The sequence below is a fragment of the Pseudopodoces humilis genome, chromosome 18, assembly GCF_049639895.1.
Source record: "Pseudopodoces humilis isolate 2021_Gansu_Grassland_sample_001 chromosome 18, ASM4963989v1, whole genome shotgun sequence".
Taxonomy (NCBI): Eukaryota; Metazoa; Chordata; class Aves; order Passeriformes; family Paridae; genus Pseudopodoces; species Pseudopodoces humilis.
Window position 1 is genome coordinate 2301201 of NC_142217.1, and position 60948 is coordinate 2362148.

General features: G+C 45.9%; 2 protein-coding genes across 10 annotated transcripts in view; both read right to left on the reverse strand.

The window, feature by feature from the left end:
- ATP6V0C (ATPase H+ transporting V0 subunit c) overlaps window positions 1-9477 on the reverse strand; it is a 10670-nt gene extending 1193 nt beyond the window's left edge. Inside the window, exons 1-2 of the mRNA XM_005522780.3 lie at window positions 9220-9477; window positions 727-910 (exon numbers count right to left, since the gene is read on the reverse strand). Coding sequence (XP_005522837.1) covers window positions 727-910; window positions 9220-9295 — 260 coding nt within the window. The 5' untranslated portion in view covers window positions 9296-9477. The remainder of the gene's footprint in view (window positions 1-726; window positions 911-9219) is intronic.
- Window positions 9478-25392: 15915 nt separating this feature from the next.
- Window positions 25393-59606, reverse strand: TBC1D24 (TBC1 domain family member 24). 9 transcript variants are annotated; one of them, XM_088063887.1, is made up of 11 exons: window positions 58357-58739; window positions 57589-57683; window positions 49458-49560; window positions 48337-48574; window positions 45461-46491; window positions 43235-43252; window positions 37426-37584; window positions 36440-36503; window positions 34334-34429; window positions 32390-32624; window positions 25393-29331 (listed from the first exon to the last, which is right to left on the reverse strand). In XM_088063887.1, the coding sequence occupies exons 5-11, from the start codon at window positions 46417-46419 to the stop codon at window positions 29177-29179; spliced, it is 1686 nt and encodes a 561-aa protein (XP_087920013.1). In that variant the 5' UTR covers window positions 46420-46491; window positions 48337-48574; window positions 49458-49560; window positions 57589-57683; window positions 58357-58739; the 3' UTR covers window positions 25393-29176. The 9 variants fall into 9 exon arrangements, with proteins under 9 accessions (XP_087920013.1, XP_087920012.1, XP_014108183.1 ...); XM_088063886.1 differs by having other exon boundaries at window positions 49458-49563; XM_014252708.2 differs by lacking the exons at window positions 49458-49560; window positions 58357-58739 and adding an exon at window positions 59544-59600.
- Between the last annotated feature and the right edge of the window lie 1342 nt (window positions 59607-60948).

The window sequence follows — 60948 nt, forward strand, 5'->3', positions numbered from 1 at the left end:
GCAGGAGCTGGGCAGGAATGGTCTGGTTTTCCAAGAAGGAGAGCAGTCCCTATTAGTGTCTGCCCACCTGGTAATTGCAAAGGGCCATTTGTATCTGCTGTTTTAGACCATGTCATGTTATGCCAAGCACACTGCTCATAGGTACAGCCTGTACAGCAACACAGATACTTGTCACACTTTAGCAGCACTGTTTAATTCCAAGAGGGCTCAATCACACCAGTTCCAGCTGTTCTGAGGAGCCAAAAGGAGATTAAGTTTCAGACTGTAGCTGCTATAGAGGCCTGATGTATAGCTCAAGGATTGATTTACCAGCACATAAAGCAATATTAATTATTTACTTACATCTCCCAGGCAACAGCAGAACTATTTAGACAGTATAGGAAACACCTGTGCATCCAGGTCTAGAGTCTGGCATCATGACCAAAGCTTTGCCTCCTATTCCAGTGCTGCCTGCACACAGCTTCTTTTAAGCCACAGCCCCTGCACATGAGCAGTGGGATGCCCGATTGATCTGTGACAGCCAGTACAACCAACAGAGCAGGTGGCTCCACCGGGGCTGAGGCATCCAGCAGGACAACTGGAATCTAGCCTGTGCTCCTAAGCCTAGCCCAGCAGCATTTAGCACTGCCAGCCCTTCCAGGGGCCTTGAGCCAAAACCACCCCCACACAAAGCATCAAACAGTGACAGGACAGTCTAAAACAGACCCACCGGATGCACCAACTTACTTGAATAGTGTGATGTCAGGTGAGAGGGCATTGGCAATGAGCACTGCCACTACGAGGCCATAGATTGCTATAATACCAGCCATGACCACAGGGATGATGGACTTCATGATCAGCTCAGGCCTCATGACAGACATGGCTGCAATACCTGTGCCACTCTTTGCAGTTCCATATGCAGCTCCCAAGGCTGGAAGAGAAAAAAAATGCATTAGACATCCCCAAATACCATTTCTTTCACTAGGCTGCAGTTAGAACAGCTAAGTCAGCATAAGGAAGGACTGTGCAAAACGAACATGGTCATGTGACAGCCAGGAATACTCCCCTAAGGGATGGGGAAGTGACCTACCCAGAGTCCTATTCCAAAGATGAGTAAGAAGTGATGTTCAAACACTACTGATAGCAGAGTATCTTACCAGGCCAGCTTCACAGCAGGGCACACCCTAGCAGCCATCTATGCCCCTGCTTAGGGGCCAAAACCCAGTCTCAAGGGGAGCTCCTGTGTTGTGACCTCCCAGAGTCCACAATGCAAGGCTCAACAAAGCACATCTGTCTACCCCAGCAGAACACAGCTGAGAGCTGGGCCACCTGAACTGAGTTCAAATGCACAGATCTTCATGGGGCTTGTTCTCCCACAAAACTCATTTGCCTATGCTTTGGCCCTGGAGTTAAACGTGCCACTGCAGCTTCATCAGACATATAAACAAGCTTAAATACTACTGTTCCATGTCATTCCTTGGAGAAAGATTCTGGCACATGGAGAGGGTGACCTCACCTGTGACCTCACCTTGGGCCCAAACATTTGTCAATCCAATCACAAAGAATAGTTTGGCTTGTAGGTTAGAGAGGACCACAACCACCTTACACCTAAGGTTCACTCATGTCTGTCAACACAGAGACCTGCATAGGATGATGGGCTCCATCACCTGTACCTGAGACCAGCTGGAAGAGAACAAAGCACTACCCTGATGTCACCCTGAAAATTAAGCCTTTTAATTACTTTCCCAGGAAAGTAACTGTAAACATAAGTGTTTACACATTCCTTCTAAGAAACGTCCTTTGATGGACATTTCACATGACCAGTGTGATTAGGGAGGTGGTAACTTAGTTATCCAATCCCTGGTCATTGTCAAGAATCTATAAATACTGAAGTCAGAAAATAAAGTTACTTTTCCTGTCATACCACTGAGATGTTTGTGTGAATCATTCCGTGTCCTTTAGCAAAACCCCGAAGTAATTTCTGCCTTGAAAACTTTTTATTAGTCGCACAGAAGCTTCCTCAAATGCCTCATTCTTTGATTCTGCAGTACTTGAAAAGACACCTTTCCTTCCACGCTTACTGGGGAGTATTCTGGGAATTCCTTCCCAGCTTCCTACTTCATTCACCATCACCCAGAGATGATATGCATGTCAACTGCCAGCCAGGAATAAGTCCCTGAAGCAGCAGAGATAGGCATATGGAAGGGCAGGCAGTCTCCTTTTCTGACACCATCAAGATTGTCTTCAGAGGTCAGCCCTATCTGGCAAGAAAATGTTCTTGCATCTGTTCTAAAAGACTGCTGGAGTGTATTTAAACCATAGACATTTCAAGTCTTTGTACTGTTCTGAGACTTAATAGTTGAGTTTGCTCCACCCACAGAAAACTAAGGTTTCTCCAAGGGAGACCTGATTGTTCCACAAAGATCTGTAACTGCCTTGCACTGGTATCCAAGTGTGAGATTGTGCACCTTGTCACAACAAGAGTTGCTGGAATGTATTTGGAGGAGTTTGGATATATACTTTCCTGCTTCTCACTTAGTACTCCCATAAAGCCCATCTTTGGAGCAGTCATCCTCCTGGCTTGGCACCAGACCATTCATACAAACAGCACCGCTACACTAACACAAGGTTCATTCTTAGAAGGAAGTTCAGTTTTATTTACAAAAACCTGAGGGGAAAGTCTCATTAACTACCAATTTGCTCTGTGCTAGCAAAGCTCTTGAACCTTGACTGGCACCAAGTGATGGGAAGGGATATTTTGGACAATTCAGAACTAGAACCCAAGTTAGGAAGCTTGAGCAATGAGCGTGTTCTATCTGCAAATATAAGATGAACCTGGAAATTAGCACATGGACTTAATCAGCCATTTCAGTGAAGGCTCTGTTTAGAGTCTAGCCCTTACAAAGTCTAGAAAGAAACTACTGACTTGAACTAGGAACCGTTTTTGTTGGATGAAGCATCTTCTAATGGCTGGGACTAGGTCTAAATCCTGGTTCCACCATCTACCCTGGGTACAGAATTTAGCAGAAACCACTTCTGTCTGCAATATTTTACAAACCTCTGGAAAAATGCAGAGGCTCATGACGGAAGTTCACTATTTAAAGTTATACCAGTTGTCACCTCCTCCAAGCATTAAGCTACTCAGGGGTGTTGCAATTAATGCAGCTAAGTATTAGAGAAGGTGATTTTGTAACTCCACTTACAGAAAGTCAGCTTGTTCAAGCTTCTGTGGAAGGGCAGTGCAGCACAAGTTTGTCAGCTTCATGTCAAAAGCCCAGAAGAGGCCAGATCTTATGCCTTGAACTTGTTTTAGACACAGCTCGAAAGAACTGCTTACCAGTCTTCACATGATAGCCTTAGATGCCACTGAACCTCTACTGAACTCCCACTGGTGGCCACACAGAGCTTCAGAGCTTGGGACATCTACTCCCAAGGAAGCCTTTACCCCCACCCCAACCAAGAGACATCTCCAGCACCTTACAAGGCAGCTTTACAGCACTTCACTAGCCTGGCACGTTGGGTATTTGACATTATCCCAGTATTACAAGCAAGGTGTCAAAGACAGTACCTGCTTCCCACCATGACCCAGCCTCTAGTGGTACAGCCACTCAGTTTTGGGCCATGGACACCCTTGACAATGTTCTTGCACACCTTCACCTCTACCTTGCAGCAGCTCTGAAAAACTGAAGCACATGCATTTCATATGCTACATTTAAATATTCCTGATTGATTGGAAGGGCATGTTTTCCAAAATCTCAGTGAACAGGATTTGAGGAGGTCTGTGACACACACTGGAAATGGGGCAAGAGCTGTACCTCTCCTACTCACCAAGACTTTTTTTTGTGTCAGTCCATCCAGATCCCTCACCTCTAACGTACAGACCAAGCAAGCTCCAAACAGTACTTTTAAAGAGGCAGACCTGTCAAAACATATACCTGGCAGGTGGAGATGCACTCCACCTATCGAGTTCACCAGAAAAGGAATCCATGCTGGTCTCTAACCAGGAATTATGCTATTTGGAAGTTCAATGGTGTCACAATACAGAGAAGTTGGAATGCACATCATTCAAGACCACCTACTCCCAAGTAAACCTGTTTCAAAGGTCAACTCCCTTGTGAAATACTTGATTTACTCCTTCAACTCATCACTGGTTACCATCACAGCAAGCATGAAAGACCATTAGGGATGAGCACTTACATCTGGAGCCTTTTAAAACTAATCATTATCAAATGGGTTGCCCTCTGCAGTAGGCACGCTTCCCTGCCAATTCACCAACATCTATTCATCCCTGAGCAGGTTATTCTTAAAAGGCTGGAAAAATGTTAGAGGTGACATCCAGGTCAAGTACAGTACTCGCTTTGCCATGCCTGAAACCTGGGCACTTCCAAAGAAACAGGCTGCCACCCACAGGCTGGCCCTGCCCCCTCCCACCCCACCTCAGGTTACAGAAATGGATACCCTTGGAAAAACCCTGCTGCTCAGCCCAGGTGATCTCCACAGAACAGACAAGCTGCATTAGGGGAACTGTACCGGAGCCTATGCAAATTCCCATCACAGCAGCTGAAGCCTGTTCCCCAATGAAAACCTGCAGAGTAAACAGCAAAGTTGCCCTACAGGAAGCTGTAGACTCTGAACGTTTTACTGAATCATCTGTTTCAGGACTAGGGACAGCTTTTTTTTCTTCCAAAATGTAATGAAAGGCTGTGGGTATTTCCACCAGGCCTGGCACTGTCAGCTTACAGCATTATCAAAAATTCTCCAAGTCTGGCAGGCCTTTTACAATTGGGTAAGTACATCTGAGAACTTGGAAGACCACCAGCTCTTTGAGACGTAGCTGTAATAGCAATAAAGGAAAATAAAGCATCTGCCAGTCAACTGTCCAAGAGCTGCTTCAATTGACACTCTAAATTGCCCGACAGCACACAGAGCTCTTTGATTTTGTAAATATAGTAAAACACTTATAGCATGGAGCACAGGTTTGTCCTTCTGTAAGCAGCAAAGTCCATCCAGCCACTTGTTACGGACCCTTATCATCATAAAGGCTCCCTTCTAACACCTTAAAGATAACCCATTTCACAAGTTGGGTGACCAGTGTATTCCTGGTACTGACTGGCAGAGCACTGTGTTACACCACTTAGCAAGACCGCTTCCCAACCAGCAGGTCTTAGGGGAGCTCAGAGCACTCAGCAGCACCCACAACTCTGCTGCCCCATTGCTGTGGCATGGGATAGCCCAGGTCCCCTGCCTGCACCCAGCAGACACTCCCGTGGCCACAGCAGCCTGACCCAAAGCCTTGTGCTCACAGAATACACAGCCTGAAGGAAGTGAGTGCAGCCAGTTATGCCTCACTGGAGAAGCACACACTGCTGTAAACCATTGCTTCAAGGAGTACCCAACAGCCTGGTCAGGCTGGGATGCTGCTCACCTTGCAACATCTGTGTGCAACCAGTCAGGCTCTGGAGACAGAAGAGGCCAGTTCTAGGAAGGAAAAAAGGAAGCTGACCAAGAGGTCCTGAGGTAGCTGTCATCCACATTCATTGCTGCTCCCAGTGTTCCCACTAGAAACAAAGCACCTGCAGGCTGTGTAATGACTCCAGGGTGACACAGGGATCCATGAGGAAGCCATAGCACAAACTGCAGCATAACTGCTTAAGCCACATTCTGCAGAGCCAATGGTTTATACTGATGATCCATCCAATTTTCAGATGTTCCCAAGACTGGCATTTACTGAGAGGAAAGGATGCCCTTGTTGAGATGCTGTCCCACATTCTCAAGCTGTAGAAATATCGCCTACCTCACTTCTGTCACAGCACTCAGGTCTTAGCCATCCACTGCTTTACCTGCTGTTAAGGACAAAGGCTTAAGCTAATCTCTGCTGCATTCTGGTAGCTCATACATCTGCCCACAACACAAGGACCCTCATTTGGAACAGAAAATTACCTTGAGCTGCATTCTGCCATTTCGTTTTTACCTGCAAGCAGCTCTCCTGTTCCACCTCCCCACCTCTCAGACAGTATTTTGGGAAGCACAGGTGCCATTTGCCTTTGGGGATGCAAGTTGTTTATAGCCATGATGCCTCCCAGAATCAGACTGTGCAGGGCTGTCAGCTGCATCAAGCAACATGTTCTGAGCCAGCTATTTCACCATGGAGGTACCTTAAAAGCCAACCAACTGCTATAATATCTAAAGCCCTGCTTTAAAAAGAAAGTACTGTTTCATTGGCTCTACAGCAAAAATGGGAAGACACAGGACTAATTTAATACTGTTGGCTAAAGTTCTCTTCATGAGGAATCTTCCTGCTGCTTGGCAGTGCAGCAGGTATTGAAGGCACTGAAAGCTCAGCGAGAGTTCAGCCCTAGGGGCAACTCCTCTCACCATGGAGGGCACAGTGGGCACACCTGTGACAGCTTTGCACAGAGCACCAGCACACACAGAACCAAACAGCTCTGTCCAACACCACACTTGTCTATTCTGGTGCACTCAAATCATATGGAAAAGCTACAATAATTTAATCACTCAACACCACCTGACCCTGAGCCACCACATTTCAAACATGGGAAATAAGGAACTGCAGCAATGAGAACAAGTTGTAATCTGCAAATAACCAGACAGGCTCAAAGATGGTCAAGGTCACAGCAGCCTGCTCTTGTCTCTGGTCTCCTGCTGACCAGAACAAGTTCTGCTATCTATTTACCATCAGCAAGTAATGCTCACATATCACACAGGACTGCTCCAAGTAACTTGTTTTCATATCAAACTAGCTTGCACAGTACAGAACCTGAACATGTTTACTAGAAACATGTCTTGGAACTACAAGCTCCACAAGAATGTGATCTTTGGATACATCATGAGTCAGACATGATCACTGCACTAATTAACACTGATCCATGACAATTTTAGAGTTTTACACTGCTTGCCCAGATTTAGCTCCTTACTTCAAAATCCAGGTGATTTTTTTAACAACTAACATCAGAACATGCTGTGATGTCACATGCCTGTTACAAAGCTACACAATGCTGCAAGTTTTAGTTTATCCTATGTTGACACCTCTGCCATTTTGCCTTAAAAATATAAACCGCTTCACTGAACAGTCACATCTAAGAAACAATTTCCCATTAGCAGTATCTATAACCTGTTGTTCAGCACCTGAACCCATCACTGGCCCTGGCAAGAGTACCTTGCATGGCTCAGACCTACTGGTATTACAACATCACTGAGGTCAGGAAAGACCTCTAAGCTCAATGAATGCAGAACTACCTGACAGAGATTCTGCATCAAGGACCTCTCACAAACCATCTGCCACATGACAGACACCAAACCTTCATCAATACAGCTTATGCAGCGACTTTGCATTCCCCATCTCAAACCTTTCCCTTGCAATCCCACAGCACCACGCTGTCATACTGCAGCTTCTAGGAAAGGCTTCCCTGCTGGTTCAGGCACGCCAGCACAACTCCAAATTCCTGTTAAAGCGCTGACTCAAGTCCACATCCCTCACTGATGCTTCAGCTGAAGCACACTCACATGTTGCAAACCTGGTGTCTAAAGCCATACAGCCATGTTCCAAAATCCATTCTGCAAGAGGAAACCAGCAATTCCTTCCTTGGAAAGAAATCTCACTATTTAGAACCATTTTGCAAAATGCAGTGAACTGCTGATTATTTTTTCCCAACAAGTAACTAGGTCTTAGTTTCTTCTTCCATTATCTTTAGTAGCCAAGAGGCAGGTAGGTCAGCAGTCCCAACTCTGGCTCCTATGGCATTTCAACCATTGAGTTTTCAGGAAAATTCTTACCTGTCAAGCGTGAGTACAATGTCTGAAATCCAAGGTGGCAAGCCACTGACTGCTCTCAGCGTGGACATCCGCATCCCACCACCAGGTACAAACTAAGCAAGACTAAACACGGCCAACCAAACTTTTGTTTTATCAAGAAATCAAGTCACAAATGTGGCTGGTGTGGAACCAGTCCATGGTGCCCACACCAGCATGGCTAGATAGCTTCCTTTCAAACACTAGTTTTAATCCACAGTCCACTTGGCTCTCTGCGTGATTTCATCTCCCACACTCATAAATCAAGGGCAGCTTCCCTAAATCCATCCTGCAGACCCAGCCACCATCCCAGAGGCCATATGAGGATCATATGACACAATGAGATCCCAAGCAGCACTTACACAGCTTGAGCCACAACAAATTCAATACTAGAAGGGTGCCAAATGAGGTGAGAGACGAAGACAAGTCAGTATGTTCATGTCTGTGGAGACATGGGCTAAGCCTTCAGAAGGGAAGGCCAAATCGGTTCCTATTTGTTTTATTCCCATGTGACACCTGCATTTGGGAAAAAAACAGCTAAAGCCTTCTCCATGTTACATCCCAAAGGAAACAGCAGGTCTGCACCCATCAGGGAGCAGCAAATGCTGTGCAGAACAGCAGTCACCTTCTGCAGGAGGTTTAAAAAGGCTCTGAGAATCAAGGCATTAAAGGATGGTCTTTCTGGCGTAAATCAGCATTTATGATCCCTACATCTGTGCTCCTTCAGTGGGAAGAGCGGTGCCGCAGGATGACCCAATTTACACCGCACCGAGTTCGCTGCCTAGAGACGCAGAGGGAGGGCCATGGAGCAGGGCTTCCCCCGTGCCCCGGCATCCCCGTTCCACGGGGTAGTTCAGGAGCCTGTCCATTGCCTGCAATGGCATTAACGCCTCTACGGCAGACTGCCCGCCAAACGACCGCACATTTATGTTTAATCCCGCTGAAAACTAGTCTCGCATTATCCAGGGAATGGTTTAAACACCAACCACCACCGATTCACGGTGGGAGAAACGGAGAAACGTCGCCGCTGCGGAGGCCAGGGCAGGCAGAGCCCCGGGGATTCCACGGGCAGACGGCGCCAAGACAACCCCCTCGCCACCGCGCCCCGCGGGGCCACCGGGGAGACCCTAACCCGCGGCTGCCCGGAGGAAGGGGCGAGGGGGGTCCGCCTGGGCGGCGCCGCCGCAGTCACGTGGCTACGGGGGCTCCGCCGGCGGTGACATCACCGGCACGGACCCTCCGCTGCCCCCGAGAGCCCGGATGAAGCGGGGCGGGGCGCCCCAAGGCCCAAAGAATTCCGACCCCCGCCGCCGATGGCGCCCCATCGGGGCGGGGGAGTGGCAGGGAAATGAGAAGCCGCTTCCCCCACACCGTGCTCCCCCCCCTTCCCCACCCTCTCCCCGGCCCCTCCAGTTGCCGGTCAGTGCTCACCGCTAAACACCATGGCGGCCGAAGCGCCCATCACGGCGAAGAAGGAGGCGTACTCAGGGCTGGCGCCGGAGGACATGGCTGCGCGGACCGGGCCGGGCCGAGGCGCCGCTGGACTGGAAGCGCGAGAGGGCGGGGGAGAGGCGGAAAGCTCCGCCGCGGCGCCGGTCCTTGGCGGGCAGTGCTCGGCCACAAAATGGCGGAGGCGCGGCGGGAGCGGGCGGGGCGGAGGGAGCCGGGGCGGGGGCGCGGGGCGGGCGGCGGCGGGGCCCGGGACACGGCAGCTCCGTCGCGGCGGGAGTGGCCGCCGCGCGCCCGCTGCCCCCTAAATACGGCCTCCGCAGGACAAAATGGCGGCGGCCCGTCCGTCACGTGATCGTACCCACCGCCCCCTCCCGCCCCGCCCTCGGCCCAGACCACGCGCGCGGCAGGGGGGACGCTCGCCCGCACGCTCCTCACCCGTTCCCCCCGCGCCCCGGCCCCGTTCCTGCGGCGCTGCCGCCGGCGAGGCCCAGAGGCATCTGGGCTTCCCCGGGCGCCCTGGGTCGCGGTGGCCGCCCTTCGCCGCGCCGGCAGCCCGGCTCTGATCCCCTGCCCTCGCTCCCCCCTCCGCGCTGCCCGGGTGAGCCCGTCCTGCCCGGAGGCCGCGGTCCGCTGAGCGTGATTCAGCTCTCATTAGCATAAGGGGCGTGTCCAGTTACGGACCCGCCCACGCGGCGGCGGCTTTTCCCCGGGCCGGGGATGCTTGTGTCGTGTCCCCATGTCCATGTCCCCTGTCCCTCTGTCGTGTCCGTGTGTCGTGTCCCTGCTGCACCGCTCGGGCCGTGTCCTCGTGACCTGATCCTTGGACGCGGCTTCTGCCGTGTATCCCCGTGTCCGTGTTCCGGTGCCGCGCTCCCCACGATGCATCCCATATGTCATGTCCTGTGTCCCATGTGCCGTGACCCCGGTGCCATGTCCTCCACAGCACATCCTGCGTGCCATGTGCTACCTGCCCTGTGCCTTGCCTGCAATGCTGTGCCCCATTCACTGTCAGGCCTTGTTACCTGAGCTGTGGTGACCTGTCGTGGGCTTCCCATGAGGCATCAGCTCTACCCATGGGGTCTTGCTGACTTGGGGTCCCGTCTAGGGGCTTCCATCCCCTGTATTCCACATCCTCCCAGGGTTCAATACCAGTAGCTTCTGTTGAGAGTTCTACACCCTTTCCATCCATCAATCCTGTTCCCTTGGATGTGATGAAAAGAATAGGCAAGGAAACCAGCTCCATCTTTAATGCCTTTATTGAGGTCAGCTCTGGGTGGGGGAGTTCGACCACTGCTGTTCCCAATGGACCACCCAGAGGAGAAGGTGTTCAGCTTTGCCACGTGGCAGAGCTGGGGCTTCCATCCTCACGAGAGTCCCCAGGCAGACTGTGGCTCATTGTAAACCTAGGATAGTCATGGATAGCAAGTGTTGTATTTATGGCAACAAGGTCTGCAACATCAGGAAGTTGCTCAATGTTCTCCCTTGGTCCTCCGTGTAGTTTGGAGTCCGGTTTGTGCCCTGGCTCGCTGATTCTAGGGGTCTTTAGATGTTAATCCCACTTCCCCTGGGTGCTACCCCCCATGGGAGTTTGGCTCATCACATTCTGGGGGGTGCTGGGAGCAGCAGAGGCAATATGCAAAGCCAAGTGGCCATTAACAAGGCTGGTACAACAACATTGGGATTTAACAAACATGACACAGCGTGGGGTATTTTAACAAAGAAGGCACCTTATGGTGACAACATTCTACTGTTCAAACTGTAAAAATCTTTGTGTACTACTCAGGAGGTCACATTTTACTCTACATGTGACAGCCAGCCTCCAGCCCATCCTTTCCCCCGGGCTGGAGGAGAGTGGGTGGGCTGGGTCTGAACCATGGTATCATCCCTCCATAGGCTCTGCCACCTGCTCTCTCCTGCAGGCAGTCCTCTGAGCCAACCCCACCCCAAAACATCCCAGGGGGATGTTCCTACAGCCCATCCTGGAAGGGTGACTGATGCCATTCTGTTATCCAGGATCTGGATGTTCATTAAGAGTTTCTGCTGCCACAAATATGGCTGAGCCTTCTGTGTCCTCAAACACGAGATCTCTTAATTACTCAAGGGCCACCTGCCTTTTACCCTGTGTTGCCACTTTTCTGGACATCTCAGCCTTGTTAGAGCCCACAGGGAAACTGAGGTCAGGATTTACTTTGGCAAATTCCTTGCTGCTGCTTGAGCACAAAGGGCCCTGGCACTGCAGTGGGTAGAGCTGGCTGGCATGTGCTGTGGACTGGCATCAGGGCACACTGGTTCTGAGAGGGTGAGGAGTGGTGCCTCATCCCACCCTGGTGCTCAGGTCTGTGCCCTCCTGGTGCTCACCAGGGCTGGCCACCAGCCCTCACCTAGACTGGACATCTCTCCCAACACTGTGCCTGGTCTGGTTGCAGTGAGGGGACCCTGCAGGGTGCAGAGCCCATCAGAGCTTCCTGGCTGGCAGGGATGAGCCCAGATATCTGCCCCATGGAATTTATCCATGGGTGATGGGTGCTGCCATGTTGTTGGGTGAGAGCTTCGAAGCCTCAAGGACACCAACAGACTGGAGCAGCACCAGCATCAATATTTGGAGCAGGAACACAGGGCCCAGGGTGGATTTTAGGGGCCCCTAGAGAATGCTCTTCCCCTTGTGCCTGCACCTGCTGCCTCCCTGTGCCTCTCCCGGGTCCCAGTGGGCAGCCCTGGCTGCAAATGGAGCCGCTCCATAGATGCACACACCATCATGCTGTGTCCGGCTAGGATGCTGTGCCAATTCCATGCCACCCACAGCCCCAGCCCCGCTGCCCCTCACTGGCTGGTGGCTTCTCACAGATCATCCGGTCCCATCCCCACTCATTGCTCCATCTGCCAGCGAGCAGCCATCCCAGCGAACAAAGAGCCTCCTTGTAGCTGTGAGCTCACGAGTTGTGGCGGTGGTGGCGCTTTGGGGATGCCGTGTCTCTGGAGATGCTGAGCAGTGGGGCCCCAAGGGCCGAGCTTCCCTCCCTCCACCCTTTGGAACTGCGGGATACTGGGAGTCTCCTTGCTCCTGCATTGTGGTCAGGCACCTTGAGCCAAGCCCTCTTTTTTCTTCTTCTCCTCCCATGCTCTTTGTATGGGACTCCTCAGTGCCTCTGGGTCTCAGTTCTCCAGTACTAAAGGTCCAATAAATTCACCTGAATTTGCTGATTCACAGCAAGGATATATTTTTAAGCTCTTGGCAACAAAATTTCCTTTCAAAACATTGCATTTTACATTTTCCTTGGCATGTATTTATTCAGCCTCCTCCTACCCAGGGGGAGCCACGGAGGTCATGGTGGAGTTAGCATGGTTCCCACTACACATGCTGGTGCCAGCACCCTTAAAGGTTTGCGCAGAGGGAAGGTCTGGGTGCTGAAAACTAGAGCATCCACCTCATTTCACTCACCCAGGACTGCCCAGTCCTCCTCACTCTCTCCACACTACCCTGGACTGATCAGGCCAATGGAGGGACTGTGGTCCAAGCATCCTCCTGAGATGCCCGTGGAGCCACACTGGTGGCCCAGGTGTGGCTGTGATCAGTGGAGTGTATGGACACAAGAATGCACAAAGTCCATGTGGGCCAGAGGAAGGGAAGGACTATTTGTATACTAGTGACAGCACATGTGACCTCTCCCAGCTCTCCGTCATGCCTGCTGTGCTGCAGCAGGTACCCAAAAGTAATTTAAGTCCTTTCTACAATACTGCTGTTTGAAAGAACTGTGGCGCTCCCACCACCAGCAGCACTGCTACTGCAGCTGCGCCTCCTGGCCCCTGCAGACCTGAGAGCGGTGGCATCCTTGGCTGGGGGCTCTCAGTCAAACCTGGCTCTGTTCTGACCCCATGGTTGCTGCACACACCCAGCCCTACCCAGGATGTCACTGTACCCCTGCCACCCCTCAGTGGGGACACCAAGGCTCTCATGCCAGTTCTGCTTCTGCCTTGTGGAGGTACACGGTTATTTCTTCCTCAGGGAAAGGGCAATGGAAGGAGGGAACAAAATTCAAAGCAAACTGGGAGGCAAACACAACATCAAAGGCAAAGAGCCAGAGCCTGAATGCAGAAAAACCCGAATTCCTGTTCCCACAGCAACCAGCACTCACCCCCTCGCCCTGGCGCCGGGCACTCACCAGGCTGGCACCAACACACCCACATTTGCCTGGGGGACGTGAGGGTGGCACCTCCAGTTCTGCCTTTTTCTTTTGAGCTGAATTCATCACACAGCATGGCATGGCACCACACCAAACCAAACCTAGCCTAAGAGGGATTTTGGGTTGCCTGTTCTCTTGCCAAGGAAGGAGCAGAGGGATGAAGTGGGCTTTCCAGCAGGTGCATGTGGTAGGTGCCACCACCTTCTGGGGGGTATTTTCTGAGCGGCCTAGTGGCAGATGACTCTCCTGCTGCCCTGGATCTTGTCTGCACATGGACCAAACATCCTGGAGAGTAATTTTAGAGGGCTCCAGCCTCTGTCAGCTGCTTCCAGTGAGCAGGAGCTGGAGACTGGCTACTCCATGCTGATGTATGGGACTCCAGGGCTGCTGACCTGCCCTGACCCAGCTGCTTTTTTGGCAAGTTGAAGAACTGTTTGCCAGGGGTTCTGCTTCTAAAAGCCACAGCAATGCTGGCAGTTTTGCTCATGCCACAAAGCAATTTGGAAGGGGTCTGAAAGCCAGCTGGGAGCACCCTGTCCCTCCAGGGCAGGTCTGCATACACAGGTGCCAGCATGGAGTTGCACTATTGCAGGACAGAGGTGCTTTGGCAGGGAATGCTCTGGTCCCCTGGGTGCCATGAGGGAATTTGGTGCTAAGGTGTTAAAAATGCAGCTCAGCTCAGGACAAGCCCAGTGGACTTTCAGTCTGGAGGTCTGATAGACCCAGTGGAGGTGAGTGCCCCACTAGCTAAGTGAGTTAGTGCTGGGATTAGGAGGTCCCTGAAGGTCAAAGGAACTTGAGACTGTTCAAAAATATATGAGGTATGTCAAGAAACTTGAGGGGGTTGCAAACTGTACATCTTTCTTTTGGTCATTTTCTGGGCAGACAGGTAGCTGATAATGATTTTTTCACAGGATGCTTAAGGGTGTATTTAGGTAATGACAGTATGGCCAGATATGATAGTCATTGCCATTTCTGAATAATGATGCAGGTGTACTGGTACGTTGTGACAAAGCAATTGCAGCTGTTTTTTGACTTCTTATGTGGCAGTAAATGTTCTGTTAATTGCAACTGATGTGAGAAATGCAGGTCTGGCAGTTGATGCATTGCCCTCGGCCTCGGCAGCAAGCGCTGGCCATCCACCAAACCCTGTGGAGAACTTCCTCATTCAGTGTCTCCTGTGGTGTCTCACTGAAATCACAGGGCAGGAGTCACGGGCCTTGGGGGCCCATCCCCCAGCTCCTCCTCTCTCCCTGAGTCAGGACTTTGGGTCATTTGCAAATGGGGCTTCTCTTGCTCTGTTTGGGTCTTAATTAACTGATGCCCACACTGAGCTGTTAACTCTTACCTGGGATTTTATCAGTGCTGGATTTCCTGATGAGCCATCCCATCCCATCCCATCCCATCCCATCCCATCCCATCCCATCCCATCCCATCCCATCCCATCCCATCCCATCCCATCCCATCCCATCCCATCCCATCCCATATCCCCATCTACCCTGATCTAATACCTTTCCTTTCCCATCTCTCTGTCCAGGACTTTCCCATCCAATATAAACCCTCTGATTTTCCACTTTTTCACACCGTCCTTCTGTGTGACTATAGCTGGGAAAACATCCGTGTTCCTACAGTTTCTTCAGCTCCTGGGAATGGTGTGGAGAGAAACTATTTTTTTTCTGCCATCCTATTCCTGAAATGCCCTGTCAGGGGCCTCTCCAGGACCACACATTGTGTGGGGCTGGTCTTCATCCTTCCTTCCACAGGGCTGTGCCAGCTGCCAACACTCAGCTGGCAGTGGGGATCAGCCAGGGCTTCCCATCAGGAGGTTCTGTCTGTGGTTTGAAAATAGCATTTATTTGCTCTGGGTTACCATAGTTACTGGTGGACATTGTGTGGCTCCTGCTGTTGGGTTGGGAGATTCTCTCCATTGTGGCATCACTGTATGGTTCCACCTTTACCCATGGAAAAGGCAGGAACTTCTTGGGCATTGGGTGGGCTCTGCATGCCCCCTTCCCCTTGGCACCCTTCAGCAACCCACTGGCTGCTGTCGTAGCAGGGTTTGTATTTCTAAGAGGAGCCAATGTGGTTTTCCCAGCATGGATCCTGTTCCTACACTGCATCTTGGAAGCAGACACTGAGAGCCAGAACACCAACCTCCCACCATATCCCACTCCTGGTTTTTGGGAAGCTGGTCTGCAAATGGGGGTCTGGAACAGCTGACAGATCCTGGAGAGGCAATTTTGGAGACATGATGCTTGATGAGACAGGGATGCAGTGTGGGAAGGATGCTTGGTGGCTGGGAGCCATGTGTGGGCTATGCTCCAGGGCTCCCTGCAGAGACACCCAGAGAAGTACAAACCCAGTGCTCAGGTTAGTCCAGCACTGGAGTCTTCCAGCCATGGGTTTTTCCTGCCAGAGGCTTGTGGGTGCAGGCAGTATTTGTTATCTTCCCACAGCCACGGCAGACACCACCCCACAGAGAGAGCCTGGAGCCAGCCTGGGATGCCACTGGAACTCTCCTAACTGTGGATATTCTCCTGCTGCCCTGGTGTCACCGAAACTTAGGGAAAAACAAAAACTCTTCAACAACATTTTTATGTTAGAGAGTCAAGGCATTACTTTATTATCTAGCCAGGATGTTGTTCTAGCCAGCATGTACCACAGAAATTATCTCATCCACACATAGCCTGGGTGTGCAGAGAGAATCATTCCATGATACATGCTTTTACAATATTTCCCCCAAACTTTTTACAGTCAAAACCCACAGAGATGCACTGTTTCAAAGTTCATTGGTCCAGAGTTGAGTAACCCCAAGTATTCAGTTTCCCATTGGATCTGAATCTCCTTGCCTCTGATGCTAATTAGATCTTCATTCTTCAATTTTTTTAAAGTCCTTTCCGTATTTGATGTTGATGGCCTTTTGTCTTTTTGACTCCCAGTCTGTTGCTATGTTAAGCCAATCAGGCCTCACCTGGAGAAACAATGTCCTGGAAAGAAGCTTCAGTTCCCTTCCCCCAGGGCAAAGGTGAATAAATCTGGCTAAAGTTATATAAAAATATTTTTTTAACTGGTATGTTTTCCAGCACTGGGAGCTGCCCTGAAGACATGGGGAGAGGATCATGTTGGGGACAGGATGTGACAGGACAAACCCAGGCCCAGCCACAACCTTTTTGAAGATGGAACTGCTGGCAGATGCTGAGAATAAGGCAGTCACAGGGCACCAAGGAAGGGAAGGATGATTTTGGGTCATTACACTCCATTTTGGGGGAGAAAATCCAGGCTGGTGAGGGCAGAAACTTTCTGCTGCCTGGGTGGGAGCTGCTTCAGAACCATGTGCTGGGCTGCTCCCAATGTGTTCTTTGTCACTGAGCTGGGACAGTGCCATGGCTCTGCCCCCACATCCTGCTTCACTGTGCTGCCAGCTCTCCCTTGGCCTGTGGCCCTGGCAGGTAGGGAGGGAGATAAACCCTTGGCTGGCTGGCAGAACAGCACCTTCCTGCAGAGATGCTGAGCATGAGGTACTGAAGAACCGCTGCCGCAAGATGCACCAGGACAGGAGTCTCTTCTCCCCTCCCTGCCTCGCTCAGCTCATATCAGAGTCCTCACTACCAATTAGCAAATTAAATCCAATCGCTCTGGCACTTCCCATGTATTCCTACACGGCTGCTGTGCTTGTGCTCCTCCTGCCTTGGCTTCTGCACTCTGATGGAGCATCACCTCTGGCATGCTGCCATACCATGCCTGCTAGCCTCTCTCACAGGATTCCCATGCCTATGGACACCTCAAGAGCTAGAGATGAGACTGAGATGGTCCCAGTGGCAGCTGTCTGGGAGCCCCTGAAGCTCCTGTCCTCTTCAGCTCATGGATGCAGTGTTACCCCCCCATTCTCCATTGGGCTTGACTAATATACTTAGAGAAGGATATTTTTGACTGGGTGAAGAAATTTGCCAAAACAGGGTCAGATTGTCTCCAACAATTGTTCTACGCCTGGGTTGGGGTGACCAGTTTTTCTGCAGATATATTTCTGGGCTGTGCCCCAATGTCACTCTGCCTGGCTAGGGGGACCACGGGAGATGTGCTCTGGCCTCTGGCAGCCCCTGATAGTTCATAGTGGGGCAGGATATCCAAGGCCTTACCTCCCTGCCCCACTGTCAGGAAAAGGATGTGGCAGCCTGTGCCTTACCTAGCCACATCTCTGCTGCCCAGGACCACTCTACCCAAAATGCTGTAGGTGAGCCAACTTAACCAGCACTCAGCTATCGCTTTGCTTGAGGAAGGACAGACTGAAAGGCAGAAGGAATGTGTTTATGGTTATTCCCCTCTCAGGCTGTTTCCTTGCTCGGTTTGCTGGGGAAAACCAAGCCCTGGCTGCCCCTGGAGCTGCTGTTGAGCAAAAAGGCACGAGACTTTTTAAGCGTAATTTTTGTATTTCCTGGGTTTGACGTCTCCCTTGCAGGCAGTTCCTCTCCTCCAACCGCCACTGTGAAACATCCTGCCAGTGGTGAGAGGACAGCTGACTAAACATGGGGACAAAGTGACATCTGCTTATACGAACCCCGCCCGGGGCGGGCGGCCCACAGTAGCCACTGGCGGCTGTGGGAAGCAGCACCTGTTTTCCAAAAGCATGGGCACCTCCTCTGGAACGAGCAAGTTGGAAAGGAGCAAGACTACAAGAATGCAGAAAAAGCTGCGGCAGTGGGAGGGAGTTTCTGTTCCTCTTGGGTTGGAAGAAATGCTCATCCAGACCCAAAATTCATATCCTGAGACCAGGTATGGTGGTCTGAACTCTCAGGGTCTGCCCCATCTCTGGCTTCATGAGCTGCCTTCTCTTCTAAGCCTCTGGAGACCAAATGCTGCTGCCTGCAGCCAGGGACATACCCAGCCCCAAGAGATGGTATTTTAGAGCTGCCTTGGCAGGACAGAGAAGAAAAAAACACAGATTTCACCACCAGCCCAGTCCCAGGGCTGGGATTTGTCACACTGCAAAGGAAACTGAGCCCTGAATGTTTCTGGCTGCTGCAGCCAGGAAAAATGGAGGCAGACCCATGTGGGACCCCAGTCTGGGGCTGCCTCATCTCTGTCTTGTGTGCCACAGGCTGACTGGGACTTCCTCTGCCCACACTCATCATCTACCATGGGAGTGGTATGCAACACCCCCTTTGAAGGAAGCTCCATCATGCCTTGTCAAAGATGGCCTTATTCAGACCTGACCTAGCAAAGAGAACACACCACAGGGAAATCCAGATACCCCGAAAGTCTCCAGTTAAATTTTCAGTAGAGTGGGGGGCAGCTGGTTATCTACAGGTTCCTGCTAGCCATTTACATTTGTGCTACAGGTTAATCCCAGGCCTCAGCCCATGACCACCACTGCTGGTAGATGTGCTGCCCTCGGTGCTGAAATACCCAAGAAAGATGATATTTGATAGCAGAAATTACTGTGTGCCATGGACCTGCTCACCTCAATGCCACCAAAGCAGCAGATCTGCATAATGTCCCCTGGGTTTCCAAAGCTCAGTCTTCTGTTTCCTAGTGCTTTTTAGGCTGCCCATCCATCATGAAATTGCTTCGGTTGGAAAAGACAGCTGAGATCATTGAATCCAAGCACTACCCTATCTTGGCCAAGGCCACCACTTAACCATGTCCCCAAATATACTAAGCCTACTTGTTTCTTGAACACTTTCAGGAACAGCAATTCCATCACTACCTGGGCAGCCTGTGCCAACGCCCAACCACCCTTTCCATGGAGAATTTTTCTCTAATAACCAACCTGAACCTCCCCTGGCACAACTTGAGGCCATTTCCTCTCATCCTGTCCCTGTTCCCTGGGATCAGAGCCCAACTCCCCCCGGCTGTCCCCTCCTGTCAGGGAGTTGTGCAGATCCAGAAGGGCCCCCTGAGCCTCCTTTTCTCCAGGCTGAGCCCCTTTCCCAGCTCCCTCAGCTGCTCCTGCTGCTCCAGCCCCTTCCCAGCTCTGTTCCCTGCCCTGGACACACTCCAGCCCCTCAGTGTCTTTCTTTTTGTGAGGACCCCAGAACCAGAGGTGTCTCAGCAGTGCCCAGCAAAGAGCATGGTCACTGCCCTGGGCTTGTGGCTACATCATGGCTGGCACAGGCCAGGTGTCACTGGCCACTGTTGACCACAGACAGTTGTCATGGGCTCTGCAGGTGTTCCCTACTGCAGAGACAGCTTCAGTTTGGGTTCCTTGCTGGGGCAGAGCCATGGCTGAATTAATCACTGAGTTTTGGAGAAGACACAGCCAAGATAGCAAAGTTCAGTGGCTGCAGATGAAAAGGGCAAGAGCGTTTGCAGATGACAAAAGATCATACAGGGATGTTGGCTCAGAAAAGGGGAAGAGGGAGAGGAGACTCAGTGGAAAGATGTGAGGGAGATATGAAAACAACTGGTTCCTCTTTCTACTATATCCTCTAAGTACAGCATAGAAATTAAAGGGCAGCATATGTTGAACAGATTAAGAGAAGCTGATTTTATGTATTTTGTTTATTTGTTCAGAAAGTTTAGGCATTGTTCAGAGAGCCAGAGTAAGGACAGACATGGCATGAAGCCTGGGGAAAAATAAAAGTGACAATCAAGCACTGTGTTTTCCAGCACTGCTTTGAGGGTTAAAAAAACAAGAGGTTTTACAGGGGGCATAAAACTGGCTTTGTGATTCCTTTTGGGAAAGGGGGAAACACCATCACCTTTAGTCTCTGATGGAAACTGGAGACAGCTGGGATGAGCACAGACACATGATGTCCTCACAGCCTGGTCCTGCACTGGAGTCTCTTCCAAACACTCTCCTTTCCCTGGACTGAGAAGGCCGCTGGACATGCTTGGTGTGTGCTGAGAAAGGGAGGACACCTCCCTTCAACAGACGGGGACTGTGATTAGATTGCAGCTCCATACTAAGATCAGAACAGGGAGCCTCCACCCAGCCAAACATCTCAACCAAATCTCAGTTTGGTCCCTCCTCCATCTTCCCTCCCAGATACACAAGGCTCTGTCCTCATCCATCCCTCACACACAGCTGGCTCCAGGCTGGCTGAGCCCAGAGGCGAGAGATGGCCTGCACAGTCCCATGCCTTTCCAAGGAACAGCCATTTCTTCCACACAGAGGATTTTTTCCCCATCAGCTGACACAGTCAGGATCACACAGGGAAGCTGAGCTCAGGAATAGCTCGTTATTACAGAATGCCTGTACATGTGTATTAGTAATATCTGCTGAGGCACTGGCTCACCCGGCTACTGCTTGTTCCCTGGGCTCCATCCTCGTGGTCCAGCCCTCCCTCCCCATTTCCATGCTTGCAGAAAAACTCCCAAGTGCTGCAGCAGCCCCTGGATTGAGATCTCTGCATCTCACTGGGATCTGCAGGCTCAGAGCTCCCAGCTGGGGCTGCTGGGTGGGAGGTGGATCTCACCATGCAGCCCTGGGGATGGCACAGCCTGCAGGAAGGGCAGCAGGAGACACTTGGGATTAGGTTATAGGGATTTTTGGCCCACAAGGGCATTCAGGACAGATCCATCCGTGGTTGTTTTGGTGATGGTGAGGGACCAGCAGCAGGGAGGATGGGTTCAGGACAAGGTCCTTTGGAGAACACCAGGGTTGTTTGGGGCCAGGGCAGGACTGCTCCATAGGGGACAGTGGTGGCTCTAGGCACCAGGTGCGACCTGTTGGATAATCCCCATTTCTGCAGCCTTGGGAGAAGGGAGACCCTGATCCCATGCATAAGCAGGAACAGAGCTGGTCCTACAGCCTTGGTGTGACCAGGGGGATCAGCACTGCTGTGGCAGTGCCTGGGACCACAAGGGCTCACTGTTGGACATGATTGCTCCTGCTCAGTGCAGTGTGTTTCTGCAGAAAACTGCCAGAAATTCAAAATTTCCCTGTCTTCCCTCTTCCCTGTGCTTGCAGTGCAGCTCTTCTGCCTGGAGGGGTACATTCATCATGTGCCTTTCATCATCCCTGGCAAGTGGCTTTTCACATGGATTCACATCCCTAGATTTCACATCCCTGCCCTTCTGAAAACCTCCCAGGCTGGAGGCACAGAGCCTGGGAAGGATGAGGACCTTGAGCAGCCATCTCCCAGGCTCTTGTGACCTCTACAAGTTCTCCTCTTCAGTAGAGCACAGATTAAATATTAAACCCTTAAAAACAATCCCCTGCCCAAGAAAACCAGCATAAAGGCAGGGTGGGAGCTGACTGGAGTGTACCCTTGCTGTGTGTATAAGGAAACACATATCCAGTCCCAGCAAGCAGGCTCTGGCCACCTGAGGGACAGACCATGGCAAAGGTCATGAGCAAATCATGCCAAAACCTTCTGCCTGGTATGTTTGTATTGGTTTACAGCACACTTTTTTTCTTCCACTTCCTTTGGGCAACCCTGAACCCTCTTCTTTGCAAACAGCTCTCAGGACAGCCCAGGAATTGGGACTGGATCTGACCCAGCTGCAGGTTGCTCTGACCCAGGGAATAGGCTAGAGCAAACATCTTCTCCCACCAATCAGAGGAGTAGCATTTCCCTCCTAAATATGGGCTAGAAATGCTCCCCAAGAGACTGCTTTGAGCTGGAGGTGTCTCCAACACTGTCAGAGGGCTGAGCACAAGGCAGGCAGCTGGTCCGGAGAGGTGTTCCCACACTTCCTTGGAAAGCCCTAACTTGCCCCTGCCTCCACCCGAAGACTTTGTTGAACACATTAATAAGATTTCCTCAGTGAGTCAGTTATTCCTCCTGTGGTTTCCACTTCTGCAATTTCAAAAATCTGTTCATGAGTCTGTTATTGCTCATTAGGGAAGAAAGCCATCCCGAGGAGACCCATACCCTCAGGAATTCTGTGAGTTATGGCTCTGCAGTCCTTAAGTTGAACTCAGCTGGTCTGCTGAGTTCAGTTTCCGAGCTGGAGTCAACCCTGGGGCACAACCCATGGTGAGCTGAAAGGAAAGCCATGACTCTGGGAATTACTTTGCCCCACAAGAGCATAGTATCCTGCAGGAGCTGTGGCTGGTGTTCTGAAGTGCAAGAAAAGCCTAATGAACTTGGGAGATATTATGACTGTTTGTTAGACAGATCCTTACAGACATCCACAAGTATTTCTGTGAGCTGTGGAATTGCTGAAATCCATTTGCCTCTGGCTTTGTCTCAAGGCTGGGTTACCAAGATTCTGCTCCCCAGCAGGGTTCCAGCCCCATCACAGCCCTTCCCTGTGGGAAGCAGTGCTGGAGTTCACTGCCCGGTTCTGTGAAACAGGCAGCCAAACCTTGGGAAATTCACATCTCTGAGACACTACTGCCTCTTTCCCCAATAACTTCATCTGACTGTGGCCATGGGGAAGTCCTGCAGCATTTTGGCTGTGGAAGCAGTGAGGAAGCCCAGTTCCACTGTTGAACTGTGCCCAAGGGTTATCCTGTTGTCCAGCTGAGGGGAGGGGGTGGCTGCAGAGTGCTGCACTACACAGACACAGCTGCTTGTGGCAAAGCTCTGGGGGTGCCAAGGACTGATGAAGATGACCTCTTGTGCCAGCTGTCTGTCAGAATTCAGACTGCAGGGCACCACAGCTCAGCAGCAGCCCCATGGCCACTGTCATGCTGCTGCAGCTGGCAGGGCTATCCTCAGGCAGGTGTGATTTACCATGCAGGAAGTCCATTTATAAGATACTGGTCTGGATGTACACTTGGATCCAGTTCAGCAGCGATAGTTTGTGGAGTTTCAGCCCTAAACCTCCCTTGAAGAAAACTGGACAAGTTGCTGCTCTACAGAATTCACAGTGAGCAGGCAACCTCATTTGACTTGTGGCCTTTCTTGGCCTTGAATTCAGAGCATCATCAAGCTGAGTGTGCCAAGCACAGCGTACTCAAGACCCCTGCAGCAGGTAAGGATGCAAATAGAAAAAAAACTTCTAGGAGAGGGATTGGATCCCTGCAGCAGAGCCAAGAGCTGCACAGAGGGGGAAAAGTGGGTCTTCACATAAACCCAAAGAAGTTTAAGGAGAAGGATTTCAGCACAAGGAGAACGTTTATGGAAGAGGAACAGACTGTGCCCCAGCCACTGCCAGTGGAAGAGTTCTGGCTGCAGCCAGCTAGGCTGCTGAGCTGGTGCAGCCAATGTCAGTGCTGCTCTGGAATGCTCACGGTTCAAAAATCTGTACTCCCAGTCATTTATGGGACAGAAGATCCAGCATCATGCAGGCTGGGAGGATGAGGTGCTGATCACTGGCTTGCTGGGCTTGCGCTTTTCCCCATGGGATTCCAGATCTGCCTCCATCTCATGGCTAAGGGATCAGGAGGATAAGCCCAGTCAGAAACCTTTCAGTCAATGACTCGTGGAGGGCACAACTATAACTCTGAATGGCATTTAACCACGGAAAGGGAGGTGACTCAATGCAGTTCACGCAGGCCACGGACTGAAGCTGTGTCAGCAATGGGAGGTGCATCCCTGGGTTCAGGACAGTGCTAACAGTCCTGGTGCCTTATCTACCCGCGCCCAGCAGCAGCCAGCTGCAGGTTTGCAAAGCAGGAACAAACATACTTCACTTTTCCCCAGCTGAGTTCTGTACCCAGCTCCACCTAAGAGGAGGTCTGAAATCAGTCAGCAGCAGCCTATGTCATCAGAGTACAGCCAAGGAGTGGAGCCACGACCCTCCCAGAGGCTCAGGCACAGGCTCTGCAGCCCAAAGCAGTGCTTGGGAAGGGCAGTAGCAGGGCAGAGTTGGAAGCACCCAGTGAGGGGCTTTAAAAGGCAGAAACCCTTTTAAATTTGATGCCAGAAGCAATGTTGTGCCACAGCTGGTTATAAAATATCTCTCAAAGAAGCAGGTGTCTCTGAGACATTTACACAAAAGCCTGTACCAAAAATCCAGAAAAAAAAAGCACAACTGGCAAACAGCAAGCTCTTCTCACAGTGCAGCAGCACAGCAAGACACAGCACAGCCTTCCTTTTCCAGTTCAGGCTCCTGCAGCTGCTACCAGCCCCGAGACATCATCCAGGACCTTCCCACCACCACGCTTTCTAGGTGGGGCACCAAGCTTCTGCTGCCTGATGCAATCAAGCATGTTCCCCTCTCAGGTCTCAGTCACTGGGTTTACAGCAGCTGCAAGGTCCCAAAACACCTGCCTGCACTACTCAGCTCCTCATGAACCCTCACTTACACCTTCCTGCTACTAAGCACCTTCATGATTAAGTTTACAGCCTTTAAGGGAGTTGTAAAATTCTGATTTATTGTATTTAAGGCTCAGGTCATCTTCAGAAACCATGCAAAAAAAGCCCTTTTGGATTGCAAGGATGGATTTACTGGGGATGGAGGCACAGGACGAGGCTGAGAGGAACCTCTAGCGGCCATGGGCTTCCTATGCAGCAAACCTCCTGGCAGTGCAGGGCTGGCCAGAGAATCAACCATTTGGGAATTGTTTCTGCCAGCTCAGCAATCCCTTTTCCACACTGCATTGCCTTAAACCACAGCTCTGCTCTTGGAAATGTATAGCAGCATGGGAAGGCCAGATTTTTGTATGGGGTGGATATAGAGGGGTGGGAGTTTTTTAAAGGGAAATACCCAAATCCCTTTGGCCTGACAGCAATTTGTTTAAACTGTCAAATTTCGTGCAATTCCACTTTTTTCATTTACATCCTTGGTCACTGCATGGTCTGACTGCAACTTACAGGTGCTAGTGGCCAGAAGACACCCTTAACCTCTGTATTAAACCCAGGCTTGGCTAGGGCAAACCATGCTCCCTGGCCCTGCAAAGAGGAAGAAGGCTCATGTCAGAATTAGCTATCTAGAGACTTCACAGTCAGTTTGACCACCGGATCTCAGGGGAAGTCTTGTGAGGTCTGAAACAACCACGAACTGTGTAACCACCTCATTGCAGTGAGAGTTCTGTCAGAGAACACAAGCTCCAGGGGTTTCTCTAAGTTTCAGGGTGTCTTTTGCTATGAGCTCTACAGGAAGGAAAAGACCAGAACAAAGGACAAAGCCAGCAGCCTCCACAGCCAAATACCTTTAATATAATCCAAGATTCTGCACAGTGACAAAAATACCATTGATGTAGGACAGCAATTCCAAAACAGGGCAGAAAACCAATTCAGCAGCACACCACCACTCATCTGAAGAAATGATCCCCTCAAATAGTATACACACACTCAACCTGACTATGAATAGTCTAAAATTCATGACAGAGAGCTGCAGAACAGCCAGGTGCCCACGCCTCATCTATACCCAACAGCCTGACTCAGTGTCACTTGCTGAGCCGAGCTCTTGCTGTGCCATGGTTGTGGGTCAGCTCCTGGCTGTGGTATCGGTGTCCCCATGGGCAAAGGAGATCACACCCCACCAAAAATGAGGGTGAATTTCCAAGGACAAAGTACACAATTTCAATACACACATATGAAGAGCTGTTGATGCATCTGCACATGTCACCCCTCTGTGGGTCACCACAGATCTCTATTGGCATGGTTTAACTCTTCAGAGAATAGTACTGGCCCCCACTCCATTCTGACTTCAGATATGTCACCAGAGAGGAAATGAGAATCTTCCCCTTCCCTTTGCTAATTTGCCTCTATTAACAGGAGGTTGATTAACATGTTGCGTCAGAAAAAGGAGCATGCCAAAGTGCAGGAGCTGCAGCAAAGACAGCTCAGGTGCAGTGAAATCTGTCCAGTCTTGCTGCAGCTGGATACAATTCCCGTGGCCTGAAAACAGCTTGGTTGCCATTTACAGTGAAGTCAGGTTTCTGGTGTAAGGAGTTTCTAATCTTCTCTGCCTTCAAGGAATACGACAAAGCAAAAAGCAGCTTCTCAGGAGAGCACAGACACTCTCGCAGAACTGTGGTGACAAACGCCCAGCCTGCAGCTCTCAGCCCAAGCCCATCCTGTGACTGGCACTATTACTGCTGCCAGCAGGACCACAAACAGGGATTACAGCCTTCAAGAGTTGTTCAGGCTGCAAGTAACAACTGACTAAAGCACTTCATGGCTGGAGTACTTGAGATAACTCCACTTTCTGATAAGGTGTCCACTGGCGTCATTGTCTTCAAAACCAGTCTGTGGCCTCCATCTCAAGAGCTTTGCATAATACAAAGGATTTGAACTTTGATAGTTGGTCAGCAACAACCATTAACTACACACATAGGGAAAATACCTCTTTGCTACTGGAAAGATGAAAACACTGTTCTTCTAAGGTGTCTCACAACCGCAACAGGCATGATGGATGAGGATTTGCACATGACAAGGAATATCCGTTTTTACTGAACACAAGGATTGTGTGAAGTTGCTGCAGCACTGTAGAACTGCACTCCCTGGATTATTGCAGCTTCTTGCTCATCCAGGCTATTCCAGTTCAAACCACACAGACCAGTCCCACAGGGTGGCTGTGGCAGGGCAGTGCTTTATCAAGCCAAACCAGTTCCGCGCCTTGTGTCCAGTACTGCTCCCTGGATTCTCACACTGATATCCTATGAGGAGTTTCTGAGCAACCAGGAATTATTTCAGATTCCAAACACCCAAATCACTGTGCACCAAGAACAGAACAGGGAAAAGAACGTGTTTCTGAGGAACGTTTCTTAGATATGGCTTAAGACAAGGTATTGACATAGTTGCACCTGGCAGGGATGGGAGCGAGGAAATCCCATCACACTGCCAGATGCAGCCAAGTTTTTGCAGATAAAATTTATTCATTTGGAGTAGAACATTACACTCCAACAAATCCTACCAACACAGATCCAGGGAATTTCTGACAACAAGCTGGAAATTAATTCTGTTGTGTTTTTGAGTTGTTTTTTGTTCCCAAGGGCACCTCCTCAGACAAGCTCAAAAGAGGAGATGCAAACCAAATAGAAATCCCACATACACTAAGGAGAACCTATACTTTTTGAGTGACTTGTCTGAGGAACCTTGTGGGATACCTGCAAGGGCAAAGTGACATGGGTGGCTTGGAAAAATAGAAGGCAGCATCAGCCAGTGTTTGCAGAAAGCCAGATATGACAGAGTTCTTTCACATCAAAATATATCAGTTTGACAGAATTGCCTCTTGCAGTTCAATCAACCTTATGGAAAACCTGGGAAAAGACTGGGCAAACTCACTGTGTGGGAAGGAGAAAGGGAGGCCCAATGCTGACTCACAGGGCTAGAGAATCCAATTACAAATACAAATGGTGCATAAGACATTTTAAACTGTTCTGCACATAGGCTAATTTTTCAAAGAGTTATTTTGACAAAAATTCAAAGTGGCACCTTAAAAAGCAAATCTTATTTTTGCTAAGTTTATTCACATACTCTGCAAGAGGCAACTCTACCCAGCCATGAGGTACTGTCATGGCTGGCCAGCTGGACAAGCCAACATGACCAAAAACTCACCTCTGATCCTGGAATATGAATGTGACCCTGTCTAGTCTAGCTTTTAACATTATTCATTTAAATTTTTCCTTTTAATGAACTTAAAGCTTAACTACTTAAGTATAACATTAATAACATTAAGTAGCAATCCCACTCTACAGCCATTTTTTAGATTGAACTTTTAAGAAAATCAGCAATTTCTCTTTCCCTTCATTTTCCCTGTTGTGATAAATCTTACTAGTGGGTTACTCACTGAAGCTCTGAGCATCCTGTTGTATGCTCTGGACTACTCACTAATGTTTATGTATTTGTGCTTCATGTGGGAGAAGTTCCACAATACAAATGCCACAGGGCATGCCTGCAGAGAATGTAGGAATGCTCAAGAACGAGCAAAGCCTCCTTGCATCACCCAAACTGTACCAGAAAACACAGGAAGAAAACTGTTACCTTCTCTGGAGGGATCTCATCACTGGGAAGATATCTTGAGAAACAGTGTTGCCTCCAGTTCTCCTGGGAAACTCATTCCCTCCCAGATTTGCCTCTTTGCCTTCCTCTCTTTACTTGTGGAGAGGATTAAGTTCCCGTTATCACCATGTCTAGTTCCCCAAACACATAGGGATATCAGCACAGTTATTTTCAGATTTAAAGCTTAATATCAGCTCCCAGGAAAGATGAGGAAAGAAACATTTCTGAGCACTGCAGATACTCTCTGGCCTTCAGCTGCCTGACACAGGGAGTTGCTCTGAAGTCATCACACTGATATGGAATAGGAATGTAAACAAAATCAAGACTTGGAGATATCACCGACCAGCCTGGATGCCTTTCTCAGAGGCAGACTGCTTAAATATGCAACTGGAACATGTCAAAGGTTTTGGTACAAGATCAGAAATCATGGTTCTGGTGGGAATGAAGAGCTTCATAACTTAATGGTACTGATTTGTCTGCACAACGTCTACTCATAGGAGGGATGTGATTTTATGAACTACTGTTCTATGTCAAATGTGAAGTCACCAGTGTTCCCTGTGAGGAGACATCTGATATTCCTGGCTCAGGCCAGGTACTGGTGCCAGTGGCTCAGAGCTCTGCAGCACAGCTCAGCCAGGTTTGTGTCTCCAAGGAACTGTTGCCTCAAACCTATCCCATGATTTAGACCTGTATCCACCTAGCATGGCTCTGAACTCATCACATTTTCATTTTTACTAACAGTCCCTTGAAAACAAATCTCTAGAAGTAAAGGGACAAGCAATTAACCAGATACATTACTTCACCTTGACCTGTCTGAAATAAAGTAAAAGTAAACAACTAGGCCTGCACACAAGTCCACTACTTAGGAATGACTCACAGCACTGAGCCCAGAAGAAAGGATGTTCTAACTTAGCTCCTGTATCAAAATTTACTTTGGACGACTGAAAGACTAGCTGATTAATGATAGTCACATCAACCATTTATGGTGTCCCTGAAGCCCCACACCTCCAGGATGGAGATCTGGAAGCTTTCAGAGCACAGTGGCTGGTTATTGAAAGTGTTGCAGTGGCTGGTTCTCCCATGGTTCAGATCTGCATCAAGGTACAGAGCCTGGCCATCACCACCTCCTGGGAAGAGACAAAGACAGGGTGAGAATGTCTCTGCATTTCTTGGCATGGGAAACAGATGTACAAAGACTTTAGTGCTCTTCCCATGGGGAACAACTTGTAGCCCTCAGCAACATCTGCTTGCTGTCTTCAGGTGTAACAGTATATGATCAGATGTATAGGCTTTGAAGGATAATATCAGAACTGGATGATTTCTTTTAGTAACAATAAATAAAAGTAATGCAACTCAGTAAGAACAAAAACTATCTGTATTTAAGATTTGTATTTCAGTGCTGGAGGATACTGGAAGCTACAACTGCAAATTTTTCTCCAGTAAAGGAAAACCAAATAATTCTGTTAGCAGTCAAAAATCAAAGCTGGAAGAAGAACAAGATCAGTAAGTAACAGCACTGGCTTGGTCTTCTAAATCACTATAAAACATTTAAGAGTTGAAAGCATTTTGGTTATCTGTGGGTCTGTGTCAAGGTTTACAGAGATTTCAGTCAGAAAATGCAGAGAAGTGAAATAAAGTTAGACAGAAATGTGTTAGGAGGACAAAAAGGAATTGCTTACTGGGCAACCATCGAAGAGCAGTTACTAAAGCCATCTGAACAATCAAAAGGGTGTTCTGGTCCACAGCTGGAGCTGTGTATAACATTCACTTCTATGTATCTACTATCAAGTCTGTATCTCTCTTATTACCAACCATAGTGTAGTATATGGTAAATATAAACAACTCCCTTACCTAAGGCTGAAAGGAAGAGCTGGTGGGACGTCACACTCTACACCTCCCTAAAAGAAGGGTGGAACCTGGTGGGGATCAGGTGCTCTGCTCCCAGAGAACAAGTGACAGGACAAGAAGAAAATGCCTCAACCACCAGAGAAGCTTTAGGTTGGATATTGGGAAAATTTCTGCACTGAAAGGGTGGTCAGGCATTGGAACAAGCTACCCAGGGCAGTAGTGGAGTCATTATCCTGGAAGTGTTCAAAAACCATGTAGATGTGGCACCTGGGGAGATGTGTTAGCGGTGGCCTTGGCAGTGCTGTGGTAATGGTTGGACTCGATGGTCTTAGAGGGCTTTTCCAACCTAAACAATTCCATGATTTTATGATTAGAGCACATGCTGCTAAGTGGGAAATCAGCCAACACCTGACATTACAGAGGAAATTATAGGCCAGTTGCTCTCCTAATAAGTGTCAAGTAAAGACTTTTGGGACAACGACAACTATGATTTTAGATATGTTCCTTACGAATCCCATTTAAGTGACAACTTTACTAATGTCATGGAGTTACTTTGCCTTTAAGAAAGTTTAAGTTGCTGGGATCTGCCTGGTGTCTTTTCTCCTGACCAATTATCGGTCATTGCTGAGAATTGACAGCAGTTTAGGCCATTGAAAAGTGGGATCAACTTGTGAACCCTACCTTAAAGTGTAAAACCAGAGCTCTCTTGGTTCTCTTTGTTTCCTGGCTGGGAAGGGCGGCAGAGCCCCAGGCCTCCCGTTCCCTGCCCAGGCCATGCGGCCGGGCGGGGACTGGGCTGGGCCCAGCGTCTCCCGGCCGGGGGATGCGGGCCCTGTGGAGGGGGTTTTCTCCGGGCTCTGGCCGGGCCAGGCCGAGCCGATCTCTGGCTCGGCTGCAGGTTTTTTGCTGTGGCTGGATTCACTGGAGACTGCTGAGTGAAGAAAGAGAGAGGCCCTGGGCCTGCAGCGGGCTGGGCGCGGCGACTGCACTCTCCAGAGCAGCCATGAGGAGCTTTCCATCACAGACGGCTCCAGCTCCTGCACCGGCCGAGGCCACAGAACTACCTACAACAGCCTGGGCAAGATTTTAACTCTTTCATTTCCCAGATGAGACTTGCGGATTAATCTTTTTATCCAGACAGAGAAAAGAGAGTGATCAACATGAAAAGAGACTTTATAAACTACTAGTGACAGGAAAGAAAAGAAAAGGTAGAGAATTAAGAAGATGCTTTAATTAAGCTGAAATATCTTTCTGTTAAAACTATGGAAATGGACAATAAGGTCTTGAAAACACTCCTTTAATTCATGACAGTATATAGGGAGGAATAGAGTGTTCAAAGTGTAAATTTTGAGTAAAAAGTAGAGTAATTATGGCACAGTGAAGTGCTGGAGGATTTGAAGCCTTGAGAGGCAATGAGAAAACTGTTTTCTGGTGAAGCTCACGGAAACAGATGAAGAAGACTTTCTGCCTTTGAATAACTTATCCTTAAAAATCCCATCCCTAGACTCATGGCCCATACACACTTGAGAGTGATGTGAAAAATGGGAGGAGTGGGCTCTAATAACAGCAGCTCTGGGCAGCTAACATTAGAGCAATGGAAAACTATAACAAAAATAGTTTTTCTTGTGAGAAACTCCATAAATTAACAGGAAGAAACTTCTGTTTCTCTATAAAGACTGGTGAAAAGACTGTAGCAAGAATTGGGACTGTTTTAACCATCAAAGTTCCAAAGGTTTTGTCTCTTTTGTCATGTGAACAAGGGAATAGTGGGTAGACAGGGGATGAAAAGGTTTTTCTGGAAGTTTATTCTGGTGTTCTTATTGTAGTTTGTCAATAAACTTTCTTTTTTTTTCCCTTTTAAGTTTTATGCCTGTTTTGCTCTTGTTCTAATCCATATCTCACAGCAAGAAATAAGTAATTTTCTTAGTTATTGGTTTAAAACCACGACAACTAAGCAGACTTTTGCCAAAGCCAGCAGCACCACAGGTCCAATAAAGTTCCTGGAGAATTAACATGTTTTCTAATTTACACTGTGTTTCAAAAGCCTTGATGCAAAGTAAGCTCCTTTTTGAGAACTACTTCTCATCGTGAATTAGGCAGTATGAAGGAATGGCTGTTGATAAAGCCATGAGCTACTCTCTTCTCTAAAATGCTTGTATGCAGGTTTTCCCACAGAAAATTTTGGTTGGGAAATGATGTCAGGTTTTGGGCAATTTTATCTCTACCTGCAGTAGTGATACTGAAATAGATAAAGGGGTCAGGTGTATTTACTACGTATCTAAGGTGGACAGGAAGAGCTGGGGTAGGATCTGTGCTCGAATTCTCACACTGACTCACCTATAATGATGCACTCGCTGCTGCCAGCCATGAACATGGAGGCTGTTTTGGAAGGCAAGTTGAAGTGCCTAGCTGCTAAGAAGGGAGAAAGGCGATCTGAGGGGTCTGAGGGGATGCTGCTGGAGGAAAGTGTGCTGGAAGCTGGCTGGGTATGGTTTTCTGTCTCTGATCCAGTCGAGGCAAGTTCTGGGTGTTTTATGATCACCCACTCATAGCGTTCCACTTCTGGCTGCAGCTGCAGAGAGGCAGAGAAGGGCAGAGCTGATGTTAGTGTACATACAGAGCTCTGCTCAGAAAAGAACATTCCAGCCCCTCAGTCTCCACCCGCACAGTCAGCAGCAAAGCTTAGATCAACCTTTCTTTTAGGCCAGATATTTTCCTTTATTCCTTTGCTTTTTAGGTGGTTGAGGAATTATGCAATAACTTCTGAGTCACCTTATTACATCTCTCATCTCTAGATCATCTTTCTCTACAACTGCATAAAAGGAGGGTAGAGCCAGTTGGGGTAAGGCTCTGCTCCCAGTTTACAAGAGATAGACAAGAGGAAATAGTCTCAAGTTGTGCCTGGGAAGGTTTAGCTTGGATATTGTGAAAATTTCTGCACTGACACAGTTGTCACGCAACAGGCTGCCCAGGGAAGAGGTAGAACGACCATCTGTGTCAGTTTGGCACAGCCTGGTTCTTGGTCATGGGGGGGCCACATAGGTGACTTCTGTGAGAAGCTGCTGAAATCTTCCACCATGTCCGACAGAGCCAATCCCTGATGGCTCTGAAGATGGACATGCTGCTGGTCAAGGTTGGGCCAATTAGAGATTATGGTAATGCCTCTATGATAATGAAGGACGGGGAGGAGGTGTTCCACATGCTGGAGCAGAGATTCCTCTGCAGGCCATGGTGATGACCATGGTGAAGCAGGTTGTCCCCCTGCAGCCTGTGGGGACCCACGGGGGATGCAGATATCCACCCGCAGTCCATGGGGGAGGTGTCCATGCCAGAGCAGGTGTGTGCCTGGAGGAGGCTGTGAGCCCATGGGAGACCTTGTGGAGAGAGGGAGCCCTGCTTCCAGGCTGGAGCAGCCTGTCCTTGGAGGACTGCACCCTGTGGAAGTGACCCATGAAGCAGCAGCTTGGGGAGGACTGTTTGCCTGTGGGAGGGGCTCATACTGCAGCAGGTCACAGGGAGCTGCTGCTTGTGAGATTGGAACCATGCTGGAGAAGTTCACAGAGAGCTGTCCCTGTGGGAGGGACCCCACAGACGAAGGTCTCCTCCTCCTGAGCTTTGGGAGAAAATCTTGGTGATGAACTGACTAAATCCCCCAGCTCCTGTCTCCCTGCACTGTTGGTGGGAAGGAGGGAGGGGTTGGGGGAAGAAGGTGGTTTTAAGGACTTATTTTACTTCTCATTTTCCGGCTCTGATCTTGTTAGCAATAAATTCACTCTCTCATCTCTAAGTTGAGCCTGTTTTGCCATTGGAGTGTTTTTTCTCAGTCCTTAACTCATGAATCCTTTGTTAAACTTCCTCTCCTCTGGCCAGCTATAACAGGAAAGGGTGAGTGAGCAGCTTTTGTAGGTGCCTGGCATTTGGCCAATGTTAAACCATGACACCATCCTTAGAAGTGTTCAAAAAATGTGTGGATGTGGCACTTGGGGACATAGTTTGCTAGTGAACATGATGGTTCTGGGTTGGTGATTTGACTTCATAATCCTAAAGGTCTTTTTCACCTTGATGATTCTATGATCTTCTAAGAAAATGTTCTGCACAAGGGGAGAAAAAGAGCCACCACAAAACTTAAAAGTAAAATTTTTCCTCCACACTGAGAGCTCAATAAACTTTATAAATTAGACAGGCATGTAATCCAACCTCTTTAAGTGGAAAGGTGGTGGTTGTTAACCAGTACAGTTGTTCTGTCTTGGTACTGGGTAGCAACAACAAAATTTTACTCACCCTAAACACAAAGCACTCCCCAGTTCCAAAGAAACTGAGCTTGTTTCCTCCTCGCCGGCGCTCACTCCAGTCACTGGACAGGTAAGCCCCACAGACCTGGCACAGACAGCACAGTAAGGCTTCCCATTGAAGGAGAAAGTGTGTTAAACCCCCTGATACTGATATTTCAGAGGCCAAAACTGCAGGCTTTACCTTAGTTTGAGTTTCAGAGTCTCTACACCAGTGGATTAAAGCAGCACAAATACTTATAGATTTAAACTACTTTAATCCACCAGTGGTTACCTCTAAATCATAAGAATGTCATAAATTATTTCATACCTCTGATGCCTTAAGGGAGAATTTTTCTAATACAACCCCAGGTACCAAAGCATAGATCACTCCATGCCTGTACAGCCCGACTCCCACTGTCTCACTTTGGCAACCAAAGCAGCAGTGCTGTCCCAAGTTACAGTATGAGCAGCTCTGCCTGAACACTTTTTGGTCAAACAATGGCCTTGGTGGCTTTCTTACGTTTAAAAGTGTAGGTTAAAGCCAGCTTAGCTAAGCAAATGCTGAACTAGCTCAGATATTTAGAGCAGCCACTCAAACCACATGAGGTCTACTACTAGTTGACCTACTAGCCACTAGTCTCCAATGAAGAGAAGCATCCTTTGAGGGCTGAGCTGGTCTCTGGACTCCTGTGCTTGTACTAGAATTTTTGATACCAGGATTACACATCCCTGCGAAGTGCACACAGAGGAAACAATGAAGCTCCAAGAGTGGGATGAAAGTATCTGTGCTTTTTTCCCCCAGAAACTAGAAAAACAATTACAATTATACAGAATTGTTCTAAGGTACATTTGCTGTTTGGCCTCCATGAGCATTACAAGGAGAGCTCCTAGAACAAAATTACTGAAGATCAGATTTGCTTTATATAGATAAATCTGTATTTAGATTTAAATCTAAATGACCTAGAAGTCCATTTGATGTGATATGCCTGATGGGTATGAGAGGCTGAAAATCAGAAGGCAAATTTTCTTCATTCTAAAAGTTACCTATAGACATATGAAGAAAGGATGAACAATCCTTTCCAGAAATTGTCCAAATCCATAAGCACGAAACAAACCCCCCATATCTTTGTCCTACTTTTTTTTTTTTTTTTTGCTAATACATGTTTTTTTTGAGGGGTAAGAAACAAACAAACATCTTAAAAAAAACAGAATCCCTTACAAAGACAGACTTTTGACAGGCTGCAAGACAAGAAGCAAAATAATTGTTCCCCCCTCTACCCTTTAGATACCAGGGCATTCCATAAGCCACTGGCATTTCAAAACAGGCCTGAATGGCCAGAAACCACACACAGAACTACAAAAAGGCCTGGAGGGTGAACATTAGGTAGATGTAAGTAAGAGTAGAAATGGGCTTGTTCATGGACACTCATCCTGCAGAGATATAGGCAGGAATAAAGTCCACAGACTGCTGTGTGCCACATTTCTGCTCCTGTGTGCCCTCCTGAGAAGGTTCTAGAAAGATTTCTTGTTTTATGTATTAATTTTTTGAACAAGCATGTCGTTGCTTTCACATTACGCTGTCCAATACTGTCACACACAGGAGCAGAAATAAGGGACCTGTGTGCACTCCTCCTCAGGTTTTCAAAGCTTCCTTGGCTTATTTTTTTCTCCAATCAAGAATGAGATGAAGCTAAGGCTTTTGTTTTCATGTCATGTAGTCCAACATTACTCATACCATTTAAATTCTGCTACTTTCTCTCTTCACATCCTTGAGAAAACAAAAATATCTTCTATGAATCATAACTTTAGCACGATTCCCACTCTGTCCCTCTGATTCTGCATTTCAGAGTTTGTCAAAGACCAGAATGAACTACTTTAATCCATCACCCCACACTAATTGCAAGAGAAAAAGCAGTTAACCAAGACCTGTGTTGCAAAGTCTGCCCAAGAAGGCATAGTCCTATAACCAACAAATAGAATAATTTAAAGCACGGATTCTTAAAAAACCAAAACCAAACCTTGCTTATTCATTTTATTGTAAACAGCTATGTGTTGCAACACAGCATTACACACTGCCCAAACCCCAATTTAATCACTTATCTTTCGCCTCACTCACTTCTTTTGTTGTTGTCTTGATGAGAAGCAGAGTTGGTTCATGTCCCTCGCTGTGGGAATAGAACCTGAAGTGCAGAGCACAACAAAGTGAGCACTTGACTGCCACCAGCTGCAGCTCCTTTCCTCCACAATGTCAGGCACTGCCTCCTTCTCCAACCAACACCATGGCAAAAAAACACCTGAAGACTAAGAATATTCCTGCAAATACTTTATACAGTCCATGTAAATAATACAGCTGAGTGTAAATGAATACTATGAAGCAGTTGTTCTCTACTCAGTCCCCTGTAAAGTTTATGTCTCTGAAGAATAACTAGAAGCTTACTTAGATCAACTGCAGCATTTTATAGCATTTTGAATTGAAACAACCTAGAGGACTGATGGCCATGTCTGAAGGGCTTTAGGTCTTCATGGAAATGAACTGTGATGCATTCTCTTTGCTTGCTTTTGCTCTTCCTCATAGGCACATAAGGCTGGGAAGAGCAGGTCATTCCCTGCCTCAGTACCTCAACTGCTGATGGTGAAGTCATTATTAGGAGCTATAGGGTTATAGTCTTCTTACAGTGCAACAACTCATATCTAGTTTATCTCACTTTAAAAAAAAACAATCCCATTCATAGGTAATTTCCAGTTTCTAGTTCTCTAATTCCTTGAATCAGATTGAATGTGGCTATCTATCAAAACTGCCTGCAGAGCAGCAACTGAGTCAAACCATTCAAACACTTAAGGAACCAGACTCAGACCTGCAGAATCTGTGAACTGATCTGACTTATCCAATTGATCTTGAACAGTTTAAAATATTCTGGCATAGGAAATATTCCAGTCAAATGCTGTAGGCAATAGGAACTTGTCAGATTTATATTCCATCATTAATGATATTCTTCAGATCAAGTTCTGACTAAGCACAACCTTTTTGTCAATCCAGCAAACACTTCACCAGTTGCTCCTTTCTGCCCTATGGTAGAGAAGAGAGAGGAAGATTTTCCTTACCTGCTCAGACTACAGCCATGTTCCAAGGTGGTAAAGAGCAGGAGGGGCTGGCACAGTGCAAATCGCTCTGGGATCCATGACCAGATATCCCGCATCTCCTTCACACTGACAATTTCTGATTTGAAGTTCTCAGCATGAACTGCCAAATGCACATTCTGCCTGAGAAATACAATAGAAAACATTGAGAAGCAATAATTTAACAGGTTTTAGATTACGGAACTGAAACATGAGAAGAACACTAACACACTCCAGCACATAAATTATTGGTCAAAGCTCCAGCCCACAGGGTTAGGTGGCCATGACAAGGTAATAAGATACTGCATTTTAACATAATCCTCAGAGGCAGAGATCTAGCTTGCCTGTACCTTCTATTCTTCTGTATGGCACCTTTACACATGGAGACACAACACTGAGCCACTAAAAATGACCATGGCCTTATATTTGCTGTTTGTGACAGCCTTGCTGGCACTTGTATTTAAGCAGAGAGAACAGAATACCTAAACAGTCAGGATCTGAAAGGAAGGGGTAGTATTTTTTCTACCTTGCGGTCCTGGCTGTATCGTGGGATGAGAGAATTCCTAAACCCCTCAGAAACTTTAGAGAAGTTCCACCTCTTGGAAACATGTCATTACCAATGACTTCCACTTCATTATTGCAATAGATTGGCATTTAAGAAAGGGAAACAGCTAAGGAAGTTAAGGCTGCTGGAGGCTGGTGGGAGTTTTTCCTCTTGGCCAATAACTGGCCATTTCTCAGATTTGACAGTAGTTTTGACCATTGAAAAGTGAGATCAACCTGTGAACACCACCTTAAAACCTAAGCCCGGGAATTTGTCTCTTTGGTTTCCAGCTTTGAAAGGTAGCAGAACTCCAGCTGGCTCCCATCCCCTCCTCAGGCCATTGGGGTTGGCTCAGGGGTTGGGCTGGGCCTGCCGTGGTCCCTGGGCAGGAGATGGGCCCGGGCTGGGCTCTGCTGCAGCTTCCTGGGAAGCCTCCGGGGCGGCTGAAGCCTTTTCCTGAGTGGGGAGGGGGAGGGAGGTAGGGGGACTCTGTGCACCACTGAGCTGAAACCCGGCACCATGAACACCCATGGCTTGAGCCAGATTCTAACCCTTTTACTATCCAGATGAGACTTGCAGATTTAATCCTTTTTCCAGGAAGAGGGCAAGAGAGAGTGATCAACAGGTAAAGAGACAAACTGTCAAAGACAGTGAAGAAAGGAATTAAGCTTCAGATGGGGGAGAGAGATAAGGAGATGCCTTAATAAGCTGAAATATTCTTTTGTTAAAGCTATGGAGATGGACAATAGTGTTCTGAAAAAACTCCTTTAATTCACAACAGAGTCTTTTGGGAGGAATGGAGTATTTCAAAGTGTGGATCTAAGCAAATGGTGAAGTGGTTGTGATCTTATGTATGCTGGAACAGAAACAGAGAAGTGAGAGTTGTTGAAAATTTGTGGCCCTTAAGAGACAAAGAGGAAACTTCTGCTTCCAGAGATGATCAGAGACAGATGAAAAGAACTTTTGCCTTTGAATAACTCATCCTTAAAATGACACCCCTTGAGTTACGGCCCACGAGCACACCTCAGAGTGGTGTGAAATGGGAGGAAAGGACTGATGGCAGAGTTTTCTGGGCAGCTGGCATCAGAAAAACAGAAAGGCATGAGAAAATGGTTTTCTTGTAAAGAACTCCATAGACTGACAAAAGAGAACTTCTTTTTCTCTACAAAGACTGGTGAAAAGACTATAGCAAAGCTGTGACTGTTTTAACCACCAGGTTTTTTTGTCTCTATGTTGTTCAACAAGGGAGTGGTTGGGTGGTGGGGAAGAAGGGTTTCTGGAGGTTTTATTCTGCTTTCTTATCCTTGTAGTTTTGTTAATAAACTTTCTTTATTCCTTTTAAGTTTTAAGCCTGTTTTGCCCTTCTCCTAATCCATATCTCACAGCAAGAAATAAGTTTTCTAGTGATTTTTTAGCTAATGCTTTAAGATTACAACAATTATGAACCAAAACCATTCCTAGGATCATCGTTACAGATGGAGCCTGAGAACATTAAGGAATGCTAAACACTGACACTGGGAAGGAAATCCCTGTACCTCCCCTCCCCCCACCCCAAAGGGTCTGATACAGTTAGAAGGATTGATTCATGTCTTCTAAACACTTGAAGGTAACAATCTGATGATTTTATCTTTAACCAGCCTTCATTTCTCAGATTAAACAAGCACACAAACCCAGAGCCTGGGGATTAAATGGTATTTTCTTCCACGGTCTATGTTAAACGCTAAAAATGCAATAGTGACAGCCAAGGACACAGAATTTATGCAAGTCACTGAATTACTGGGCAGACAGGTGTTAAATAAAGCCTTATTACTTTGCTCTGCATGCAAGGGTTTGGGTGCAAGTATTTGCCTGTTTCTGATAGGGTTTTTTGACAATTACACATTTCTTTTCTCTCAGTTTCATGAGCATGAAGGGGCCCTCAGTACTGTACATCTGCATGGATCTGGATAGCTTAGCTCACTCCCTAAAACACACAAAACATATAAATTTTTTACTTTTCATGCTTGTAGTACCAAAAAGCAGCAGCATTTGCAAAGCAGAACAGTGCTTACTTGGAGACACTGGGAACTGCTTTCTGGAACTCGCTGTAAGTGCCTTGGTGTCAAGCATTTTGAATGATGTGAATCTGTAGGTCACTTAAAAAAATTACTAAAATTACTGCTTATTTTAGCCAAATTAACTAAATCAAACTTTGCATTGCTAGACTGCATTATTTAACGCAAGGAAGGAAGAAGGAACTTCCGTGGGCAACTATTTAAACTAGCTGTAACTATTTATGGGTTTTAAAACTCACAGTATCACTGACTAGGGACATTATTTGTACTTTTAAACACAGCAATCTGAGGCAAAGGAGAGATCCACTGAAACAAAGTAGGAACCAAGCCTTGAATCCCCATGTCCAGAATCTTACTTTAGGTATCACCCTCTGTGTTCTGGCAGGTCAGCAGCTAAAACTGCTGTCACTACAGAACAGAGCTGAGACAAAGTCTTGGTTTCAGCTCAGTAGAACTTCAGATTTTTTCTCCCCCCACATTTAAGGAATTAAAAAATATTCAGGGCAGTCAACTATTTATTAGAATGAATTTCCAGTGGAAAAGCAATGTCAAAACCCATTTAAATTTACATCTCAAGCAAGCTTCAGAATTATTTGTATACCTGGTCTGTATGTTTTTCACATTTCTGTGAGCTGTTTGGACAACTAAACTTCAATTCTTTTTCTAAAAGGCTCTCACAGTTAGGGTATCTTTGCTTTTGCCTTTTTTCCTTCTCCTGGCTACTCTGAACTGCTGACTTAAACATTTTCCTACCCAAACCCCTCTCAATGCCTTTGTTCAACAGCATTCTGAACACATCCCTTTCAGTACCCTGAAGCACAACTCTTCCATGTAGGTAGAATATCACCTTTTCAAACAGATCTTTCTAATTTACTAGAAAGCATTTACCACTGTATTGGCCATTTAGAACTGTACCAGGCATAAAGTTCCTGCCCTTTGAATATCATGGTAAATAATTTCACATTTAATGGCACCATCAAGTTAAACCAAAGAAAGTAGCCAAAGAATGTGAAACAAAATGACCTGCTATTTCCCAGTAAGGAATCACAGCTGTGGATGGTTGAGACTGAAACCTGACCCTATGTTGAGAAGTGTCCACATACAGCCTGCACCTATCAAACCAAACTCCATGCTGCTGAGCAAAAATATAACTTTTTTGGGGGCTTCCAGAAAATTGCAACTAGTTACAAGTATCTAACCTGTATTAATTCTCTTATTTTTGACAGAATTTATCTAATGACACTAATGAAATAATGTAATGAAAATCATCTCCTTCAGCTGGCAGTTGCTTTTCAAAGTATTAAATGAGTGAAAGAGAACAGAACACAAGTGAGCTAAGAGAAAAATCAAATGCTTTGGTTTATATTAATTGAGGAAAATTAAGTTTAGCCTTCAACACTCCACTCCTTTCAGGCTCATCTGTGAAAACACTGTAGCTTGAGAGAAAAGCTGGACAGCATTAAAATCTACCACTAGAACTGAACAAATTCAGAAGGTTTTACCCTGCATTAGAGTTTTCCTCAGTTACAGAGATCCACATGACAACTTTCTCTTGATTGCTGATGTTGGAAAGACTTGTTCAACTGCTGTTATTCCGAGGAATTAGATTTGAAAACCAGCACAATTAATGTTTAATAAAGCAGCATTTGTTAATTTCAAAGGAACGTTGCTTTTCCAGCTGTATAATTAATACGATGTGCTTCAGAGACCTCCAAGTTCCCTAAGGTAAAGCCAAGGCTGAAGACATGCAGTAGCACCTAAATGGATGTGCCCTTTATTATTAAAAAAAAACAACTAATACCCAGCTCTGAAGATTACTCACTGAATTACATCTTTCTGTTCTACTCTGGCTTGGGTCAAATCTCAGAGGAGATGCATTATCTTTAAAATCCATTATAATTTCAGTGAGGCTATAACTGTGTGGTAAAAAGATATTTCTTTTTCAGTCATAAATAGCAATATAAGTAATTTGTGGTATATAAACCTGAAACCTAATCTTGTGTCCAGATCAGTGTAAGCAGATGCCCTGCTCTCCCTAAGCACCATCAAGCCAAACCGCTTCCAAGCATAAATCAAGGCTTCCTGCTGCTTTCAGAACAACCCAACTGCAAAAATAGTACACAAATGCTGAAGATTCACTTGACTGGGATTAAGAGCTTGCTGATTTGTTAGAGGTAAAATCCTCAACACAGAAGTTATGGTATGAAACATATTTTGCTAAGTCTCTTAAGATGTTTTTTCAAACATGAAAACATGAGGAAGTTAATTCTACCTTTGATTTTATAAATTAGTACAAGTGTTGCTGTGCATCACTCACTAAAGTTAACTCAGGGCACCAGCAGCAAGGCCAGAGGATTCTCAAAGGCATGAATATAAACCCAAACATCTGTGGTATTTAATACTCACAGGGCAGCCTTTCTCTTTCCAAGTTCTCTGCTTATCAGGTATCACAATCCACTCACTAGATTTTGTTCTTTACAATTTACTTTTCGGGCCAAGACTTGATAAATGACTTCATTAACTGTTAATGCTCTATGGCTGAGTAACTCCAACCTCCTTGACACAGAAAAAGAGTCTTGTCTTCTCAACTAAAAAAACCCTACCTACTTAAAAATAAATATAATCTACTATAAACAGAGACAGGCCACTTTAAGGAGTGTGCCAAGTTGGGGTCAGTCCAAAATTTTCCCAATTAACTGCAGAAAGCTTCCAAAGAAGATAAAGAGTTGACTGTTCCACATCTAATGCAACAGCATATACCAGGTTTAGAGGTGGGATGATACCTAACAGCTCATTTAAGCTGTTAAATTTGAGATGTTTTTAAAAAATTATACTTTTTCTTCCAGAGTAGAAAAGACCATTATTATAATGGCCCTTTATAGCCAGAACCATAATCCACCATGTACTTTCTCCATGTACAGTACTCTTTCCCCCTCTGGAAAACACAGGTGTATTGCTGCCTGAAGTGGTGTGCTGACTCCTTGGGCTCACTACCCCTTCTCTCACAGCTTTGTGTGTGCTATGAACTAACTTTGCAGGAGGGTATTCAGGAGATGTGGCATAGCAATCAGGTGCTCTGATTGCTGCTCTGCTTCTCCTGCCCCAATATTAGCAATATGTGATGGCCTTTGAAAAAACAACAAGCCAAAGACAGCAGGAATGAGCAAAGTGCAAAGACTCAAGTGTTTTAACCTACCTTTTGGGAGGTGCAAGACTGCAAACAGGAGTGGTGCAGTGGAGATGGAATGGACAGAAGGAGAACATACAAGGAGAAAGACAAAAAAGATAGAAAAGATCAGTGACTTCCTACATCCATGACAAATTGAGTGAAAGGAGCCTGGAGAGAAACAAAGCAAGGTTTGAGTCACCAAGTACTAAAAAACAATCAGACAGGTTAAAACATTTATATTTCTATCTTTCCCTTTTTTTGTCATGTGATGGGAAAATAAATCATCTGCTCCTTGCACAGGCCAAACACAGCTGGTGAAGAGAACTCACAGGCCCCCCCTGGAGCCCTGGAGAACAGCTCACTTCTGCATTTCCATCTGCCCACATTGGGACCCAAACTGAGCCAAGTCAAGCTCCCAGCAGCACCGTGCCTGGGGACACTGAGAAGTTTCAGTGGGTTTACAAAGGTAGCCAAGAGAGGATGAAAATTTTTTATTTCACCAACTCTGCCTGGCATAGCTGTAACTACTGGCTTTATTTGGGTATATTACTGTATTTTGCCTGGAAAGGATCACTGTTGTGAGTGAGAATTTCTCTGCAACATTTAACGCAGAAGGAGCCTTTGGAGTGTCTGTGGTTGGTTGATGTATGTTTTCTTTTTCTCTGGTTTATTTAAATTATTTTTTAAATTTTATTTTTATTTAAAGCTCTAATTGTGTTTCAAGCAATATATTCAAGAATATTACAACTCTCCTGAACTTTCTAACAGGAAGACACAATGGAGGAGTCAGTATTTTGTTACAAGTCTCAAATACAATGGTCTGAACTGTCCCCAGTGTGACAATCCAGTGGCTAAAGGCCTTGAAATATTTGAGAGTGACAGGAAGATGCTGAAACTGATTGTAAACCAAGCTGTGAGTCTAAAAAATTAAAATTAAAAAATCCCTTGGAAGAGACCAGGGGGAGCTTTACATGTATGTAGACACATGAAGCTAACATTTACGTGATCTTTTAGGCTGAAATATACTGATTGTGTATTGCCATGCCATGGAATCATATCTGTTTGCAACTACTCTAACAAACTCAGCAATGCAGTTGGCTGGAAGATCCTACTACATCAGTGGAGATTTAGAGAAAATGAGACTGTGCATCTAGAATATCAGTGTCTAGATATTACACTCACTGACACAGGAGACTTTTAGAAGTCACCTCTCTTCAGAGGGCAGGGCAGTTCATAAAACCGTCCAACACTTAAACTTCAGAGTTCAAAAATAGTTGTGAGAAGTTTTCTGCTGTCAGAGGCCTCTGGAAAAACAGAACATGCACCACTTACCTGCACATACATTTCCACTTGGCAAGATACTAATTTTATTCAGGTTAATATACTGCTGCCTTTTCTATATCCATTGAGAGGCCTTTCAGCTAAGTTTTTTATTAGTATGACTTTTGCTGTCACATCAGAGCAGGATTTCATTTACTGGTTTCAGAGTTGGTTCTTCCTCCCCTTATTTCTGAGAAGAGCTTGTAATTCTGCAACAGTTTATTGGATCTGTATAGTCACTTTTCTCTTCCATGGTTATTTCAAAATTATTTTTTCTAGTAGTACATGAACCTGCCACAAAACAGGTCAACTCCTACCTGTGAGTACTATACTCTTGACTTCCAAGATGCTTGCAGTCAAATTGATTTACAAGTAACCTGCAAACAAGACTTATTTCTTCCTTGCTCTGTTAAAACAGCACCTCAGTCAAGCAAAATGTTCCTTGCTGTGACAGTGCCTTACACTAAAGAAATTGTTGAATTCACAGTACTGCGCAGCATCAAATTGACATTTTATACAAATAATATCATATTTAAGAATCAATTTTCACACTTCTCTCGGTATGTTTCTTCCAAGTAATTTATCAGTATTTTTTCCAACTTTGCTAAAATGTCTTTTAGCTCAAAAACTGCTTATGAAACATACTTTTGAGATATAATACCTGTAATTAATATATACTTGTATAAATTCATAACTGAGCAAGCTATAAGAAACTTCTGTTCCTCTTGTATCATAACACTTCAGTTACACTTCCCATTACAATCCCAGCAATGCTTGATTTTGGAGTTGCTGAGTTTTTCTGCAGAGAAAATGCATCAGGTGACACCAGAATGCACCAGTGGAGCTTCCCCACCAGTCACCCAGGGCTGTCTGACTGCTCCCCACAGTGGGAAAACTTGAGAGATTGCTCAGGTTACCTGTGCTAAGCCCTACCTTTTCTGTTTGACCGTGATGCCCTTCTGCTGCAAAGCCTTCTCATTGGCCATCTGCAGGAGCTGGATCTCCTTCCGAGAGAAAAGGCGGATAGCAAAGGCTTTTTCCAGGAGCCTCTCTGGGGACACTGACTTGGCAATGTCCCTCACGAAGGCTCGAATGTCCTGCTGGATGCTGTCAGACTCCATGGGCTGCCCAGCTCTGACTTTGTGAAAGAATTTCAGAAGAGCCAGTGCAACACGATAGAGAACTTTGTACCCTTCCACCAGGAAGACGTCAAAGACCCGTGCAACGTATGCCATGGGCAGCTCTCCGAAGAGCCACCGCTGCCAGTCCGAGTACACCTCCAGCACATCCTCAGACACTGCCACCATCAGCTTGTGGGCTGCCTGGCAGTACTTGTTCACCAGGTCCCCAAAGGTCATGCAGGAGGACTCAAAGGCCAGAAAGGTCTGATCAATGAGCCGCTTGGACGGGTCGTTGCAAGCCAGGATGCGACAGACCTGCTCAAAGCACTCGGCCTCGTCCTTGCTGTAGTGCAGGAGCAGCGCAATCACCGAAGGCAGAGCTGGGCAGAACGAGATGTCCGGGAACTGATTGGCGATGCACAGAATGATCTTCCTGATGGCCCCGATGCCCTCCGCGTTCAGGCAGTACGAGGGGATCAGGCTGTTGTCCACGAACTCTGGCAGTGGAAGGGAGCTGCTGTTGCGTTTTCCAACGATCTTCACCACAATATCCCGGTACACGTTTGCATCTGGGGTCACTGTACGGCACGGAATATTGCTGATGAGTTTGTGGTACACTTTGGCTCTCAGACAGTGGTTTTTGGCCCAATAGCCCTGCCGGGCCAGCTGCTTGAGCTCATGGAAGTCTGTGCAGGTGAGCTCTTTTGTATCCTGGCTCTGGGCACTCACATCCATTTTGTCCCAGTCCACAAAGCGGCTGTATTCATCCATGGCTCCAGGAGAAGCGAATCACATAAATCATGAGAACAGAGACCTTAGTCATTGATGGACTCTTGGATTTTTCTGCAGAAGGAAAGTAAAATTCCAGACATTTGAGTAACAGATAATCTCTTATTTTCTTTCAGAACACACGTATGTACATGTTCCCACAATGGCAAAACTGTTTTATAAAGCAAAAAAAGTTAAAGATGCCTTGTTATTTTTAAGCCAAACTCTTCTTCCATTCTGTCAGTAATTGATCAAACTGTAGTAATTGATCAAAGGCCAGCCAAGAGGCTGATACTGAGGACATCTCCCAAGGAAATTAATTTCCCTAACTGGAAGTCCAAGCTGAGGCAAGGACCTTTACATTAACACCCCACTTAAGAGAACAGAAGAATCCCAATGCAAAAAAATATATTGCAAAGTATGTTCAATTTGCAATCTCTCTTTCCAATTATCTGGGGAAGTATAAGTGAAACTTACACTAGAAGGATGAAGTCTCACAAGTAATGTGAGACTGAGACAGTTCTGAGACTGTGTGGCCAGTGAGAAGAGATACTGTGCTCCTACTAACCACAGTCATGTCCTCTGAGTCATTTCTTTGTGCTGGTACTAGCACCTGTGTGACCACATAGTCACTGGGATTAGCTTGTTAATCTGGTACAATTTTTCTTTTCCACTGGGTAAGGTTTCTTCATGGAAAGAGTAGTCAGACATTGGAACAAGCTGCCCAGGAAGGTGGTGGAGTCACTGTCCCTGAACAGCATTCCAGAAATATCCCTGGAAGTGTTCAAGAACTATCTGGATTTGACATTTAGTGCTCTGGTCTAGTTGACAAGGTGGTGATTGGTCCAAGGTCGGACTCAATCTTGGAGGTCTTTTCCATCCTCAATGACTTTGTGTAGCTGTACAGTCAGCCAGATCATTGATTGTGCCAGAAGAGAGACATGTGCAGGACAAGAACCCTGCCTCCTGACTGCAGCACAGGGTCAAACACCTTCATTAAAACAATTACATTTTCTAAGTGCTGCTCTGGATGCTGGCCCTGTCATACAGGCACACAACAGCTCTCCCATTGGACATGCCACAGATACCTTTGTGACAGCACTAGGAACTGAAACATCAGGTTCTGGCCTCCAGTGCCTCATGCCAGGTTTACCTGATCTACCAGGTGGCTCCAGGTTCAGAACACACCTGTATCCCAGCAGAGTGTAGCTGTGACCACTAAAGGCCATATCTAAACTGGCTTTAATCAATCAGTGAAAAGCCAGAAGGGGATGCACAATAACCTCAACTATAGCAGCAGCTCTGCTGAGTGCTGGAACCCATGTGTCATCAGTGTCCAGCTGGAGCTGCAAACACGGCTGCGAATGCTGCATACTCTGCAAAAGCAGACAGTCCCTATAAAATCCATCAGGCCCATAAAACTGTTTTGTGCAATTAAGACATTATATAGCAAGGTTAAATCAATGAAAATATTCACTGAAAGGCTTCTAAAAAACCCTCAGTCATTCCTGTACTGACAGACTGAAAAATGCATGGTACTTGACATTTATTGGCATGGTCTTCCATAAATCAGGTGCTTTAAAATTATTTGAAACTTAAGGTAGATATACAATCAAGGTGAGATCTCATCCTCCTAGATGCAACATAAGAAATAAATCTAACCTTTTGCCTGAAGAATAACAGCCAATCCAGACAGTTTTAGATTCTGAGTAAATGCTAACCTGGGTATTTTGGAATCACATGTTGGAAGTCCCAAATTGAAGCCCTCTTTTAAAAGTTTGGCAGCAGTGTGTAGGAGCCTTTCAGAGACAGGTTTTAGATGGCTCTTCTCTACCATATTTAATTCAGGGCTTTTTTTAAAAAGAATACTGGTTTTTGATCATCCTTCTTACAGTGTAAGAGTGATACAGAAATGCTCACCATTTCATTTTGTTGCATTCTTCCACATCTGAAACTAATTTTCAGACTGTAATTAAAGGAGGCAACACATTGTCCTGACTCCAGTTCTGAAAGGGAGATCTCTGAGATGGGCTCAGCTGTGGTCTCTCAATGTAAGCTCAGCATGTGTTTCCTGGACATCCAGTAACAGAGAGACACCAGTCCATTGCAGGTCCAACATCAGCTCCAGGGAAGTGAACATTTTTCTGTAATTCTCCACCTGGGAATCACAGAAACACTCATTTTTAATTCAAATCCTAGAATAAGGATTTATTATTATTTTTAAAAATATATTTATTATATATATATATTTATTTTATATATATATATATACACACATATTTATAATATTCTTCTTTTGTAGAAGACAATTTTAATCCTACTTTGCAGTGGTAAAAGCATGGGGAGATGAACCATTCTGCTCCTGGACACTTCAGCATAGAAACTATCACTGCCTGTGCTTGCTGGAGTCTCCAGCATGCTTCCACTCTCTGCCATCATCCCCTGGGAGCTGCGGAGATTTAGATTAAGGAGGGTTAAGTAAAATGTTCATCATATAAGACAATTTCAAAGATTCATCTTGGCTGTCTTTTTTTTTCCGTAAACTTTTTTCTCCTGTCTTCTTTTCTAAGATACACAGGCATACGTAGAGGCTGCATCAAACAGACATTTTTCACTGTAGCTGCCCATTCCAGAAAGTAATGAATTTGATGCATATGTGCTCTTGAAACTCACTGAAATCCACGGCTAGAGGATGGGAGTCAGGCTGCCAGAAGTTTTAATTTGAGCTCAGAGTTTTATACATATTTTGGCTGGGATAAATCTGTGGGGTCTGCAAGTAGGTCTGTCTGCTTATGCTTTTCACAGGTCTAGATACTGCAATAAAAAGTAACAGCAAAGCAATTGGGCTCATCAGGGCTGCCAGAACGTGACCAGCTCTTAACTGTGCTTGTAAAATCAACAGAACTCGTGTGCTTCAGTGTAATGGTGCACAGCTCCTGATATATTGCCAGTAGCTACTGTAAGCCAGCAGGCCTCAAACAGGGAGGATTTACTTGCCAAATGAGAAGAGCCCAAGAAATCTCAGGAAAATTCCAGCCAACCTTCAACTTCTCCTTAACTCTTTCTGAATTGTCCTCCCCATCTCCTGTGAGGCAAGTTCTCTCTCTTCTGGTAATGGTGTAAAGAGCAAAGTTTAACTCTGGGCTGCTGGGGAGAGGAGACAGAAGATGTTTCACCCTCAGCAGTCAAAAGCCAGTGAGTCCTGGCTGTCTCCTGCCCATCCCTCCCGCCACAAGGAAGCAAGCAGGCAGTACAGAGCTGTATTTGGAGGGAGGCTGGAGTTTCAGTTAGGGAGCAAAAGGATGCTGTTAGGATGCAGTTAGGAGCTAGAGGATGGCTGTGTGAGAGTGCAGTTGTGTCACAAAGTCCCATATCCACTTAAACTACCTTGCTTACCCCTCCAGATAAAGGAGGGGTAAGAGTGGCAGAAGAGAAAAATCATTTCAGTATGAAATGTTTACATATAGATACGGCCATAGGCAGGCAGAGAGACTCATTTACAGACCCTTAGTGCAGCAAAACTCTTTCCCTCCTGCTTTAGAGAAGTCCACATCATGTTATGGTAAATATGCTCTAAGTGGAGATGGGGACAACAGGATGAATGAGCACCTGAACAGCACAGAACTGAAATGAATAGAATGATAAGGGCATTGTAAAAACTAGAACAAAAAAAAAACAAACCAAAAAAAACATTATTCATAACAACCATAGAATCACAGAACATTTTGGGTTGGAAGGGACTTTAAAGCCCATCTCATTCCCTTCCCTGCCATGGCCAGGGACACCTTTCACTATCCCAGCTTGCTCCAAGCCCTGTGCAACCTGGCCTTGGACACTTCCAGGAATGGGGCAGCCACAGCTTCTCTGAGCACCTACAAAGCTTTAAAGTTGTGTACTAAGGGTAAGCAGTCGTTATCCTTTCTAATCAGACTGACTTTTAAAAAAAGTAGGAACTAACACAGAAGAACAGAACCAGGAGAAAAAATTTCCTTTTTAGTACCTGTCCCACAATTGTAGATTGTTAGATTTATTAGTTTTCAACAAAGCTCTTCAGATAAGTGCACTATTAAAAAAAAAAAAAAAGCAAGTACACAAATGAGAAGTAGAAATAGAAAAATGCATACTGAGTATCTGCCAACAATGGTTGCAGCACAGGCAAAAGCTTTTTCAAGGTTAAATTTAAACTCTGAAGCAGGCAAGCAATAATTACAATTCAAATCTGAGCAAAGACTATAGTAACACACATGATTTTAACTGAGTGACTGAATTTCCAGGAAATATTTATCTTGCTATTCTAGCCACATTTTCTATTTAATTCCCTTACCTCTTCCCATTGTCTTTTGGACTGCTTTCAGAAGACTGCTGAAAGCTGTCTGAATCTGTATAAAATACACAGCGGTGAAGCCAAGCATAACAGGCAAACTCCCATACTGCCTATGAAGAAAAATTCTAAAAATTCTATGAATGCATCTAAAAACACATCAGCAAAAAAAGATTTGAATTATTACTTACTTTCAGTATGGGGAATATAAGGTTACAATTTTACTAAAGATAATATGTCTGAGGGTAACTTCAATAATTTTATTATTGAATAATTATTTTTTTATTAAAGGGGTTTGTTTGTTTTTTCTTTCCAAAATGCAGGAACTAGCAAACTGAATATCTGAACTACAACTAACTCAGAGGGCCATTATTTCTTTCAAATTGAGAGGACACAAAATACTTTACAGTAGTGAAATATTCAGAGTCTAAACTTATTAAAAATGAATTCCAATTTTGGTTAAAGCCTGAGATTACATAATTTGATATTGCTTTTAATAAACATAAGAGACTGACCTAAAAAACCCAAGCTGTAATTAATCAGGAGATCCTGGTACCCCATTCCATTTAGGTATTCTTGCAACTTTGTGTTTTGAAAGTGCCTACAGTTTAAAATATTATTAAGATACTTCATTTATATCTAGTGTAGCTACTCTATAAGAGGAACTACCAAAGTTTGAAAATTACATTTTTCATCTCATGCATGGGCAGCTACACCACCTTGGATTCAGCTCTTTGCTATGCACAGATTGTCAGTTAGACACTGACAATCAACATTTTGGCAGGCATTTTTATAAGGTTCTAACAGAAAACAAATATTCTGTTTTGCTGCCCTGCAAATCAAGAGTAATGTAGTCCTCCAGACCTGCAGCATATTGTTTGTGCTTATATTTCTGACCAGTGTTGTAGGCATGGAAAATATTCAAATTTACACTTATTCATAACCTTGTTAAACTAATCCATGCAGAAGGCACATGAAGAGATAATGAGAACTGCTTCCTCAAGACTGCTTGCCAGTAATCTTTTTCCCAGTAAGAGGAAATTAACCCCAAAAGTCTGAGGAGATTAATTGAGGAACACTCAAACACCTCTGAGATGTTTGCTTCCTAAAGGGAAGCCTGACAGAAGCACAAAGCAACACAGCAAGGCACCAGTAACTGCAGAACAAAAGACAACTGGCTGGCAGCTTTCCTCTCCTTTCCTTTCCTCTCCTCTGTATTTCAGTGCATCCTGCAGCTTTCCCAAGCCCGGACTTACAGCAACACACCTTGACATCTCTGCTACATGGATCTGGGAACAAGACTGGACACCACCGCTCCCCCTGCACCCAAATACCTCCTGATCAGAAGCACAGTTTGTCACAGCCTCGGTGACATCCTTTGTCACCCCTCCCTGGGGCAGATGTTTTTCAGAACTTGAATTAAACAGTCCATTTAGCATTGGAAAGCGACCAGCTCATCTTATGCAGAGAGTGTTTGGGAGTATGTGGCTGCACTGTGCAGTGATGATCCCTTCCAGCAGACTACACAGAGCTCGATAGATTGCTTTAACGTGGTTAAATGTAGTTCGATCTCTGTGATGTGCCCTGGGCACTCCCTATGCACAGGCTGGGTGCCACGATAAAATCCTGACAATGTTCTATTACAAGTTTAGCAATAGTGTGATAGCAGATTATTAGATGCTTCCTGCTGGGTTTTTTATATGCTTTTAGGACAAAGTCTAAAAACCTCTCAATTTTCCAAGTAATGGATAAAGACCTGCTAACAGAGCACTCTACAGGGAAAATACTTTTAGGCATTTAGATGATTTCCCTTGGGATATCACCACTGCATATGAACCAGAGTAACCTAGTTTGTCCTAGAATCCCATGTTTTCTTTCTTAGGAATATACTATCACCTTAAACAGTCTTTAAACTATCTGTAATTAATTTGTTGCGCACTTTATTACAGTCTAAAGTTCAGACACACATTCACACACAGTTCTTCAGTGCTGGGCAGGTAAGTTATAGTAGCTTATATTTAGGAAAATGTGTATGCCATAGAATCATGGAACCGTTTTGGTTAGAAGAGACTTTAAAGATCACCTCATGGCAGGCCCCCTACCATGAGCAAGGACACCTTTCACTATCCCAGGTTGCTCCAAGTCCCATCCAACCTGGCCTGGGACACTTCCAGGCATGGGGCAGCCACAGCCTCTCTGGGCACCCTGTGCCAGGGCCTCACCACCCTCTGAGTAAAGAATTTCTTCCTAATATCTAATTTAAATACATGTCATAGCTGCAGGTACTTCAATATAAAGAATCTCCTCCTTCCTATTTTTGGGTTGGGATGACAAGCACTTCTGATGTCCAGTCCCTGAGGACACTGTGAGCAGTAAGATACCAAAAAGGCACAAGGTAAACACATAGAACCAAACAAGATAAAAATCTGGGGAAAAACACAACACATTTTTGTTGAAAAAAATGTAAGAGGGAAAGAAAGGAAAATGGTTAATGGCTCGACAAAGGTTCAAAAAGGCTAAAGAGCAGAGCATTGTAAGAGGATACTGGAGGTAAATGTTATCAAAGCCATAGGTCAGCAGCTTTCCCTCCTACCTACATCATAACTCAAGGAACAAACAAAAACTCAAGGAATAAAAAAAATAAAGAGAGGGTAATTCCTACCTTTTTTCCATCCAGACCAAAAGAAAACTGCACTTAACCTGCAAAACTATCTTACATGATGCATTAAAAATGATCCTTTAAAAAAAATATATCTGTCAAAGTAGTGCAAAATATCAATATAATTTTCTGACTACATTGTCTGAGTTTTCCTTCTGGTCCTTCCAAACTATAAGGCTGAAAAAAATCCTTCATGTTGTGCTAATTATTCATCTTTCCTTTGCTGCAAAATTGGAAATAACTACAAACATGTCTCTCTTCCACAGCAAACTCTGACTCTGAACACACAACCTTTGGTCTTATTATTTTAGCTTTCCCATAACACCTCAGTTTGTATCTTTCTCTGTTTGAAAGTACTGTCAACTATGTAGAACCAAAGACAGTGTTGCCTGTGAGTGAAAAACTTGACATGGTATCAAATTCATACACAATAATCCAATCCCTTTTCCCTTTCTGTTGCACTGGATCCTGTCTGACATCTATCACCTTGAGACCCTTTTCCACTACATTCACTGGCAGAAGAACATATTTAAATATCTGTTGATAATATGTTCTCCTCTTAGTGTCTGCATTTGTTTCTGTCAAACACTGATTTATTAATTTTCCTCTTATCTAAGCCAGAAGGTGCAGGAACATGTACTTTACAGGTACATTCAGCTATGTGTTATTTCTTTTACATTTAGAGTTTCTTCAGGTCCAGAACAGCAGCTGACAGCATGAATGGAGACACAGGTAGATTTTTACAAGCAGAAGACGCAATCTGAGATACCAGGGAAGGGCATCCCTAGGAGAATGTTTGCCAAGAAGCCTTTCCCAGTCCATGATAATATATTGTATATATACAATATAACAAATATATATCTCATTTTTAAAAACTAATGCTCGGAATAATTTTCCCCACAATATTCATATTTATCAAAAATACACCCACACAGATGACTGCTGGACATTCTCTCTTGCAAAAGGTTCAAAATATGAATGATGTCATTTAAAGTCTGCCAAGGAAACCAGACAATGTCCCAATTCCCCACATCATCTTTAAAACAAAATAAAAAGACAATTTAATCAAAACAATTCAAGTGTCAGTGTGGATACTTATGCCAGTTTAATTCTTCTGTAAAATTAACTGATAAGAGATGTTTATAGTGATTTAAGACTCCCTCAGTGCAACACATGAACATACAAAGCCTTAATGGGCAGTGATGGAGAGCTTAAGGGGTAAACTGGGAAATGGGTGGACACAGCAGTTACCCTGGTGTAATGGAGCACACAAATTCTTAATCTTTGCTGAGCCCATGGAAATCACTGCACACACTCTTTGTCTCTGTACTAAGCAAATGGACATGTACATTTTATTCCTGCCTGCAGCTATCCCAACAACTTGTTTATTCCAGGGGAGATCAGTGCTCCCATAATTTCAGGCAGCAGCTAAAAACAGGGTAGGGAAATCTTACTATCTCAGACTATTTCATTATTGTCTACACTAAGTATAAGGGCACAACAATTTTCTCTTGGAAAGCAAAAGTCAATTTACAATAAGATGAGCATATAAAAATTAAAGTTGTCATTTTACTCAGAATTTTATTTTCTTCCAGCTCTGCAAAACTCTACAGATTTTGTTCCTTTCTTCTGATGTTGCTCAGGAGAAAACTTCAATAATCTGGTATGCCCTTTAATGGATTATACTTTCCTGAAATGAAGTATAGGTTACCCTACACAGGGGAGATATTCAGACACCAACTACTTTACAAGCAAAGGAGAACCTAAGCTCAGCCAACAGCTCCATTTCGGAGAACTGGAACAACACATTGATTTATTTTGGTACTTATTTCTGTCATCTTTCTAAACTTATGCTCTATTAAAAGAGTAGCAACAAACACTCCTGTGCAGCAGCAAAGGTAAAGAAACAGCACCTTGTAATGAAAAACTGGTGAGTGTGGAATCCCAAACTAGTCCTGCATTATTTTGATTGTGATTTCAAAAATCAAAGGGCACTTATAACAACAGATTGGTTGCCAAGTTTATAATCTTACTATTAGTGTATATTGCTAATCTTCTAATCTTACTGGGGAGAGAATTTTTGGAGACTGGCCCTGTCATAGAGTTCAGGATTGAGGGCACAAGATTTACTATTGAGGGTGCTCTGTACCCATGTGCTTGTTCTGAGCAAACTTGAAGGGATTTAACACACCTGACACTCCTACTCCTCTCCCCAGTGGCACTGCGCTGGATTCCAAGTCTCTCACCTGGAGGATACAGGCATTTTGAAATATAAACCAGGAGCAGGAATCCTGTTTCCACACAGGCCCATATTAGAAAACAAACATTTTCTTTATAGAATGAAGATACTACAAAACAAAAATATTAAAAAAAAAGAACCCCAGAACTCCTGTACCATTCAGACTGAAGTGCTTTCATTAACACCTTAGAACTTGTCATTGTATACACCTTCTTATAACTTACTCCCTTCTGTTGGGCCTGTTTGTGAGGGGAAAATGATCTTTAACAATTAGACTGTTTTTTAAACTGTGCACTGGGCAACACTGATATGCATCAGACACACCACTGACCTCCACACCTTTAAAAAAACAAAAAGGTACCTGCATGCACAGCTTCCAACCTTCATACCTGAAACTGTGCTATAGAAAACAAGGTGACAAATATCCTCACCAAAGAGAAGAACATTTATTAGAACAGTTGATTTCCTGAGAGTTGGTATTTGGTCTTTGTCCTATTAGGTAGAAAAATTCAAACTAATATGAACATTATTTTTCTTTTCAAAAGGTTGATAGTGTAGCAGATTTGGCAATAACACACTACAAGTTTTCTGAAACATAGTCACTACACTTGTACTTGTGTACAAGTTATTTCTCCTTTAAGTTGTTTTCCCCATAAAAACATAACAAAATAATGAAGTGTTGGATTTTGGCAGCTACACCAAAGTTACACTTATTTGACAACATAGTCAGGAGAGGGAGAAAGGTTCTACACTGACAGAGAGCGAGTTTAGATTAGATATTGGGAAGAAAGTATTTTCTATGAGGGTGGTGAGGCCCTGGCACAGGTTACCCAGAGAAACTGTGTCTGCCCCTTCCTGGATCCCTGGAAGAGTCCAAGGCCAGGCTGTACAGAGCTTGGAGCAAGCTGAGATAGTGAAAGCTGTCCCTGCCCAAGGCAGGGGGTAGAATGAGATAAGCCTTAAGGGCCCTTCCAACTCAAACCACTCCATGGTTCTGTGCTGATGTAGCTGCCTACACCCCAAGCATCATTCAGCACGCTCCTTAACACAGACGTTGGCAGTCTCCTAGATTTCTCCTGAGTCTCTTTCCCAAGACAGTGGGAATCAACAGCTCACGGTCTTTTGTAACATGTCTGAAAGTTCAGACAATTGTTCTCTAACTGCAGAAGTTTAAGCAGGACAAGAACAAATGAGTTATGTTAAAACCTAAGAGTGTGAACACTACAGATATGAGAACTTCCATATATTAATGTCAGAGATTTTAAAACATTTGAGTCCAGAACTGGACATCACCAGCACATATTCCCACCAACACATGTGGACTCCAAGCCAGTCAATCATTTACTATAGTGCAACAAGGTCTATTTTTGTATCAGGTCTGTTCAAGTACTAAAGTAGGACATAGCTCAAAGACACCAATTCTGTAACAAAACCCACTGCACCTGCCAACACATCCCATGCAATTGTGTCAGACTATTGCAAATAAACCTGAAAATAAAGGCATCCCCAAATGAATGAGAGAAATTGTAATTCTTTAGTCCCAATTCAAGGCTGCACAGACAGAGAATAAAAGGAGCTATTTTTCTTTCCAACCATTAACATGGTTTATCAATTTTGAGTGGTAACACACTTATCTGTGTCTGAGCATGCAGCGACACGGCCCAACAGCAGCAGTTCCAGCTGTCTCTCCAAACTAACAGGGAGGGCAGGGAGAATTCTCCAGAGCCAGAAGAACAGCAAGGACCTAACTTATGGCATGTTACCAATAACATGCTTGTCACTGACTGTATGTGGCTTCAGCACTAAAGCAAAGGCACTTATGACCTAAACAAATGCCAGACAATGCATACAATACAATAATAATGCCTAAACAATCCATTATCAGATTGCAATAACCTTGGTATTGGAGATGGTGAGACACCCATGCAGTGTGGACTGGTTTGCTTTGCTTACCTTAAATAGACAGACAGTTATTTTAGTACAGGGATAGCTTCTTTTCTGATTTTTCTCTACAGTCCAAATAACAGGGGCATCAGAGGATGGAGGCCCTTAAAGATTTCAGATTAATAGAACAAATAAGCAAATACAACCAAGGAGAAAAAACAAAGGTCACAATAAAAGGAGCAAAAGGAAGTGGGAAGAGCAGAGGTACTTAAATAAGTGACAGTCTACAAACAGCCTGCTAGAAACATTTACTTGGTAGCACTTAATAAATAACAGCAAAAAACTCAAAAAACCCCAAACAAAGAAATCAACCCTCCAGAAACAAAGAACAAAACAAAAACCCAACAAACCCCCCGAAAAAAAAAACCCAACAAACAAAACAAGAACAAAAACCCCCAAACAAAAACAAAATAAATAAACAAACAAAATCAAAAACAAACAAAATCAAAATAAACAAACAAAATCAAAATAAACAAAACAAAATAAACAAACAAAATCAAAATAAACAAAACAAAATAAAAACAAAATAAACAAAACAAAATAAACAAACACAACACCCCCCCCCAAAACACCAAAAACCAGGGAGAAAGCTGTTTTCCTTTGAGTTAAAATTTCTGGCAGCAGGAACACCTGCAAACTTTCAAATATTAATGACAGAAAAGACATTCAGTACAAGGATTCCCAACAGCTAATTATTGTGCAATACTATCCACAGCTGTTTTGAAAATTACAAAGGATATAAGTATCATGTATTGCTTGGAAGGAACAAAGAGTTACCATAAAATGTTGCTGGAATCCTTGGACTCGAGTTATCATTCCTGTTTCTGAGTAACTATCTTGGAGAAGTATTTTGCAATAGTCTAACAGATAGTGATTAGAGAAAGAAGGAAATTCCAACAGGGAATTCCCTGTTCTGGTAATACAGTGCCCTAGATATGGTCCATGTTATTTCTGTGCTCTGGGTACTCCTTGATGCTCTGAAAATCCATCTGGGATTTCCTCTAAGTCAGAAAAGCTTTCAGATGCTCCAGCTTCTTGAAGGAATTGGACATAAAAACACAAGGATTCAGATGATACAGTTCAAAGGAGAAGGTCACGCTTTTCTCCCATCACAATTACACAGCACCTGAGAGATGTCATCCCTGCTGCTGCCCTGGGACCAGAATCAGCTGAGCATGCTGCATCCACCCAGCTACTGCTCGTTTGTTCACAGGCCTGGAGGCTGGGGAGCATTTTGGCAGGTTCTAGCCAGCACTCTAAATTTGCTGTTTGGTGGCTAACAGCGTGCCAGCCCCAATATTCCAGCAACAATTTTCACTGAAGGATGGGCTGGAAAGACTAACATGAAAACAAACAATAAAATTCTACTTTCATTATAGAAATCTTAAAAACATTGAAGGCAGAGGCTACAGAGCATTAGTGCTGGGTTTAGAGAGCTCTCCCTGTGAGGATCCACTGCCCCGCTGCGGGGGTGGATTGGCAGAATAGATGTAAACTGCGTGTTGGGGTGGGCGTCACCAGCGGTCAGAGGATCCTGAGGCACTGACTGACACCTGAGGCTCGCATATGCCATTTAAACACCTTTCAGCCTCTCCACAAACCGAACCAGCTCCCAGGCGCAGCCCAGAGCCCCCATGGCCAGCTCGCCGCAGGGACTAGCGCCCGCTCTCCGGTCACCGACACCCCCGAAGGTTCAGCCCTGGGTTCTGGAGCCCACGGCCAGACACAGCGGCTGGGGCCGTGCCCGAGCCTCCCCCGCAGCTGCTGCCCGGTCTCACACGAGCACGGCCAGCAACCCGCGACCCGGCCACGGTGGCCCGATGAAGGCCGGTCTCGGAGCCGGCCCCCTCCGTGTCCCTCCCGGCCGCTCGCCGGAGGGTGCCGCCGCGATTCCACCTCCCGACACCGAATTCCACCCCCCTCGGCCGGCTCCCAGAGCCGCGCTCGCCCTCATCGCCCCTCACCGCTCTCCGACGCTCCGGGCGGCGTCCGGCGGGACCGGGGGCGCGAGCGGGCCCGCGCCTGCGCAGACGGCGCGGCAGCGGTGGGACGGGCGCGCGCACGCGGTCCCGCTGGGCCGGGCGGGCACGCGCGGAGCGTCCCCGGCCCTGGGACCGAGCGGGGCTGTGGTGGGGGCCGCGGATTGTGAGGGGTGGCAGGGGCTGTAAGGGGCCATGGAGGGGTTGTGAGGGGCTGTGAGAGCTGATGGAGGGGTGGTGAAGGTGGCTATGAGGGCTGTTGGGAGCTTTGGAGGAACAGGAGGCTGTGAGGGGTGACAATGAGGGAGGTGCAGGTCCAAGTTGAGGGAGTGTGAGAGGTGATGAAGACTGAGAGGGGTGATAGGGACTGTGAGGGTGACAGTGAGGGCCAGTGTGGGGCAGACAGGGTGGCTGGGGCAGTGTTATGATAAGAGGATAGAAATTTGGTGGAAAAGAAACCCCTCGTGACCCAGCTGGTCATAAGAGATCAGAGAGGGTGAGGGTAGCTGGGTTTAATCTCTGATTAGAACCAGTTTGGCATTATAAGTGGTTGTGTTCAATAGGAACGTCCATGAGCACAGGTTCTCAAACAGGAAGGGCATGTTCAACACTGAGTCTGGTAATGTTAAATAGAACTTTCACCATCACAGATTCATGAATAGTGTGGTTTATTGAAGCAGCAGAAATGCAAGGGGGAATGGAAAGGGAGGGTAACTGTAAGGTAATATGTTTTGAATACATTTTTAGAATAAATTCTTTACTCAGAGGATGGGGAGGCCCTGGCACAGATTTCCCAGAGAAGCTGTGGCTGCCCCATGCCTGGAAGTGTCCAAGACCAGGTTGGATGGAGCTTGGAGTAAGCTGGATTAGTGGAAGGTGTCCCTGGCCATGGCAGGGGGTGGAACTGAACGAGCTCTAAAATCCCTTCCAACCCAGAACCGTTCTGAGATTCCAGGATTCTATGAAATACAGATTTGGAATTGCCCTAGATGGATGTACTAGCTGTGATAGTGTTCTAACAGTATCGATAATATAGTGTTAGCCCAGGTAATAATCATCATCATCATCTTATGAAGCTTACAATGAATGCATGGGAGGAAGGAGAGGAGAGTAGTAGCCCATCAGCTGTGCAAGGTCCTTTTGGGTATTCCTCCTAACTAGGTGAAATTTGTACCCTCCTTATATACAGCCCGATCTTATCGTCCTGCTCCTTCTTCACATAGACCATGATCTAAGCAGAGATCCGCATAGTACAGTAATGTATGTGGGACTAATGTACTTAATTAAGGCAATTAGCATTTGCAGGGTTGTTCATTTTAATATCTAAATCACTTTTAATCAGGAAAAAGTTGTCTGTGGTTTTTTGGGGTTTTTTTGTTTTGTTTTGTTA

Coding starts and splice junctions, on each gene's coding strand:
- TBC1D24 (XM_005522781.3), bottom strand. CDS start 46,419: ATGGATGAATACAGCCGCTTTGTGGACTGGGACAAAATGGATGTGAGT. Junction 34,430..36,439: donor TCAAGACAACAACAAAAGAA/GTGAGTGAGGCG, acceptor TGTCTGTGCCAG/GTCTGTGGGGCTTACCTGTC. Junction 29,332..32,389: donor CAGCGAGTGCATCATTATAG/GTGAGTCAGTGT, acceptor GTCTCTTCCCAG/GAGGTGGTGATGGCCAGGCT.